General features: G+C 41.9%; 3 protein-coding genes across 3 annotated transcripts; all 3 read right to left on the reverse strand.

The window, feature by feature from the left end:
• Positions 1–23,569: 23,569 nt before the first annotated feature.
• LOC311301878 (L-rhamnose-binding lectin CSL2-like) lies at positions 23,570–25,415 on the reverse strand. Its single transcript, XM_084427248.1, has 9 exons — positions 25,384–25,415; positions 25,139–25,195; positions 25,044–25,067; positions 24,890–24,946; positions 24,620–24,755; positions 24,392–24,501; positions 24,201–24,245; positions 23,965–24,085; positions 23,570–23,751 (listed from the first exon to the last, which is right to left on the reverse strand). Exons 2-9 carry the CDS (start codon positions 25,167–25,169, stop codon positions 23,646–23,648), a joined length of 630 nt encoding a protein of 209 aa, XP_084283374.1. The 5' UTR covers positions 25,170–25,195; positions 25,384–25,415; the 3' UTR covers positions 23,570–23,645.
• A 17,682-nt stretch (positions 25,416–43,097) lies between these two features.
• Positions 43,098–45,207, reverse strand: LOC311302316 (L-rhamnose-binding lectin CSL2-like). Its single transcript, XM_084428102.1, has 9 exons — positions 45,121–45,207; positions 44,660–44,716; positions 44,565–44,588; positions 44,411–44,467; positions 44,146–44,281; positions 43,918–44,027; positions 43,729–43,773; positions 43,495–43,615; positions 43,098–43,295 (listed from the first exon to the last, which is right to left on the reverse strand). The coding sequence occupies exons 2-9, from the start codon at positions 44,688–44,690 to the stop codon at positions 43,190–43,192; spliced, it is 630 nt and encodes a 209-aa protein (XP_084284228.1). The 5' UTR covers positions 44,691–44,716; positions 45,121–45,207; the 3' UTR covers positions 43,098–43,189.
• An 8,259-nt stretch (positions 45,208–53,466) lies between these two features.
• On the reverse strand, positions 53,467–55,572 carry LOC311302902 (L-rhamnose-binding lectin CSL2-like). The gene is made up of 9 exons (XM_084429029.1): positions 55,540–55,572; positions 55,067–55,123; positions 54,972–54,995; positions 54,818–54,874; positions 54,548–54,683; positions 54,318–54,427; positions 54,128–54,172; positions 53,894–54,014; positions 53,467–53,663 (listed from the first exon to the last, which is right to left on the reverse strand). The coding sequence occupies exons 2-9, from the start codon at positions 55,095–55,097 to the stop codon at positions 53,558–53,560; spliced, it is 630 nt and encodes a 209-aa protein (XP_084285155.1). The 5' UTR covers positions 55,098–55,123; positions 55,540–55,572; the 3' UTR covers positions 53,467–53,557.
• Positions 55,573–72,089: the final 16,517 nt, after the last annotated feature.

The following is a 72,089-nucleotide window of genomic DNA, read 5'->3' on the forward strand; positions in this document are numbered from 1 at the left end:
TAAAAAAAACATAGGTTCCAAAATGCTTTCCAAACAGACATAATTTCAAACCTGACACAGACAAGCTCATCAATTGCCCACTCAACGATCTAGTTGGTCTGCACGTGTTCATGAATAAATAAATTCCACCTGCTCTCCTCCTTACCTACGCATTTGCAGAAATGTGCCCCTCCACCCTATATCTCCGATCAACTGCTGCAAGCCCACCTAGCATGCGTTTCCCTTCAGATTCTCCAGGTAAACTTTCATGTCTCACTGGGCAGAAGTGCTTTCTCCCCTCATGAAAATACATTTCTCTGTTGGCCACTGGTCTCACACCAGCTTTCAGAGTACATCTCTCTCCCTACCACAGTAGTGATGCTGGCCACTGGTCTCACACCAGTTTTCAGAGTACATCTCTCTCCCTACCGCAGTAGTGATGCTGGCCACTGGTCTCACACCAGTTTTCAGAATACATCTCTCTCCCTACCGCAGTAGTGATGCTGGCCACTGGTCTCACACCAGCTTTCAGAGTACATCTCTCTCCCTACCACAGTAGTGATAATGGCCACTGGTCTCACACCAGCTTTCAGAGTACATCTTTCTCCCTACCGCAGTAGTGATTCTGGCCACTGGTCTCACACCAGCTTTCAAACCAAATTTTATTCCCAACTGCCGCAGTAGTGATTTCAGTTACTGCTCTCAAACCATCTTCAGATTAAACTTCATTCCTCACTACCGCAGTAGTGATATTGGCCACTAGTCTCACACCAGCTTTCAGACTAAACTTTATTTATTTTTCACTGCCGCAGCAGTGATTTCGACCACCGCTCTCACGCTAGCTTTCAGAATAAAATGTTTCCTTGCTGCCGCAACAGCGATTTCAAGCCGAGCCTCGGGTTCAAGCCTCCTCCAAGGACAGCAAGCCAAGTTAGTTTACTATTAACCTTCAAGGTTGAATGGGCTAGCGAACTAGTGAAATATAAAGTTATATACATTTTGAGGCCTTCTGATCTTCTGAAAGAGTACTGAATCTCCGGAACAAAACACATGCAAAGAAGATGAAGGAACAAGCAAGATCATATGTAATCATATGCATATTTAAAATAACACGATCATTAGCATTAAACATCATATAAATCAAAACTGCGTAGTGTTACTGAATGAAATGTCGACCCAGGATAAGCTACAGGACTGTGAAGCTTGATGGACTCGATCTATTCCATCATCGTTCTGAATACAATCTGAATGTAGTCTTTGACAAAAACATGTTTTCTCAGCTTACTTACCTTACCCTCAGCTTACTTACCTTACCCACAGTAAAGTATTGATTAAAAAAAAAGAATGCATCAAGCTCTACTTTGTTCAGTGTACTATGTATTTTAAGGAGTCTTGTAGAAGAAAAAACAGACATAAACTGGATCTATGTAGAACCCATAATACACTCATTGATCTTTAAACAGAATCAAACATGACCTCAGATGTTAAAGAAATCTAAAGCTTCTCTCATTACATCTCAGATACAGATAAGACATACGTCAGCAGTTCATTTTGGCCTATTCAACAAATATTACTCTTGACCTTCATGGAAGGGTTTTTTTTTTGTACATGTAGCGCCCCCTACCCTCTTCTTTGATGGGACTAATTTACTTCCTTCCCTTTCTTCCCCTATAATCACTTTACTTACATGAAGATGTTAGATGATTGTCTTTCTGATAAACTGTTAATATAAAAAAATCACAAAAAGGTAAGTTCTTATCAATTTACAAGTCATTTTATTTAACATAAAGACAGATGAAAGAATTAAATATTGTAAATCAAAAATAAAATAATTAAATGAATTTTTCAAATGTCTGTGGTGTAGTTTATTTCACCAAAATCACCTTTTGATACTCTTAGATCAGAAATTCAAATAGGATACTCAAATATGAATTTTCAATTTTGTATCAGCAAGAAACCAGTAATGCAATTCCCTTTTGATAGTATAACATCTGGAATCAGAATGCAAAAACACTCAAGTGAACAATTTAGACAACAAATACAGCAATGTGGGCCCACAGACACTCTTAGTTTAATAAAGTCAGATCCAGCCGTATGTGAAAGTATTTTACTCGATGTAAAAGAAAAAGGAGATAACAGCGCACTCAGCTGCTGTAAACTATGCAAGTCTGTTTAAACTCTTAGTCCGAGTATAACAAATGAAACAAATTAAAGAAACATTCTTTAACACTTTCTGTATTCACTAGATATAGTCTTTGACCACTTAGTCAGCGGTTATTTTAGTATTTCTTTCTCTGAATCACCAGAAAATAAAGTGCGACATCACTTTTCCGATCTGCCTCCATCTCTTCCCCTTCCTCCCTATACCAATCAGAATTATCAATACCTGCACATGGGCGGGAGCAAGAAAACCAATGACCAATCACAAATAAAAACATACATGCTGGTCAAACACAAAGTTTTTGATCGAGTACCCCTCACATAAACATTCACCGTAATCTCTATAACATTAGAACGAGTGAAATGCAATACATTTACATTTACATTTAGTAATTTAGCAGACGCTTTTGTCCAAAGCGACTTATAATTTAGGACTAAATTAAGCGAGTCATCATGAAGAGGCAAAAACAACACAAGAAATGCTCAAAATACGAAGTTCAGGCATTGGTCAGAGTAGCATAAGACCGATAAGGGAGGATTAAATCCTGATACTGACCCCACAGCTTTGTTCTATTGTGACACTGCTTGGCCTGATACCAAACAGTGGCAAAGTAATGAAATTATTCTATTGTGCAAGTTTCCTTTCTTACTGATAATGCCTATCTGTTCATTTTTATTTATTTTTTCATATATAAAATTATGAATTCTTGATCCAGACTTTTTTAAATATAATTTTTTTCTACTGTATAAACTTTTGGCTAACTTTTCATTCATTGACAGCACGATTTTGCTGTACTCATGCTGTGTTTCACATCCTTTTCATCATACATGATTCTTTACAGAAGGTGATAATCAGTAGCCAGTCAGGCAAACAACACAGAAAGTCACAACACAGATGGTGGGTCAGACGATCACAAGCTTTGATGGTAAGTGACGCAGGGACCTAGGTGGACAACTCGTGATGGTGCTCGGTAATCCAGTGGTGTTTCCCCACCGGGACCGGCGGATTAATGCGTGCATGAAATACAGGTTTTATTTTAGACACATGGAAGGCGGGATGTTTGAGTCGGACTGCCACCGGACAAATGATTTTGGTGACAGTGAACGGGCCAATACATTTAGGAGCAGTTTGTTAGATACAGATCGGAGAGGAATGTTCTTAGTAGAAAGCCACACTTTTTGACCAACGACATGTACAGGAGGCTTCGACCTGTGGTGATCGGCCTTAGCCTTGGTGCGCGCTTGGTCTCACGGGCTCTGCTCCAGGTGTGACGGCACCTCTGGATGAAGGCGTGAGCGGAGGGGACCGCGACTTCGGATTCCACACTGGGAAAAACTGGTGGCTGGTAACCTAAACTACATTCAAACGGAGAGAGGCCCGTGGATGACACTGGTAACGAATTGTGGGCGTACTCCACCATTGAGAGTTGTTGACTTTAGGAGGAAGGATTCTTGGAAACCAAACATCGCAACACTCTCTCCAAATCTTGGTTGGCTCTCTCGGTTTGTCCATTGCTTTGGGGATGAAACCCCGAAGATAAACTGACACTCGCCCCCAGTGGTTTTCAAAACTCTTGCCAAAATTTGGACACAAATTGGGGACCCCTGTCAGAAACCACGTCCATCAGGAGGCCATGTAAATGAAAGACGTGATCTATAACAGTTACCGCTGTCTCCTTGGCGAAGGGTAATTTAGGCAAGGGAATAAAATGAGCCACCTTCGTCAAAACGACCGTCTTGCCCTGGGAGGGCGGTTATAAAATCTAGTGCGATGTGGGACCAGGGTCTCGAAGGGACTGACAGCGGTTGAAGTAACCCATCTGTGGGTCGATTGGAAGTCTTACCAGTGGCACAAACCGAGCAAGCCAAGACAAAACTGCGGATATCGCGAGCCATTGCTTTACCAAAAAACTGGTGCGGTTAACCCCTGGATGACATGCTATGCTGGAACTATGTCCCCACTGAATAACGTCGGACCGATACTCCTCTGGCACAAACAAACGATTCGGTGGGCAATCGGGCGGAGGCATTACCCCTTCTAAGGCCGACATGACCTTCGATTCGATCTCCCACCTGAGAGTGGAGACAAATAGGGTCTCGGGTAAAATACACTCGGGAGTAGACGGGCGTTCGGATTGATAAAAAATGAGAGATAAAGAGTCGGGTTTGATGTTCTTGGAACCCGGGTGGTACGAGAGAGAAAAGTCAAAACGTCCAAAAAAAAGTGCCCACCGAGCCTGCCTAGAGTTGAGTCTTTTGGCGGTTCTGATATATTCTAGGTTCTTGTGATCGGTCCATACTATAAAAGGTACCCCTGACCATTCTAACCAGTGTCGCCATTCCTCCAGCGCTAACTTGACTGCCAACAACTCTCTGTTACCAATGTCATAGTTACGTTCGACAGGTGATAAACGATGAGACAAAAACGCGCAAGGATGCATCTTGTCGTCTGTGGAAGAACGTTGGGAAAGTACTGCTCCTACCCCCACCTCTGATACGTCGACCTCCACCACGAACTGACATGATGGATCAGGGGCAACGAGGATGGGAGCAGAAACGAAGCGACTCTTAAGTTTAGCGAATACAGCCTCGGCTGTATCGGACCACCTGAATGTCGTTCTGGGGGAGGTCAAGGCAGTCAGAGGCGCGGCTAGTTGGCTGAAATTGCGAATTAAACGCATATAGAAATTGGCAAACCCCAGAAACCTCTGTAGGGCCTTACGGGAATCCGGACTTGGCCAATCTATCACAGCCTTAACCTTGTCAGGATCCATACGCACTCCCTCAGACGAGATGATGTACCCTAGGAAAGGAACAGACTGTGCATGAAAAACGCATTTCTCCGCCTTGACAAAAAGCCCATTCTCTAGCTACCTTGGGAGCACTCGTCTGACGTGCTGAATGTAATCCTGGAGAGAAGATGAAAAAATCAATATGTCTTCCAGGTAAACATATATGAACTGGTCAACCATATCTCTCAGCACGTCATTGACGAGTGCTTGGAAGACCGCTGGGGAATTGGATAGCCCGAACGGCATGACCAAGTATTCAAAGTGCCCCCTAGGGGTATTAAACGCGGTCTTCCATTCATCACCCTTCCTTATGTGGACCAAATGATAAGCGTTACGTAAATCCAATTTTGTGAAAATGGATGCTCCCTGCAATCGCTCGAAGGCTGAAGACATCAACGGCAAAGGATAGGTATTCTTTACCGTGATGTTGTTCAACCCCCGGTAATCAATACACGGTCGCAGAGATCCATCCTTCTTCCCCACAAAAAAGAACCCCGCCCCAGCTGGAGATGAGGAAGGACGAATGAACTTGGATGCTAGAGAATCAGAAATATATTTCTCCATAGCCTCCCTCTCTGTAACAGAAAGTGAATATAACTTGCCTTTAGGCGGAGACTCACCTGGTACTAAGTCTATGGCACAGTCATAAGGACGATGCGGAGGAAGAGAAGCAGTACGGGACTTACTGAACACTTCCCTCAGGTCCTGGTACTCCTTGGGCACGTTAGACAAATCCACTGCCTTCTCCTGAAACACAGAAACAGGCACAGACGAACACGCAGACACTAGACATGACTCATGACAAGTATTACTCCACGCAGACACAGAATTGTGGATTGTGTTGAGTGAGCCAGGGATGACCAAGTACTACTGGTGCCATGAGGAGGAATGTTATAGTCTCAGAATGGTTGCCAGATGTGGTGAGGGTGATGGATTCAGTAGCGTGTGAAATATCGGGGAGTTGCTGTCCATTAAGAGCATTAACAGATATCTTGTGCGTGAGTGGGAAGATAGGAATTTGAAGTTGTTGAGCCAGTTTAAAATCCATAAAATTACCTTCCGCCCCAGAGTCCAGTAAAGCCTTGGTGTCGTGCGTGTGTCGTGCGTGTGAGTTGCCCACCTTAGTCTTACCGGGAGGAGTGTAGATGATGAGGTCTGGAACTGGATGGAATATTCCGACACCGAGCGCTCTCCCTGACGGAGATCGGCGAGTAGTCTGGCCGCCTCCCTACCCGCCACCGCACGATCGAAAACCCTCTTCATCTCCTCGGAGAGTGCCTGGAACGAGGCGCAGCATGGATCTTGATTCCCCCACACCGCCGTTCCCCAAAGAGCCGCCTTGCCCGACAATAGTGTGAGAACGAATGCCACCTTGGTCTGTTCATGGCGAAACGTCTGCGGCTGTAATGAAAAGTACATCGAGCAACGGGTAAGGAATGCTCTGCAATACTCGGGCTCACGTCAAGTCAAGTCAAGTCATCTTCATTTATATAGCGCTTTTAACAATGTAGATTGCTTCAAAGCAGCTTTACAGAGATAAGCGTATAATTTAAGGTAACAGAGATTGGTTTGGCTTTATAGCAGAGTTAAGTTATTTCCATCTAAAGTTATTTTTGATTGATTTGCTTCCGTCGCAACCATCATTTGTTATTAAAATAGGGGCCGCTAAGACGACACCATTCCCTCTACACAGACTTTAAACGCGAACCTGTGAGAAACGCTGATGGCGTTCACGGGTAGCGGGTCAGCGGGTCAGAGGCACTGGCCACGGGGCGGTACTCGCTAACTGCATCACAATTGGGAACCAAGGTTGGCTCATCCAAAGTGGGGCTACAAGCAGCACTGAGCATCCTTCTTCCCTGACCCGTTCTACCACCTGAGTCAGGAGGGAGACGGGGGGAAAAGCGTAGAGAGGACGGCGAGGCCACTCGTGGGTCAGCGCATCCTTGCTCTTCGAGAAAAATTCTGGACAGTGAGCGTTTTCTTGAGACGCGAACAGGTCTACTTCTGCTCTGCCGAATTTCTTCCACAGCAGCTGGACTGTCTGTGGGTGCAAAGACCATTCCCCTGTCAGAACCTGGTTCCTGGACAGTCTGTCTGGTCCTATATTTAGGAGCCCTGGCACGTGCGCTGCTCTCAGCGAGAGCAGGTTGCTGCGGGCCCATATCAGGAGGCGCTTGGTTAGCCTGTACAGAGTCAGGGACCTGAGGCCGCCCTGGCGTGATTGGTACCAGTCTTTTGCCTCCCAAGGTTTCAAAGCTGCAATGCACGCTTGATTGACCTTGAAGCGAAGCCGACCGGAGGCCCACGCTGTGCGTGGTACTCTCTTTCTGAGCCAGAACTGCAGTGGGCGCATGCGCAGAAGGCCCAACTGGAGAACTGAAGATGCTCAGGCCATCAGACCTAGCATCCTTTGAAAATGTTTTGAGAGGGACTATCGCGCCGCAGCGGAACGAGCCGGCTGCGCGCCGAATGTCCAGTGTGTGCTGAGATGACAGGCATGCTGTCATTAGCAGCGAGTTCAGCTCTATTCCCAGAAAAGATATAATCTGACTGGGGAAGATATAATCTTTTCCCAGTTCACTGCGAGACCGAGATCCTCGAGGTGATCGAGTAAAATGGTCCTGTGCTCTACGAGCTCCGAGTGAGATTGGGCTAGAATCAGCCAGTCGTCCAGATAGTTCAGCACTCGTATACCCCGTAGTCTGAGGGGTGCGAGCGCTGCGTCCATGCACTTCGTAAATGTACGGGGTGCCAGGGACAAGCCGAAAGGCAGGACTGTGTACTGATGAAACATGAGACTTGGGTTTGACTTCCGTACTTCGTACTTTGATCGATTGCTCCTGTCTGCCTCGCTGCCTGCTGTGAGTGTGTTTGCCTCGGTGCTGTAAGCTCCGTCTTAGCCTCGTATTTCTTTGTTTTGAACCATCATTTACTACAATTTGTAGTTGTTTATACTAAATACAGCTTACCCAACATCTCAGATTGACATCGCTAGCATCCGTTACTACTAACACAACACGCTAATTCGCTACTGCTAGCCTGTTAACGCGCCACCCGTGCGCTCAGCTGTTTTATTTATTTATTTTTTCTCTCGCGCGCTCGCGCCTTTGAGTTCATAAAAGCTCAGGTAAGTAATAATCAGTCAACAAACACGGTGAGTAATGTCTTGTCCTGTAATTGTCACCTGCACTTCATGCCACATGTTTAGCATAGACTTCTCTGTTGGCAATGTAGGATTTATATGTGATAAATGTAAGGAGACAGTTAGGCTGACAGAGAAGATTTCAGAATTAGAGACACGCATCCAAACTTTAATTGAGGATAGTAAGAGTGCTAGAGCTTTAGATACTATTTTGGATGCGCCTAGCATAGTGAACTCTTTACATGATTCGGTTCCAGCTGAAGTAGAGCCTGTGCAGCCGGGCAAATGGGTGACAGTGAGGGATCGCTCTAGTCGCGGATCAAAAAACCACTCTTCCGTTCCGATTACCACAACAAATCGATTTGCCCCGCTCAGTGAAACACCCACTGAGAATTCTGTTGATTGTGCCCTAGTAATTGGTGATTCGATCACACGGAACGTGAAAATAGAGACACCAGCGAACATAGTCACATGTTTGCCGGGAGCCAGAGCGCCTGACATCAAAGCAAATTTAAAAGTGCTGGCTAATGCTAATCGTAAATTCTCTAAGATCATTATTCATGTCGGCACTAATGATGTTCGACTCCGCCAGTCGGAGATCACCAAAATTAATATTAAAGAGGTGTGTGAACTTGCAAGTACGATGTCAGGCACTGTAATTTGCTCTGGCCCCCTTCCTGTTCGCAGGAGTGATGAGATAGTTAGTAGATTGTGTTCACTGAATCGCTGGCTGTCTGAGTGGTGTCCGTGTAATAATATAGAATTCATAGACAATTGGAAAAGTTTTTGGGGCAAACCTGACCTGTTGAAAAGAGATGGTATTCATCCCTCCTGGGATGGTGCTGCTCTTCTATCTAGTAATATGGCTCATAGTCTTAGAGCTCAAACATGACAAATTGGGCACCAGGTCAGGAAGCAGACAGACTGGCTAAACCAACCGTCTGCTAGCGGCCTCGCGTCACCCAGGTCAGATAAATCCCATCACATAGAGCCTCTTTCACCTAGCTATCATCATATAGAGACTGTGTCTGTTCCCCGATTTTGGAAATCCAAAAAATGTTTAAACCTATCTAAGGTTAAAAATTTAATTGATGTTCAACAAATAAAAAACAGCTATAATACAGATGAGCAAATGATAAAGCTTGGGTTGCTGAATATTCGATCGCTTACTTCAAAAGCACTCATTGTTAATGATATGATTTCAGATAATAACCTAGATGTGCTGTGTTTGACAGAAACCTGGCTAAAACCAAGCGATTACATTACTTTAAATGAGTCCACCCCGCAAGATTACTGTTATAAACATGAACCCCGTCTGAAACGCAAAGGGGGTGGTGTTGCTGTAATTTATAGTAATATTTTCAAAACCACTAAGAAATCAAGTTTCGAATATAATTCTTTTGAAGTGTTAGTGCTTAATGTAAAAATATATAGTAAAAATGATAAATCACGTTTGAGATTTGTGCTGGCTACTGTATACAGGCCACCAGGGCACCATACAGACTTTATCAAAGAATTTGCGGACTTTCTATCAGAGTTAGTATTGGCTGCAGATAAAGTACTAATTGTTGGTGATTTTAATATACACATCGATAATGAAAAAGATGCATTGGGATTGGCATTTAAAGACATTGTAAACTCAATTGGAGTTAGACAACACGTGTCAGGACCTACTCATCGTCGTAATCATACTCTAGATCTAATATTATCACATGGAATAGATGTTGATGCCGTTGAAATTCTGCAGCAGAGCGATGACATCTCAGATCATTATCTAGTCTCGTGTAAATTACATTTAGCCAAGGCTGCAAAGCCGACTCCGTGTTACAAATATGTTAGACCTATCACTTCTGCTACTAAAGATTGCTTTATTAATAATCTTCCTGATCAGTTTCATCATTTTAGCATCCCGGATAGCTTAGAAAAACTTGATATTGCAACAGAAACTTTTAACTCTCTCTTTTCCAGCACTTTAGACACAGTTGCTCCTTTGCGCTTAAAGAAGATTAAAGAAAATAATCCAACGCCGTGGTACAACGAGCACACTCAGGCCCTTAAGAGAGCAGCCAGAAAAATGGAGCGCAACTGGAAGAAAACAAAATTAGAGGTATTTCGCATTTCATGGAAAGAGAGCTCGATTGCTTACAGAGAGGCTTTAAAAGCTGCTAGATCTGCTTATTTTTCAAACCTATTAGAAGAAAATAAACATAATCCTAGGTATTTATTTGAAACAGTGGCTAAACTAACGAAAAAGAAAGCTTCAAACACAGAAGGTTCCAAGCAGCACAGCAGTAATGACTTTATGAACTTCTTCACTTATAAGATTGATAATATCAGGGATAAAATTATAACTATGCAACCGTCTACTACAGTATCGCATCAGGCAGTGCATTGTAGTCTCCCTGAGGAAAAATTTGATTCATTCATTGCTATAGGAGAGGAAGAATTTACTAAACTCGTTAAATCATCTAAATCTACAACATGTATGTTAGACCCTATACCGACTAAGCTACTGAAAGAGATGCTTCCAGAGGTCATAGATCCTCTTCTTAATATCATTAATTCCTCTTTGTCTCTAGGATACGTACCAAAAAACTTTAAGCTGGCTATGATTAAACCGCTTGTTAAAAAAATGCAACTTGATCCTTCAGAATTAGTCAATTACAGGCCGATCTCGAATCTACCCTTTCTGTCAAAGATACTAGAAAAGGCAGTATCTTCACAACTATGTTCCTTTCTAGAAAGAAATGATATCTGCGAGGATTTTCAGTCCGGATTTAGACCATACCATAGTACTGAGACTGCTCTCGTTAGAGTAACAAATGATTTGCTCTTATCATCCGATCATGGTTGTGTCTCTCTATTAGTGTTACTCGATCTTAGTGCTGCGTTTGACACCATTGACCACGACATTCTTTTAAATAGACTAGAAAACTATGTTGGCATTAGTGGAATTGCACTAGCATGGTTTAAATCATACTTATCTGACCGTTATCAGTTTGTAGCAGTAAATGAAGAGATGTCTTATCAATCACAAGTTCAGTATGGCGTACCACAGGGCTCAGTACTAGGACCGCTGCTGTTCACTCTGTACATGCTGCCATTAGGAGATATCATTAGGAAACATGGAATTAGCTTCCACTGTTATGCCGACGATACTCAGCTCTATATTTCTTCAAAACCTAACGAAACTTACCAATTCACTAAATTAACAGAATGCATAGCTGATATAAAAAACTGGATGACTCGTAATTTCCTACTTCTAAATTCTGAAAAAACAGAGATTCTAATTATTGGACAAAAAACTTCCTCACGTAATAACCTAGAATACTGTCTAACACTTGATGGCTGCTCTGTTAAGTCTTCGTCGTCGGTTAGGAACCTGGGTGTGCTCTTTGATACCAATCTTTCATTTGAAAGTCACGTGTCTAGTATCTGTAAAACCGCATTTTTCCATCTTAAAAATATATCTAAATTACGTCATATGCTCTCATTGACAAATGCGGAACAATTAGTCCATGCGTTCATGACCTCAAGGCTAGATTATTGTAATGCTCTACTGGGTGGTTGCCCTGCACGCTTAATAAACAAACTACAGCTGGTTCAAAACGCAGCAGCTCGAGTTCTTACCAGAACCAGGAAGTATGACCATATTAGCCCGGTTCTGTCAAAACTGCACTGGCTCCCTATTAAACATCGCATCAATTTTAAAATATTGCTGATTACTTACAAAGCACTAAATGGTTTAGCTCCGCGGTACTTGAGCGAGCTCTTAACGCATTATACTCCTTCACGTCTATTGCGATCTCAAAATTCCGGCCAGTTGATAATACCTAGAATATCTAAATCGACTGCTGGCGGTAGATCCTTTTCCTATTTAGCACCAAAACTTTGGAACAGCCTTCCTACCATTGTCCGGGAAGCAGACACACTCTGTCAGTTCAAATCTAGATTAAAGACACATCTCTTTGACATAGCGTTCACATAATACATTATAGACTTCTATAATTCAATATTAGGCTGCATAGATTAGGTCAGCTGGAACCGGGAACACTTCCCATAAATCCTGATGTACTTGTTACATCATGAGAAGAATGGCATCTACGCTAATTTTAGTGTCTTTGTTTATCCCAAGGTTTTCCCGCAGCCTGCCGGATCCAGGCCGTTTCCAGATCTGATGAAGGACCTTCGCCTGGACCCGATGTCAATGCAGTGCTGAAGGGCCAACTAGTCTCTCCCTATGGAGGATCCCTTTCCCACTCTACAGATAACGCGTCGTCGGGAAAACTCAATTTGCGTATCTACCCCGAATTGATAAAATAAAATAAAATTCTGAATCAAAACTATAAGGAAACACCAGTAATTTGTTTAGGCTTGGTTTGTAGGGAATTCCAAACCTGCACACATATATTCAAACGCACATAATTATAGAACCCGTTCTTAATGCGCATCTGAACGCCATCAGCGTTTCTCACAGGTTCGCTAAAGTCTGTGTAGAGAGAATGGTGTCGTCTTGGCGGCCCTAATTTAAAAACAAATGATCGTTGCGACGGAAGCGAATCAATCAAAACTAACTTTAGCTGGAAAATAACTTTATTAAAGAACCGCTATAAAGCCAAAACAATCTTACGTTAAATTATACATTTATCTCTGTAAAGCTGCTTTGAGACAATCTACATTGTTAAAAGCGCTATATAAATGAAGATGACTTGACTTGACTTGATATGCCTGGCCCTCAAAGGCGAATCTCAAAAATTGCCTGTGACGTGACGCTATCTGTATTTGAAAATACGCGTCCTTTAGATCTATTGACACAAACCAGTCCCCACAGCGGACATGCGCGAGGATTTTTCTGGTCGTGAGCATCCTGAACTGGTGCTTCAGAAGCGCTCTGTTCAGCTGCCGCAGATCTAGTATGGGTCTGAGACCACCGTCTTTCTTGGGCACCAGGAAGTATCTGCTGTAAAGCCCCCCTTCGCTTTGAGATTGAGATAGGGGTTCTATAGCCCCTTTGCTCAACAGTTTCAGAATCTCGGCTCGAAGTAGATGAGCTACTTTCGATTCTACCGTGGTCTCGACACGCGCCATGAAGCGGCGAGGGCGCCGGCGAAACTGCAGCGAATAGCCTCCTTTTATGATGTTCAGCACCCATCTCGAAACCCCGGGAAGCTTTTCCCACGCAAGTGCGCGAGTAGCTAGGGGCTGGATGCGAAGCACGCTCTGATCGGCTCGCGATACAGCGGCTTTTGTGTGCTGTGACATAAGCGCTGCGCTCATGACATCTGAGGCAGGGGGCGCACTGATAACAGCGGGCAGAATGCCCGCGCTCGACTCCTCTGCAGTGTCTAACTGATAGGGGGAGGGCTGGGCTAGTTTCATGGAATGAAATGGAACCGGCTTGTTGGCTGCTAAATACGCTGGACCAGTCACATTTCTTGGAACTGGACGAGCGGCAAGGTTTGGGTGCAGGCGAGGGGGTTGTACAACGCACTCGTTGGCTCCAAAATACACATCTGCAGTCGCCTCTTCAGGGAACTGACAGAGCGAGCATTGACGGCATAATTTTATTTGCCGGTAGACCCGGGATCGAACACGGGTCTCTCGTGCGGAAATCTGTGAATCTGCCATTGGCCCACAGGGCACAAGACACATAGGATTTCAGTCAGCGCGAGTATTATCAGAGAGCGTCAACATGCTGGCGTTTGTTTGCAGGCGTGCGTGTAACAACAGGCTCGCTCACTGCAATAAGACATTTCCAGTCGCCTGAATTTCAGAGGGGAATGAGAAATGTGTGAGAAATTGAGATCGGCCCGGCCGCAGCGGGACTAAACACTCTTTTCTCCTTTCGCCAGTGACGCACGGGAACCATAGAAACGGTGTCTGGGTGCAGGCGAGCGGGTTGTACAACGCGCTCGTCGGCTGCAAAATGCACGTCTGCAGTCGCCTTCCAGGGAAACTGACAGAACGAAGCATTGGCGGCATAATTTATCTGCCGTTAGACCGGGATTCGAACACCGATCTCCCGTGTGAAAAAACCTAGGATTCCGCCACTGAGCCAGAGGGGGGAAACACAAAGACTTTCAGATGCACGAGCATATAAAAGAGCGTCAACATGTTTTCTTCGGCGTTTGCTTGCAGGCGTGCGTGTATTAAAAAACAGGCACGTTTGCTGCAGTATAGACATTTCCAGTTGCCTGATCAGGGAACTGAGACATGTGTGAGAAATGAGGTCAGTCCGGTCTTGACGGGACTGTAAACACTTTTCTCCTTTCGCCGGTGAGTGACGCGTGAATGGGGCGCAGGGGTAGGGTAGCTTTCTTGTAACGTAAAGAAAAACTAACCCCGACCATCCGCTTCCAGCCTCCCTTGTGAGCAGCACAGTTTGCGCGGCTCGAACAGAGGGAGAGAGAAAGCCAGCCCCGTGACGGTCCGCTCCAGACATCCCCTGTGAACGGCGCGGTTGCGCGGCTCGAACAGAGGGCGAGCAGACATCATCCCCCAAGCAGGCAAGGCAAGCGGGCGAACCGGCGAGCTTTGCGGCTTGGAAGGGCGGAGGAGCAGTCTCGGAGAAGGATGCCAGGTGAGTCCTCAGAGTCACCATAGGCAGTACCTAGCTCGCAGTGAGGGCAGTCGCCGTCAGCGAGCTCGAGAACTGCGTGATCCTCAGGAAAGGGACGTCTTGAAAAATATTTTTTTCTGATTTTAGTGCAATCAGAGTGTGTGTCGCGGCGGCGAGCACACACAAGGCACAGTAGAAGAGAAAGGATATAATGCCGGATAGCGCAGCAGGAAGGCGATGAAGGCGGCGCGGCCAGCGGCTTCTCGAATCGTCCCGCTGAAGTGCTTCTTCAACAGCGCGGCTTCTTCTCGGATCCAGCGATGTGAGTTGCTTCGCTGAAGGATGAAAAATCAGAGATATAAAGCCTGCGTGCGGTATTTATAGACCTAAGCCACACCCGTTTCGGCGGGACGTGACGCAGAGGGCGCGAAGCGCCCTCATTGGGTCTGACGTCACTCTAGGTCTCGCTCGATAGGCTTAAGCAGTTGCCAGCAGACCAGCCAATAGGCGCGCGAGCTGCCTCGCCTATGTCTGTATGCTGCCGCAACGCGTTTTACATTAATACAAAATTAAGGATAATTTTTTGGCTTCAGTATTCTCGTGGAAAAGGATTTTCCCCTAGCGTATTCTACGCAGTACGAGAGTATCTCTCGTAAGAGAACTCCGCCAGCGTGGCTTGGAGGAAAGACAACGACCTATTTGTAATATCTGCACTAGTCTGTCTCACTTGTGTATTATAAGAAATATCACTCACCCTATAAAGCCCACAACAATAAGAAAAACAGTAGATAAGGCAATGGCGTTTCACTTTTATGTGTTTTTGTAGTGCTGTCATGTAAGCTATGTCTACAAAGGTTTTAACCACTTTTGAGAATCCAGAAATATGATTTCTGAAGTATTTTGTATGCATGTCCTGATGTGTCATATTTTGCAGTGTTAACAATGCACTAATGTTAAGATTGCACCCTGGTGTTAATATTTTTCATAAGTACCCTTTTCTGCTTTTTTAGAGCAATTCTGGAGAAAATGGGTCTGCTGAGGAGGGTAACTCCCATACAGGCAAAAAAAAAAGAAAATGTGACAACTTAAAACAAAAATACAAAGTGAGAGAGTTAATACACACATCTTTGCTGAAATTTATTGTGCTGTTGTTGTTAACAAGCCATGGTTAATTTGATCTGCCTTAGGATTGCAAGTGTCCTGGGACGGGGGTGAGGGTGTGAGTGGGAACCCCACTGCTGAAACTTGGCCCTGGTTTGTCCTCACGGATGAGGTGTTGGGACAGAGGCATTGCACCAACCCCCCTGTCCTCATTGCCTCCATCCCTGAGGACACACCAGGGTTCAGCAGTGGGTGCCCACGGTGAGGAGGAGACAGGGGCAGCACCACCAGCACTCGCACCACCAACAGCACCAGCACCACCACCACCAGCAGCACCAGTAGCACTAGCACCACCACCAGCACCAGCACCAGCACCAGCACCACCAGCAGCAGCACCAGCACGGATAAAGCGGGATTATGAGGAGGAAATGCCCCATTTAATTAGAGAGGACATGGCACTGCAAAGGGAGGCAGAGGAGAGGAGAGTGCAGGAGAGCAGGGAGAGGATGGACAGGCTGTTTGCTCTTCTTGAGTGAATGGTGGAGAAGCAGTAGTTTATTTTTTTGTAAAAGAAGAAACTAAGTTCTGTACAGATTATTTTTGTAATCTAAGTTCAATTTAATTGAGGTATTTTATTTATTTTAAAAGAGAAAACTAAGTTGTGTACAGTTTATTTAAATGAGATAATAAACATTATTTTTGCTCCATTTCTGTGCATTGTTTATTTTTTTTATGTAACTTGATGTGTTGGGATATGAAATAAAAAGGAAAAGTTCTGGACATGGACAATTTTTTTTTTTTTTTATGACAGGTGCAATTTTGAAAAGAAAAAAATTCAATAATTTTTTTTTTTTTAAATAACATTTGAAAATGAAAATAAATAATTATATAGATAAAGAACATTTTAAAACTATTTCCAACATAAGTTATGTATAGCGTAAAATGTTTCAACATGTAAACCCATTCTATGGACATAAATTTTTGGTCTTGGGCATTATAGCTTTACAGTTCTCTGACTTGCCTGTTACAAATAGTCATGGTCAATGGGAACCTCCTCCAGGGCAGAAAGCTGGTCTCGCCAGGGAGCACGGCCATGATGTCACCAACCCCAAGGCAGATGTTGTGGAGGATGGCACAGGCTGTGATGACCTGAAAAAAAAAATGAAAAAAAAGAAATACTCTGGAAAAAAGAAGGCAAATGTATTTTCAATTCACTTACATGAGGTACAAAGGTGTGGTGCACCTCCAGCGCTTTCAGGAAGACGGCCCTGAACCTGGTCTTCATTATCCCAAAAGCACGCTTTATAATGGAGCGTGCCCTGGAATGATGGAGATTAAAGCGCAGGGCTCCCACACCTCATACTGGCCTCTCGTAGGGAGTGATGAAGGGGAGTGGGTTGGAGACATGGGGACCCTCTGTCTGCTAGGATGAAGTGCCCTGGAGGAGGGTACACTGACCTCCTGTACAGTGGGCTGTACCGGAGCACTCGTGCGTCATGCACTGACCCGGGCCAGCCCACGTAGGTGTCAATGAAGCGGCCCTGATGGTCATGATAATAGATGGGAACAGTTTCCTGTTCCTGTTGCATTGACCATCTGGGCCGCTTTGAGGCTTGATGCGGACATGGCAGCCGTCGATTGCTCCTGCAGCTTTCTCTGTGTCTTGCCAGCCCTGCAAACCCCCCGGCAAACTGCCTCCAGGTTTTCTGGGGTATTGGGGAAGTGAATGACTTGGTGGCGAATGGCCACCACCTCCTCAGCGACCCGGTGGACAATGCGGTGAACAGTGGAACGAGGCATGTCAAACACTCTGGAGACGACCCTGTATGATGTACCACACGCCAGCCAGAAAAGAAATACTAGGGTCTCTATTGTGGAACCCCATCCGTGTCACCATTCACTTCTCAACAGGTCCAGCAGCACTGTCAGGGCCTCCCTGCTCAGCTGAAAATCAGGCCGTGTGTCACAGTCATTAAATAACATGTCCAGCACTGGCATGCTCAGGTTTATCCTGCAGTAAAGGGGTCTGGTCTGATTTAGGGAAACACAGAAAAGAGAAATGGTTTAGAGTTATGCCAAAGTAATTGTTGGAAGATATATTGTGATACTTTAGTAAACTACTTTTAGTAAGTATTAATGGTACATTGGGTAAATATTACTAGTTATATTTAAAACCTTACTTATGTGCAAGTGTTATCTTGCATACTTTTACTTAATGCACTTAAGGTATCAAGAGTAAAAGTAAAGAAATGTATTAACCCTCCTTATCAGGGTTTTTAGATACACTCACATAAGATTTATGTATTTGAATTGCATATACACAAATCCGGCGAAACACGGAAGTAAAGCAGCGCCGCCATTACTGCGTGCCTTGCTGCTAAGGAAGTAGCGTGTTGGTCCCTATGGTTGGTCCCGTAGGCGGCTGTAAGAACATGCATTTTATTGCTACAACTGGTCGTGGCTAAGGCCATCCTTAAAAATATTTTGGTTTGCCGTAACAGCCAAAAAAAAAAAAAAAAAAAAAAAAAAAAAAAAGGGTCGGTAGGTCGGTCTATATATTTTTTTTCAAGATTCAATGTTAAAAAAAGTAAAATTTTGGTCACGGGTATTAGGCTACGTAGGTATGAATTTAAACAAATTTTCATATCAGGACTTCACTGACAGTTTTCCAGAACTTCTTGCCAAGTTTAAGAGGTGTCAAGAGAAAAAAAAGAGAGATTCTGATAAAGAAAAGAAAAGAAAAAATACATTATTAAATATATAATATAATGTATAATATAATGCATATATTAATGTATACATTTGTTAAATAATTAGAAAAACCTGAATAAACTGAACACCAAAGAATAATATTAACTAGGCCTATTGAGCGCTGGTGACTCATTTCAATTGTTTATTAATAAACAAGTGCTTTCTGTGTCAAAGATGAATAGTATTCGCAGTAGCCTAGTGAATGCGCCAGAGAGAAATGCACATTTTCACGGATTACATAAGCAGAGAGCAGTCTGTTTTCTTTCGTTTTGAATTGTTTTGTTTAAAAGTTTGAGAACTCTAGCTACAAAATTCAGTGAGTTATAGTTACTGAAGCAAAAAGTGTTACAACCATACCCGGTCACCCCTACACATTTCATGCTTTCTATATATTTTCTCAGTTCTGTGGGGCAAGTAGCTTATACGCTGAGTTTCGGTTCATTTAAGAGACGAGCGCGCCCGCGCCTCCGTGTCCTGATTATATTTCCTGCATATTTAGCCTACCTCATATTTATTTAATCCAGGAAATTGGTTGATGAAACATTGATTAAAATGAAGATACAATTAATACAAAACGAAATTCACTTTAAAGAAAGGCTGTCTACAAAAAACAAACTTAATGAAGTGGTCAAAATGTCTGCCCACTCCATTTGTCTCCCGATATTTTCGGGATCATCTTATCTTATTCATGCTTTTCACTTTTCATATAATCAACATTAAATTAAAAAAATATATATTATTTTATTTAAACATGATAAATCGTTTTTAATGACTGGGCTACAACGCCTATTAGCCTACAGTAGCCTACAGAGAAATTTAATGTCGGAGCGTCTTGCCGGTGCATGTGGGGGGAGAAATATGATTTTCGATCAATCACAGAATATGAAATATTTTGCTTGATATGCCAATCCTTAATTTTTGGTATTTTAAATGCCTGTTTGAAATCTCATGTGAAAGTTTTAATTGTAGTGCCGCTTTCAGAGCGTTCACGTCCGTAACATTGTTTCTTCCTCATAAATGCAAACAGGAAAAATAAAATTAAATGAATTATGTTCTGTGGAGAGGCAACCCTTCTTCATCCGGTGGGTATATTACTTTTGGTTTGCGCAGTGTAATTCATAGAATTACTAAAACATATTCAACACAGCTAGTAATGACAGCGTTCGGTTTTATTGTCATCAATTAATACACGTCTTAATTACATTACATTACATTTGGCTGACACATTTTTACAATACATTATGTTGTCAATAAATTACCTTTATCTGTAAGTTTTGCCCACTGCCTGGCATCATCTACCCAATGTTCCCTTTCACCAGACAATAGGCTTGTTTGAGATGCGCCTTGCCTCGCCTGAAATGTGGTCGAGAGTAGGCGGCTGCAGTGAGAGGAGGAGTGAAAAAAGAGCAGGCAAGCTCCTCACTTCTCTCTTCTCGTAGTGGATCTGACACCTGCGAGATCAAAGATGGATATCGCGGGATTCACGCTCGTGCACAGTGTTGCTAATAAACTGGATGTAATTCAATTTATGTTGCTTTTATATGAAAATAAATAAAATGAACAAGACACCCAAAGTACTTGTTATTTAATTCCATTCCAAATACATGTTTATCAATATTTTTTTCTTTAATACAGACATATGTGTTTTTATTTATTTATTTTTTATAAAAATTAAATTGCATAACCCATAGAGATCGCACTGTTAGATAGTTTGGGAATATTCACACATAACGTATACACATAAAACATGATATCAGAGTTTTAAAATCAAACATTTTAAAAGAGAACAATACATCACGGTTGTTTAAACCAATGAACATTAAGCTGTGTCGTCAGCAAGTCGTTTCCCATCATGCTTTTGATCAGCGCAGTCGGTGGAGAGCAACTGCGCGCAACTGCAGAATCCGACACCTCCGCCTAGCGCTCGCGAGAGATTTTTGACATACGTCAGCATGACATCAGAGCAAGGCGGACCGCACTCGGACACATTTCTAACCGGCGTGCATCTCGCGCTGATCACCGGTGATCGATTCTGCGCAGATTTTGCTCATCTCAAACAAGCCTATTTTCTTTCATGAGCAGGATCCGCTTTCATTGAAATGTCATTAGAGGGCACTGGCAAGTGTCACACCGTCACACTTCGCAGGCACACAGTAATGATGGCAGGCAAGATGGCGGCGCCCATAGAGTTCGCAGCGGATTTGTGTATAGAATTTCCATCCATTTGGATTACATAGTTTTAACATAAACCAATAAATAATCTGAACGCGATTCATATTTTTAAGTCATATATAAATTAAATGGATAAGATTTATGTAACTGTATTAAAGTACTCACTTTTATAGGACACACAAAAACACAAGATACATCCAATCGAAGGCTGATAATGACTATGATGAACGTCGTCAACTGTTCGTGAATGCGGCAAACCTGATTACTGGCAGCGGCTGATGCAATTTGCCGTTCGCGCCGTGCTGAAAGGACAGTGTGTCTTCCTGCCGCTCACACTACGGACTTTCATAATAAGAGTCCCCACTAGAGTAGCACAACAGTGCTCTGACATTATCTTATCATTAAAGGGATACTTCAGCATTTAGCATTAAGCTTTGTATCAGTAGAAAACCTGTAGTATTTTCGAATTACCGTGCTTCCCTCCCTCACATCCCCCTGAGACAAGAGATTTATTTATTTTTTGTCTGGAAAAAATCCTCTAGTGACGCAAAAAACGTCATTTCATTTTTTGTTTCAATCTAACTGAATTCATTCCGATTGGAGAATCTGAATGTAGTGTTTACATGAACGCTAAACAAGTAACGCTAAACATTGCTAAGAAAATTCCCACTCCTCCGTGAGAGATAGCCTACGAGACTGGTGTGTCTCACAGGGGTTGCTCATCAGTAATCACGCCACCGGCCTCGCGCCGTTCTCCCGCGCCCCTCAGCCTCGTCCTGCTCGCCACAGTAAACATAATGAATGGCAACTGTAGAACGCAAAAGCCGAATCCCGGACATTTTGGGCGATCTCGAAATCCCGGGGAGACTCACGATAAAACGACGTCTTTTAAGTTTCGAGTCAACTAGTAGCCTAGCCTAGTTGTTTAACTGCGCGCTCTTACCGGTAGGCGTGGCTTGGGAGTGGCCTCGTAGGGCAGCGAAGCAAGTGCATTCTGGGAGTTGTTGTCTTTCATCCACATGAGCCAAAAATACATTATCTGGCTTTTCTCAGTCTAGAAAGCTCCAAATTCAAAAATATTTTCACATTTCTACTACATAAATGACCCATTTTAAATACACATTCATCTTTCCAGAGGTGAAGTATCCCTTTAAGTGGCCTTTTGCACACCCCGGATATACTTCCCTATTTAATGCAAAATTTTCCTTACAAATTATATTATCAGCATTACAATCTGAGTAAATGTAGCTGTGTAAAATGTAAGGGATGATGCCATCCTTCTAAAACAATGTGTATTTGCTTTTAAATTGTAACATATTTAATGTAATGGAATTACAGTGTAATTAGTGTTTGCTCACTATCTTAGCCTTTTTCAGTGCATTAGGTGAGGTAAACTGATAATATTAATGATTCTCATTTCTTTATCAAAACACAAAAACTGGTACCATTTTAGAGAGAAATTGGGTATTTTTTAATCTCTCTATTTAACCCACCTCATGGTGTATGTGATGCTGAACTATTGTATGAGTTTCTAAAGGTTTTTGAATTCTTTGCACAGTTATGACCATTGATCTTATATGTGCAACAATCGCATGCTGAGGCTCAGTTCAAACAATATGATTTAATATGGTGATGAGTGTACTGTTTTGATGCATTTTAAAAAAGATGGATGATTTATATTCTTCAGTCTTTCTGACAAAGAACAAAATATGTGAATTACAATGTTTTTTTATTTATTTTATTAATTGTGCCCCTCGTGTGCTAAGTAGAGAGAACAATGTCATCTTAGCGGCCTCTAATTTAATAACTAATGATCGTTGCGACAGAAGTAAATCAATCAAAACTAACTTTAGCTGGAAATTATCTTTATTCAAGAACCACTATAAAGCCAAAATCTCTGTTACCTTAAATTATCCATTTGTTACTGTAAAGCTGCTTTGAAACAATCTACATTGTTAAAAGCGCTATATAAATGACTTGACTTAAGTGAATGAATTTAGCAAAGCAACTAGCACAACTAGTCTCTGCCCTCTCAAGATATACTTATGCACAGCTAGTTCATGCTGGATCTGAAAGTACGCCCTGATCGTTGAATCCATTTGTTTCTGTGTTTTAGGCCAACCTTGTGTGATTTGGGCATGCAGCTTGGACAACTCTGGACAAGATTCGCATGTAGTTCCTTCATCAGAATGGCTCTTGAAAGGTCCTTTGAAATCTCTGCAACAAGGCCTAATTCCTCTCCCTGACCAGCATCTGAATCAGGTAATGGTAAGCGTGGTTGAGGTCAGAACTGGGTAGATCAACCAGAGAAGGGCCAACATAAGGTGAAGCAACAAATACTCAATTCTGTGGCTAAAGATCTAAATCTCTCAACATCTGGAGAGTCTGAACACATGAATGAGTTGGAGAGATCAGCCCTCCAAACTTACAAGCCTGTGCTCAAGTTAGAACACAGGAATGAGAGACATTCAGAAATCCCAGTTAACTTCATCCCTTCCTGACACGAGATAGATCAGCAACTTCAGATGACTACACCTTACGTCAAACCAGCTAACAGAGTTGTTACAATAATGTTCTCCAAATATTCTATAAAAAAAAAAAAAGTCCAGTTCTCTTGACGTTAGAGGAGCAGCTTCACTTATGACTAACCAGACAGACTTTATTTCTGACTGATTATAACAAGTCTTATGGAAAATTAACAGGTTTATATGTTGATGAATCATTTCATTTGACATTGCCATCATGGTGATCAGTGTTTACTTTAGTTGGGCTCGACCCTTGTTAAGTTTTCAGCCATTGCAGATGTTTTCAGAAAACATTTCGGCATTGATAAGCATTTAGAAACAGGTTGTTTTTGCACTGAAAGTTTGCATTTTTAAAGCATCTGGATTCCACTTTTATTTTTAATATTAACTTTATTTTGCTTTCATTGTCATTTGCTGACATGATCAGGACACAAGGTACAGTTGTGGCAGGATGGTCAATTTCATTTACAGCAGTATGTCACTTCCAGATACTTATAAACACCCACACATGGATCAGAGAAGACAGAATTTGAAGCATTTAGTTCACAAGACTTCTTCCCATCACACCTTAAGAAAACAAAATTGGAAAAAATAGAAGAGAGATTGTCTATTAGCTCTTGTATCATTCTACGGCCTCTCAAAAATGTCAACTAAAAATCAATGTTTCTCTGTAAGTAGTCATTTAATAAACAGGATAATGGTCTCAGATGTGCATTGACCCTTTGATGTATTGTATATAAAAATAGAAGATGACACCTAAAGTGACTGTAGATGAAGTACCTGGATTGCAGGCAGCTGGTCTGAGGAGAGTAACAGTCTGGTCTGGTTGCGAATTCATGAGGGCAGGTTACGAGATCTCGTCTTCCATAATTGGCATGATGAACATGAATAACACCTTTACCTTTTGACACAAGACACTTGATGAGAATTTCCTGAATGACTGTTTGTATTATGGACTGGAGGGAGGCTATACACGAACCTCAGCATAGTAAGAGAACATACAGAAAATAACTTACCACACTTAATGATGCTTTGACTATTTTCACAGGTTACACTTCTTTCTACATTTTTTTTTATTTGGGTGGAAGGGGAGCAGAGGTCAGAAATATACAGTAACTACCAGTACAAGATAGTCAAATATTTTTACTCATTTGCTACAACTCAATTTATAAAATATTCAGCTTAATTTACAATGGAAGTTACTTACCTGCTGGGAGACAGTCATAAGACAGAGCCAGGTATTTATAAGTTCCAACACAAGGATCAGAGAAAACAGAGTTCACTGCAGGAACAGTACAGCACTTACTTCCATCACACCTGATTTATGGACAGAATGACAAGTACTTAATAGCTTTAATATACAGACAATATGAATCTAGTGCTTGATGTATAAAGTGAAGGTGTACATTTTTCCTATGCTATCAGTTAAACCTACCGATCAGACATTATAGAGAGGGCCTCTGCGGTGTTGCAGTGTGTATTTGAGATCTGATTAGCTGGTTTCTCACTAATGCACGTTTTGGAACAAGTCCGCCCATAGTTGGCTTGATTGACCTTTATGAAACCTGAATCTATTGTTTAAAGAAAAGAATTGTGGTACAGTAGTTTAAGGACATTCCATGTGGTTGGAGACACAGAGGCTCAAGATCCCCTTATGACCCTGTTCCCTGCACTCATACTGTTGTATTTAGGAACAATTACTCACCACAGGTGAGATGCGCAGATTCTCCTTCACATACCACCATTTTTTTTGCTTCTGCACCTGCAGAGAGGAATCGGAAGTAAGATTACTTAAACGTTCTGCACTTGAAAGTCTTTATTTAATCAGATTAAACATGTATTAATCAGTATTGCCTTACCATGTTGATACAGAAACAGCAGCACTGAAAATCCAATAAAAACAAGTTGAAACATTTGAAATCATGCATTGAATTGGTTCTAAATAAGTACTCACAAGTGATCCAGCTTAGCTTTTGCACCAGCATGATGAATGTGTGAACAGAATAAAGCCCTGGAATTATTTTAAAGGGACACACAAACACAGTATTTATCATTTAACACATTTTTTCACTCAAATTATTGCAGAAAAGGACTAAATCCCATTATATTGTTATATTTAACACAGGTTAATCCAAGTGCAGTTTATTGAAAATAAACAATACAGGACTATGACTAGAGAAGCATAAACATGAAACTCACCAAACAGCAGTTACAGAAAACAAAGCTTGACAAGAATCTATGGGAACATGATGCCTATATATACACAAGGACTAATCACATAACAAGACACACCTGAAAGTAAGCAACACCATTAACCAATGTGAAGACACAACTGAATACCACATGACAAGACCATAAACCAGAGCCATAGAGAGAAAGAGTTGTGACACTCTTTGATGTAGCCTCTATGGCTGTCACGTGGTTCATGAAAGCCCCAATAGTTCCAAAACATACGCTGGTTGTCATGTTCTTCTATGGGACAGACAGCAGCGATTGCATTATTGAACGGTAAATATAAAATAAAACACACACCCAAGTACTTTTTCAGCTGTTATTGCATTATTGCATTTTGTTAATGTCAGTTTTGCATTTGGAGATAAGTTTTAGGCTATATTTTTGGAGGGAAAAGCTTAGTGTTCATGTTCGCATGGGTAGTAGCACTGGCTTTAGCGGCTCTAACTTAACTTTTCCATATCATTCATCTGATGATGGACGTCTCATGATATTTATTTTAGCACAACTGGGCTGTATTTGATTCCCGTGATTTTGCTTATAAATTTTGATTCAGCCATTAGCCTACCTTCGTGATCACGCAAAGAGGTCTGCCGTGGCGGTCCGTTCAGAATTCGCTTAGAAGCTAGCTCACTTCTTCTGATGAAAGTGGCCACCCCCAGGACCACAACGTGAAACATGATCATGTTAAGACCAAGAATATTATTTTAAGATTAAGCCATACACATTATCAAAACTATAACAGATTAAAAACGAATTTCAGCATGGCTGATACAAATGAATACAAATTTTATTAAACAATGACAGAAAACAAAAGAGTGAGTGTGTGTGTGTGTGAACAAGAAAAACAAAAACCAGGGGCAGGTGATCCATGAAACAGACAGGACTGGTGATGGCCATAACAATCCGGTCCAGCATTGTTCTCACAAGCTGCTTCACTCAAGACAATAAAACATAATGAAAAGTTAGTATATCCCAAAAAATTTAATTAAATAAAAGTTGCTATAAAGGTGGCAGCGATTCATTACCGAACTCTTACTGTCACAGCTGACGAAGTCGTGCTAGCTAACATAACTAAATAGCAGGCAGTGCTTGAAAATTGGTTGAAACAACCAACATAAAATATAAATAATTACGCTGTGCATGTACAAATGAAGACCAGTATAAGCATCGCAAAGGGCCTCTGATACAATATAGACAGTTGACAATTCAAAAGAGGTCGATATTTCAGCAATTTAACTCTGGAACAACTCGACGCGCAGCAATGTAAGTGAATGGGGTCCAACGCCCAAATGACAGTGTTTGGAACTAATCCGATCTTCAAATCCCGGAAGTAGGCGGTTAAAAGCGCCGGCATTTTTTACAACGGAGGTCTATGGGAGTGTCGCAACTCTTTCTCTCTATGGCTCTGCCATAAACCAATGAGAACAAGACATGGCAAAGGAACCAAATCCACAGGGGGCGTCAATCTCAATCAGCTCCCTAACTCCAGAGTCCATAACCAAACAGAAGGTCCATGAAAACTAAAACTAACAAAACATAATGATGACATTTTATACGTTTATTTCATTATTTATGTATAATTGTATTTCTTCCACATTTATTTATGTTTTCATTTATTTATACATTTATTTCCACTTTTATATATTTCCACATTTATTTATGTATATTTGTATTTATGTCTACATTTATTTATTTCCTTGCTATAAGGTTGCCATCAGAATCTTTCACCAGGGCTGTCTTGATGCGTGGGCCATTACGGACGTGGCGCAGCAGACTAAAGACATGGCTCATGTTGTTGTTATTGGCCGCGGACTCTAGGTGTTTAGCTACTGCTTGCCAGAACTTCTCCCTGTCCTCGGCTATAGCCACATTGCGCTGGTGGTTCAATCGCTGATACTCCGTCAGGTCACCTCGGAGCCGGGCCTCACGCCGCTGGTCAATGATGTTGAGTGTCCTCTCCGATATCCAAGGCTTTTTCGGTGAAGGCCGAAAACATCCGAAGACATTGTGAGCTGACTGGATGACACTTTCCTTGAAGGTCTGCCAGTCGTTCACCTTGTCAGTAGCCAGGTTATCAAAGGTGCGGCGGATGGCGCAGCTGAAGTATGTGGCGATGTTTGGATCACTGAGTAGGGAGGAGTCCAGACGAGGCTTAGTTTTGGTGTGCTGGTTGGCTCGCAACTTTAACTTGAGCTGGGCCACCAGCAGGCGATGGTCTGTGTTGCCAAGCTCTGCTCCTCGGTACACACAGCAGTTGGTGACAAACGGCTTCCAGCGTCGAGAAATAAGGATATGGTCCAGCGCTTTCCTGGTTCTGCCATCTGGGCTGTACCATGTCCAGTGATGGATAAGCTTCCGGGGAAACCAGGTATCAGCAACGCAGAGGTTGTTGAGGTGGCAGAGAAGGAGAAGGCGGTTACCGTTGTTGTTTGTGGACCTGTCAGCAAAAAAACAGCGACCCGGCCGATAGTCAGGAAAAAAGCAGTAAGGCACTAAAACCATTCAGACGGACAGTCAGGGGAAAAAAAGGCACTAAAACCATTCAGACGAAAACAAAATGATAAATCATGTTAGTTTGCTGTTAACATAAGTAAAAACATTTGAAAATGTTTGTTTTACATAAAATAGAAATAATATACTAACCTTTTTGGCGAGTTACATGATCTTTTGTCCATTGACTGCCACTTCAACCAGTAAAAAAACAAAACAAAAAAAAACACTTTAAAAGAAATCTCTCTTGCCATTGGTCAGTTTTTCACGGGCAAGTTCACTACTGTAAATTGATACAGTAGGGAAGAATTACAGTAGTGACCATATATTTTCCCATAATCCTTTGCTGTTTACTGTAACATACTGTATACATATTTTACAGCAGGGTTCGAAATGAGGGGGGTCTGGGGCTTCGATTATATTTATATCTATATAATTGCTTATAGTAAAATATTAGGAGTTCGAGTTCCTATATCAAAAGTTGCATTAACTAGATACCCAGTGTAATGATTAGAAGAGTACGTTTGTCAACGTTTCTTGTTAGCTAAGTATGTGTATGAAGCCAAATGATCTGCCAGCTGACAGCAGACTATGGAAGCTTGTTTCCGCCACAGAGTGAAAAATAAAAAAAAGTAATTCTGACTTTTTATCTCAGAATTACGTGATATAAAGTCACAATTGCAGGTTATAAAGTCAGAATTGCGTGATATAAAGTCGCAATTGTGTGTTATTAAGTCAAAACTGCATGATATAAAGTCGCAATTGCGTGTTATAAAGTCAGAATTATGAGATATAAACTCACAATTGCGAGAAATATACTTGAAATTCTGACTTTTTTTCTCAGAATTGCATGTTTATATCTCGTAATTCTGACTTTATAATACGCAATTGGGAGATATAAAGTCAGAATTGCGAGATATAAACTCGCAATTATGTGTTGTAAAGTCAGAATTAGAATTAGAATTAGAATTAGAATTCAGAATTCTGACTTTATATGACGCAATTGCGACTTTATTTCACGCTATTCTGACTTTATTTCTCAGAATTGCGAGATATAAAGTTAGATTTGCATGAAATAAAGTCACAATAGCATGTTATAAAGTCAGAATTGCGAGATGTAAACTCGCAATTGTGAGATAAAAAGTCGCAATTATCTTTTAAAATGTTTTATTCAGAGTTAGAGGGTTACCTGTTAGATTATAGCAACTTCTCCAGACACCACTACAATACTGGGCCTAGCCCAAACCATGAAAAACATCCCAAGACCATTATCCCACCTTCAACACTTCAACATTGCTCCATAGAATTTTGCCTACAGTATATAGTGTAGCAAGGTAGTCTTCAGAATTTTTTATAATTTAATTATAAAATGTTAGGGGACCCCCCAAGAGTCCTAAGTCATTTCGAACCCTGTTTTACAGTATCTTACTGTACATATTACAGTAAAATACTGTTCAAATTACAGAAACCCGTTACAGTGTGTGGACTAAAACTGGCCTTGATTTTCTTTGCTGTCTTTTCTTGATTTGCTGATCGTGCACGATGAATTGAGCTACGGCTAACTGTGATGTCGTTTACATCATGGCCAAGTGAATGAGCTGTAGCAGCTAGCAGATGAACAGCCTGGCAATCAGTGACTTTTGACCTATCAAGTGCTGCAGCTACATCTTCTGAGAGTAGGGACTTTCGTTTTGTGCTCTCTGTGGATCGTTTCCTCTTTCTTGATTGATCCAAGTCAACATCGGAATCTTGAGATTCATTATTTGAGCTACTACCAGAAGTTGCCACAGCTGCCACACTACTACAACTTGCTGTCAAAGCTTCTTGCTCGAGTTTTGCTTTTTGGTGAAATTTTTGAAGTGATTCCTTTTTTTTGGCCTTTTGTTCTTGCTTTTTTGCCCAACTTTTATCTACACACGTCATGTAACTTCTACGTCCTTTTCTTTGCTCAGTCAGAAAGTCTCTGCCCTCGGCCAGGGGAGTGAGTTTATCAGCATCTTGATGGGCAGTATCGAAAATCGTATTGAGCTTTTCATTGAAAGCTTCTTCATTAGCAGCTTGCTTTTCAGTACGACGGTTAATGGCCTTCTTTAGCGTTTGCCACTCTGTATGGACCTTAAGAAGGCGTTTTTCAATGTCATAGCTGCGACTAGTTGGTATGCCAGCCCTCTGCCAGAATTCAATCACTTCTGTCACTGTAAGACGTGCACTGTCTTTCAGATTTACTTTCTGGTCTTTATGATAGTAAATGAAGACTGAAAGTGTTTCTTGAAGTGTGGGGAGCTTTGTCCTTTGCTCAATAGTCTCATTTACTGGACCAATCAAGATATTTGTTCTTGCTCTTGGTTTTGACAGTTTTCCCACTGCAGCAGGATGCCATGTCTGTTTAAAAGTATATTTAAAATTGTTTAGTACAAAGCAGTCAAAGGTCAATAACTGCAGGTTTCTTTAAATTAATATACATTAACATATACAAAAAATATATTTACATTTAATTCGCAAAAAAAAAAAAAAAAAATCTCCAATTGTGATTTATCATTAAAATAAATAGAAATCCCTGATTAAAATAATCAAGATATATTCAAACTATATAACAAAAATATACTTGCCAGTAATATCAGTATTTTAGTAATATCAAGGTGACTCACCACTTCACTGCGACTTCAGTCCCCCTTGACCAATCTGCGTCTAATTGTGCAAAGCCTTCTCTGATTCTTCATGTCTTGGCTTTCCATGGCTTTCTGTTCTTCCAGAGTATTTCCTCAGCAGTCATATACTTTTGACTGAGGTAACAAGTTCATCTTTGCTTAGGCCTTATCTTATTCTGCCTGTTGCTGCCTTGTTACAGCTGTTGTTTAAATCATTCAATGGCAATAGTGTCAAGAGAATTTTACTTATTAATTAAATATATGGGATTATTTGTAGAAAAGAAGTACATTTTTCATGAATATATACCAGATTACAGGGACAAGCAATGTAATAATCTGACACGACTTTGCCATTTAACATTGTTTAAGGGCACAATATGTAACTTTTTTTTTGCTTTAAAAATAGCAAAAATCACTATATCTATGTATATATATTATGTGTAAGTCAGCATGATACCATAGAGGTTTTTAAAATCTGATTGTCACAACAATGGGTCTTACAGCAGAATCAGTTCTATTATAATGATTAATACAAGTAATACCTCATCTGTCTAATCAGAGATTAGGTTCTGGAAATGATCAGAGAATCAAGTCACTAAATGATGATTTTTATCATCTTAACACAACCACATGCTAATTTTTTCTTTTGGTGTATGTGCCATAACAAATGTGTTCTCTTACGAGAGATACTCTCGTACTGCGTAGAATACGCTAGGGGAAAATCCTTTTCCACGAGAATACTGAAGCCAAAAAATTATCCTTAATTTTGTATTAATGTAAAACGCGTTGCGGCAGCATACAGACATAGGCGAGGCAGCTCGCGCGCCTATTGGCTGGTCTGCTGGCAACTGCTTAAGCCTATCGAGCGAGTCAGACCCAATGAGGGCGCTTCGCGCCCTCTGCGTCACGTCCCGCCGAAACGGGCGTGGCTTAGGTCTATAAATACCGCTCGCAGGCTTCATATCTCTGATTTTTCATCCTTCAGCGAAGCAACTCACATCGCTGGATCCGAGAAGAAGCCGCGCTGTTGAAGAAGCACTTCAGCGGGACGAGTCGACGAAGCTGCTGGCCGCGCCGCCTTCATCACCTTCCTGCTGCGCTATCCAGCGCCTATATCCTTTTTCTCTGCACTGTGTGTGTGTTCGCCGGCGCGACACACACTGTCTAAAAGAGCTGCGTCTTTTTTAAGATGCCTTCCTGCGGCTCGTGCAGAGCCTCACTCAGCGACAGGGACCGCCATGTTATATGCGCTTCCTGCCTGGGTCAAGAACATGCAGCTCTCGCGCTCGCTGACGGCGGCTGCCCTCACTGCGAGCTGTTTCCATTAGCGACTCTGAGGACTCGCTTGGCATTATTCAACGAGACTGCGCCCACACCTGCTGTTGTGCCGCGCCGTAAAAAGCGCCGCGCTCAGCGAATCCCGGAGCCCTCTCCCAGCCGTCAAAGCTCGCCGGTGCGCCCGCCTGCTTCTCCGGTTTCATCAGCTTCACTTCCGGATGGACAGCGGCCGCGGTCTGCCGCCGCTTCTGTCGACGACGCTGATGAGATCGACGTGCTGCTGCGAGAGAGGGATTCCTGCTCTCTCTTAGCATCAGGCAGTGAGGATTGGGCGAGCTCTGAGGATCCCGCCCCCCCTGCCCGTGCTTCGACGGGGAAGAGAGCGAGCATTGAGGCGGAGCTCATGCGCGTACTCACTCAGGCCACGGCGAGCCTCGGCCTCGAGTGGATTACGCCTGAGCAGCCTGCTCACAACCGGCTGGACGGCTACTTCCTGCCTGGGGAGCGCACTTCACCTGCATCCAAGCCAGCGCCCTTTCTTCCTGAGCTTCATGAAGAAGTCGCTAAGTCTTGGAGCTCCCCTTTTTCTGCCAGGACACGATCCTCTGTTTCTTTGGCGTTCTCCGCTGTCGACGACGCAAAGAACAGAGGCTACCACTCCCTGCCGCCGGTCGAAGAGGCTATTGCAGCGCACTTATGCCCGCCCTCCGCTGGACGGCGTGCTAAGATGGCGCTGCCCTCAAAAGCCTGCCGCACGACGTCAGCCCTGCTCTGCCACGCTTTCTCCGCCGCCGGGCAGGCCACGTCAGCGTTGCACACCATGGCCACGCTCCAGATATACCAGGCCGATCTCCTCCGCAAGCTGGATGAGAAAGGACCTGACGCAATCTGCGTGCCGGACCTGAGGAGCGCTACAGACCTCGCTCTCCGCGCTACCAAGTCGGCGGCACAGGCCATTGGACGGAGCATGCCCCGCCTCGCGTGGCCCGCGGCCAAAGGTTGCGTTGAAGCCAGAGGCCCCGAAATCGTCCTAGCACGCCTAGGAAAGCGACGGTGTCCAAGTCCCGCTGCGGCCGGACTTCCACCAAAGCTTGCCGCTCGTCCAGTTCCAGGAAATGTGACTGGTCCAGCATATTTAGCAGCCAACAAGCCGGTTCCATTGCCCGCTTGCCTGCACAAAAAAGCCGTTTTTATGGCTACCCAGATAAATCCCTTAAAGAGTGTATTTTCTGGTGTCCCGGCCACGGCCGATGGTGTTTCATGTGTAGAAAAAATGCCCACTACTCAGTGCCCATTCCTACACACAAGCACAGCCCTTCACACAGGGCTCGCGCACATAAAATCGACTCAGATCGATTGCGCATTAAACGTAGCAAACGTGTCCACTACCCAGTGCCCACATACGCTACTTCCCACATGTCTCACGGTCTCTGTAAATACAAGACCAGTATGCATACGCTCTGCTCACGCGAGCAATGCTGTAAAAGTGGTGTATGTGCCCGCTGCCCTGCGCCCACGCCCACACACAGACATGGAACTAGCCCAGCCCTCCCCCTCTCAGTTAAACACTACAGAGGAGTCGAGCGCGGGCATTCTGCCCGCTGTTATCAGCGCGCCCCCTGCCTCAGATGTCATGAGCGCGACGCTTATGTCACAGCACACCGAAGCCGCTGTATCACGAGCTGATCAGAGCGTGCTTCGCATCTAGCCCTTAGCTACTCGCGCACTTGCGTGGGAAAAGCTTCCCGGGTTTCGAGATGGGTGCTGAACATCATAAAAGAAGGCTATTCGCTGCAGTTTCGCCGGCGCCCTCACCACTACATGGCGCGCGTCGAGACCACGGTAGAATCGAAAGTAGCTCATCTACTTCGAGCCGAGATTCTGAAACTGTTGAGCAAAGGGGCTATAGAACCCCTATCTCAAGCTCAAAGCGAAGGGGGGCTTTACAGCAGATACTTCCTGGTGCCCAAGAAAGACGGGGGTCTCAGACCCATACTAGATCTGCGGCAGCTGAACAGAGCGCTTGTGAAGCGCCAGTTCAGGATGCTCACGACCAGAAAAATCCTTGCGCATGTCCGCCAGAGGGACTGGTTTGTGTCAATAGATCTAAAGGACGCGTATTTTCAAATACAGATAGCGTCACGTCACAGGCGATTTTTGAGATTCGCCTTCGAGGGCCAGGCATATCAGTACACAGTCCTGCCTTTCGGCTTGTCCCTGGCACCCCGTACATTTACGAAGTGCATGGACGCAGCGCTCGCACGCCTCAGACTGCGGGGTATACGAGTGCTGAACTATTTAGACGACTGGCTGATTCTAGCCCAATCTCACTCGGAGCTCGTGGAGCACAGGACCATTTTACTCGATCACCTCGAGAATATCGGTCTCGCAGTGAACTGGGAAAAGAGCTCGCTATTCCCCAGACAGATTATATCTTTTCTGGGAATAGAACTGAACTCGCTGCTAATGACAGCACGCCTGTCATCTCAGCGCACACTGGACATTCGGCGCGCAGCCGGCTCGTTCCGTTGCGGCGCGATAGTCCCTCTCAAGACATTTCAAAGGATGCTAGGTCTGATGGCCTCAGCATCATCAGTTCTCCAGTTGGGCCTTCTGCGCATGCGCCCACTGCAGAGAGAGTGCCACGCACAGCGTGGGCCTCCGGTCGGCTTCGCTTCAAGGTCAATCAAGCGTGCATTGCAGCTTTGAAACCTTGGGAGGCAAAAGACTGGTACCAATCAGGTGTAAGCCTGGGGACTTCCTCGAGAGTGATGGTGGTGTCCACGGACACGTCCACCTCGGGATGGGGAGCGCTGCTCGAGGGCAGACCGCTTTTTGGCCAATGGTCAAAGCAGGAGAAGCTCCTACATATCAACTGCCTCGAAATGTTGGCAGTGAGCAAAGCGCTCACGCGCTTTTGTCCCCTGATAAAGGGACACCACGTGCTAATACGTTCAGACAACGTCTCTGTGGTGTCCTACATAAATCGCCAGGGCGGCCTCAGGTCCCTGACTCTGTACAGGCTAACCAGGCGCCTCCTGATATGGGCCCGCAGCAACCTGCCCTCGCTGAGAGCAGCGCACGTGCCAGGGCTCCTAAATATAGGGCCAGACAGACTGTCCAGGAACCAGGTTCCGACAGGGGAATGGTCTTTGCACCCACAGACAGTCCAGCTGCTGTGGAAGAAATTCGGCAGAGCGGAAGTAGACCTGTTCGCGTCTCAAGAAAACGCTCACTGTCCAGAATTTTTCTCGAAGAGCAAGGACGCGCTGACCCACGAGTGGCCTCGCCGTCCTCTCTACGCTTTTCCCCCCGTCTCCCTCCTGACACAGGTGGTAGAACGGGTCAGGGAAGAAAGATGCTCAGTGCTGCTTGTAGCCCCACTTTGGACGAGCCAACCTTGGTTCCCAATTGTGATGCAGTTAGCAAGCACCGCCCCGTGGCCAGTGCCTCTGAGGAGGGATCTCCTCTCTCAAGCCAACGGCTCAATCTGGCATCCTCACCCAGAGCTGTGGTCCCTCCATGTGTGGGCCATCAACGGGTACCCGCTTACCTCCCACAGGGAGTGTTAAACACTATCACGCAGGCCAGAGCTCCGTCTACGCGACGTCTCTATGCCTCCAAATGGTCGGTGTTTTCTAGCTGGTGCACAGCTCGTGGTGTGTCACCCCTACATTGCGGTGTGACGGAGGTTCTCTCCTTCCTACAGGAGCTGTTGGATAAGGGCAGGTCCCCTTCCACGCTCAAAGTCTATGTAGCGGCCATAGCAGTGTTCTCTTCGACCACGCTTGGCCAGTCTATTGGAAGGAACGATTTAGTCATTCGCTTCCTTAGAGGAGCTAAGAGACTCAATCCTCCCAGACCTCCCACAGTCCCTATATGGGACCTTTCTACGGTACTGGAAGCCATGAAAGGTCATCCATTCGAGCCCTTGCAGAAGATTGATCTTAAACACCTGTCTTTCAAGACGGCGTTTCTTCTGGCTCTCGCTTCAGTGAAGCGCATAGGGGACTTACACGCGCTCTCAGTAAGCGCGACGTGCATGGAATTTGGGCCGAATGAGTATAGAGTTATACTCAAACCTAAGCACATGTTCCTAAATCCCTCAATACACCGTTCAGAGCACAGGTCATCTCCCTGTCTGCCCTGCCGGTCACTGAAGGAAATATGGACGAAAGCTCCCTTTGCCCAGTCAGGGCATTAAGAGCTTATGTGTCTCGCTCGTCTGTTTTCAGACAGACGGAGCAGCTCTTTCGTTCAGCGGGCGTTCTAAGGGACTAGCCGCTTCGAAACAGACCCTATCCAGATGGATAGTGGACGCAATAGCGCTAGCTTACTCAACCAAGGGCATGCAGTGCCCACTGGGTGTCAAGGCGCACTCCACGAGAAGCATGGCTTCATCGTGGGCCTGGTCAAGTGGGATTGCCTTGCAAGATATTTGTATGGTGGCAGGCTGGGCCTCTCCGTCTACATTTATAAGGTTTTACAACCTAGAGGTTCCCGCACTACAGGCCAGACTACTGTCGGTCTAGTACGGCCAAATCTCATAAACTGACACTGTCAGTTATGCAGCTATTGAGTATTGCAGTGCTGCTCTATATTGCCATTTAGGAAGATAGTGGCTAAACCCCTCCTCTTCCAGGATTCCCTGTGAGTCCCCTGGGTGATTGTGTACTGTATGAACTCCGGGCTGTTGCCCTTGAGTCTATAGTATCAGATCCCAGCACGCACGGCGTTTTACAGTAGGTTCCCCTAGCGCAGGGGTCGGCAACCCAAAATGTTGAAAGAGCCATATTGGACTTAAAAATAAATAAAAAATCTGTCTGGAGCCGCAAAAAATTAAAAGCCTTATATAAGCCTTATAATGACGGCAACACATGCTGTAAGTGTCTATATTAGCTTTATTAGCCCCCTAGTATCAAAATGATAAGTAGGCTACAAATACATAATGAGCATTCATGATTAAATGTTTATTTTCCCTGCAACGCATCCTGGAGAGAATAACGCACCACGTGACTACTCTGCTGTACGATGGTGCTTTAAGTTTAACTTCCATTATAATTTTAATGTATTATGTTTCGTTTTATTTATTCGTGTATTATTTTTACAATGTTGAAAAACTTAAAATAATCTGACTGACCCTCCAGCGTGAGTTTTTCAAGGCGACCGTTATTTAGAATGTCACTTTATAGTTTCCATGGTGACGCGTCATTGCGTGTCACGTGACACACCGCAGCAACAACAGAGCTGAATTAATGATGATCTTCTTTTATGTCATTTTTCCCTTTTTATTCAAAATATTCACAAATTTGTTGGATATGGTATTAAATATCTGATATTCCGATCGTCAAATATATGCAAGTGGAAATGTTTTGTTGTTTAAACACCTTTATAACGATCGCGTTAGTTGAGCTGTATGCGCGATGGGCGCCGCCATCTTAGTTTGTGCCGCAGACGCAGTTCAGAGAATCGGATCTGTTGGATTTACAACACGCAGGGGCGGACTTTACCATTAGGCAAAGGTCGGCAATTGCCTTGGGCCCCGAGCTACCTAGGGGCCCCCAAAATGCCCTATTAACTTATGCTTAATTTATTTTTATTTTATTTTTATATGTTTCTAAAACTCCATTTGCGAAAATGGCATCAATCATTAGTGTCGCAGACAGGAGGGGGCCCCCGCCTCACTACATTGGACTATTCCATTATCTTACTTTTACTGCGCAACTGCGAAAGTGACAAGGCTGTACCAAAAAACTTTCGGAGAAAAAGAAGTGATTGACAGACAGAGTGACAGACAGAGTGTACAGAGTAGTAGACAGAGTAAAAATGAAGCGAAGCTAGCTACCCAAGCGGTGCTGAAAAAAGGAGGAAGCGGGAGGAAAGCAAAAAGGTGCGCGGCGCGAAAGATAAACAACACGCAGTAACAGGAGGACTGGGAAATAGAGCAATTGATCCCCAGAGCAAGACGAGTCTAAACGCGAAAATATAAAGTTTCGAAGTTACCCAAGCGGCTCAAATAAAAGAAAAAAAGTGAAAAGACGCTGATAAGTATTTGGGAACACTGCCAAAGATGACAAACTTTTTTATGGCTATACTTGGGGATACAGATCAGGAACAACAATGTCCAACGCACAGAAAAATCGTGAAGCAAAGAGTACACGGAGATCGACAGACAAAACTGAGCAGTTTATGAATCATGATATTTAAAAAAAATCTCAGCTCTCAGATTCTGTCAATTCTATTACGAAATTCAAACAATAAATACCGTTTTGCCGTTTTAATGTGACGTGACAGATTCCTATAGCGGCACGTGAACTGATCTAATTCTAAAAACGACCTAATAGTAAATAAACACGAATTAAAAATGTTGAAAGATACCGTATAACTTACCGAAATGTATATTCCTCATTCATAATATCGATCAATAAGTGTTTTTCAACCGCGGAAAGAGGTAAAACAGCTGGAGAACAATCGTCACATAACATTTACCTCAGGAAAGCCATTTAATTGGCTAGAAAAAAAAAGAGCTATAGAGAGTATTTGGCTAAATATGTGTACTATATTACTTATTTTAACCTTAAATTATACCAGCTGATAGGGCTTCTTCTTTTTTTTTTCTTTTTTTTAAGTAACGCCTGTCTTGTGAAACGTTACCTAATATTTATCCAAATTAGTCAATGTTGAATCAAATCACAAGAATTGAATCGAAATGGTGAAATTTGCCAAGCAAAAAAAATAAAAAAACATAGCTTACCAGAAATTGTACCATGTAAACATTGTAACATGTTTCTGTTTAGGAGTAAAGAAGTGTATGCAGGGTTTAAAGGGGACGTTTTTTTCTCCTCTCTAACCTTTACTTCCCCTTATAGCTTTACGTGCCTATCCACCATTCAGTCGGTACATATTTTTTTCGTTCTCTTTTAAAGATTGGATGGGGAGGGGCCCATAGCCTACCTTCGCCTTGGGCCCCCGATTTGCTAAATCCGCCACTGACAACACGTGAATTCATCCACTTCTCCCGAAATACATAAAAGTAAGTGGCTGGTGAACTGGAAGAAGAATAGAGTAAACTTTAAAGTTACTTACAAAATGTGTATCTGATATGAATAAAACGTGTCTAATTATAATGGAAAAGATTATTATTGCCTCTTCCTTTGACATCAGTGTGTATTTTACAAACTCTAAATGTATTGTTTTTTTAGTACTTTATATGTCTGAAACCTTAAATAAACATTATGTGGTTGAAAATACTGAAAAGTTGTGATATATGACAGCTCTGAGCACCTGTCTCTGGCTCAACGCCAGCCAACGCGCAAGAGCACATTTGAATTTAGTAGTTGATCACGTCATGCACTGACCGTTCTCACACCGATGTGATCGTACGTGCGAAAGGGTTAAGAATGTTTTTCCTCCTACAGAAATTATATTAAAACAAAAAATATTTTTTTCATTTTTGATTTTTCATTTTCATATTTCCAGGGAGCCACTAGGGTGGCGCTTAAGAGCCGCATGCGGCTCTAGAGCCGCGGGTTGCCGACCCCCGCCCTAGCGTATTCTACACAGTACGAGAGTATCTCTCGTAAGAGAACGTACTCGGTTACTAACGTAACCTCGGTTCTCTCTAGAGAGAGGAACGAGTACTGCGTATCCTGCCGTGCATGCACGCGCTCTGGTTGCTTCGACTATGAAAAACCAGAGATATGAAGCCTGCGAGCGGTATTTATAGACCTAAGCCACGCCCGTTTCGGCGGGACGTGACGGCGGGACGTGACGCTCATTGGGTCTGATGTCACTCTAGGTCTCGCTCGATAGGCTTAAGCAGTTGCCAGCAGACCAGCCAATAGGCGCGCGAGCTGCCTCGCCTATGTCTGTATGCTGCCGCAACGCGTTTTACATTAATACAAAATTTTTGGGCTTCAGTATTCTCGTGGAAAAGGATTTTCCCCTAGCGTATTCTACGCAGTACTCGTTCCTCTCTCTAGAGAGAACCAAGGTTACGTTAGTAACCGAGTACGTTTTATAAACACATTCAGTTACAGCAGCCAGAGGAAAAACTGGTGTTATAAAGTCAAGGGTCAAGAGCCCACTGATCACTATCATGGTGTCTTTAAATGAAACTCAATAAATCATTATCATCTAACCCTCTGTTCATTCTCAATAACAACTTCTGTAGACACAAGACAAAAGTCAAACTGTTTAGTAATAAGTGAAGCTGGTAATGCTGTTTGTGTAGTGGTTTAATCCTCCTCTGCTGAGATCTTTAGAGATTTAAACGTCTTTTATCTTGAGTTGATTTCATCTAAGGCTGTAGTTGGAAGTCAGTTGTAGTTCTTGTGTTTCTCTTTCCTTCATTGATTCTGCTCGTTAACAGCAGGTGTTAATCACTAATGCTCAATAATCACTTAATTAATCACTTAATTTATTGACTGCAATGTATATCTACTTTTAGTAAACTCAACTGAAATAAGTTCAGAGTACTCATAACTATTGATTTTATAAACTTAATTGAATTGAGGCAATCGGTTTCTTCAAATGAAATGAGTTAGCTTATATCTATTGCAATTTTCTGAAATGGACCGTCTGGCAGGTCCACTGGCTGCAATGGGGCTGGACACGTCCGGGCGGTTTTGACAGGCGGAACAAGAAGCAATGGTTGAATGCACATCATAGTCCATACGAGGCCACCAGTACAAGTCTCTTAGCCGTTGCTTAGTTCGTACCACTCCCTGGTGCCCCTCGTGTGCTAAGTAGAGAGAACAATGTCGTCTTAGCGGCCTCTAATTTAATAACAAATGATCGTTGCGACGGAAGTAAATCAATCAAAACTAACTTTAGCTGGAAAATATCTTTATTCAAGAACCACTATAAAGCCAAAATCTCTGTTACCTTAAAGGTGCATTGCGCAAGAGTCTGAGTTTTCGCAGAACTACGCCCCCTCTGGCGGCAAGCGAAACTGCAACCAGAGGTGTGCACGCTCACGGACCACACGCACACGCACGCTTGCACGAGCACGAGCTGGTCATAACCCAAGGAGCATCAGCCGCACAAATCTTTGTTTACAATCATAATGTCTTCAGTGGTAATAAAGTTTTAAATCTGCAAGTAATTTAAAATATGTGAAAGGAAAGGCAATTGAGTAAATAACACACTTATGTGTGAGGGAAAAAATGGGGGTAACGTTAGTAGAAAACTTCGTTTTTTATTCCCATCTATCTCCATGTTGAACTGTGTTATGTGTTTACTGTATCCACTTATGACTATTATTGTGGAAACACGTTCATGAACAATATAAGTTATAACTTTGTAAAAGCTCAAAATTGTAATCATGATACCATACCATACACAGTCGGTCAACAAAGTACACCCAAATGTCTCAAGGTAATAAACAATCAAGTGGCACTATGACGTTACCATAAAAGCCAAACAGGCTAATCCGCCGAAGATTTGCGGGGGTTTAGCCTGTTTTATTGGTCAGCTAAGTAGCATATTCCAATAGCAATACATCGTAATTAAGCAGTAATTTGCTCAACATTTGTGTCTAAGTATCTAACTTATATATCAGCATTTTATATCACAATCATTCTGAACCTGATCACTGACAATGGTAAGTTAGTAAAACCTATTCCGATAGTACATTTATCTAGCTTACGCTAAAGCATTACACATTTTATGGATCGTCATTTATTGTCATTATTGGCCGTATCAGACATTAGAGAATGGGATATATCTTACCTTTTTATCAAGAAAAAAAGCCAACTGAGGATCCCGTTTGAGCCCTAGAGCAGACCGGAAATCTCTCCATTTGTTGAAAGCCTTCCCTATGTTTACTCTCGTCTTACCCCGACGCCTGTCTGACTCCAATTTGGACCTTTTGGTTGCACTAGACAAAAGTTCTCTTTTTTTTATCTTACGTGGAGTTTGCGTTGGTGTTTGAAATGAACTACAAGCCGGTCTCTTAGAATCCATTTTCTACGGAGAATGGCGGCGTCGGCGCATACACAAACCTGCCAGACATATGAGCGTGCCGTGAACGCGCATGACGTCACGCCCAGTCTCAGATTCCGACCCGAATCCCTCTTATTTATTTTACTGTACAGGATTATAGAGGCAATCGCAGTGATCAGAGAAGGGCTCATTCAGCCCATCAGGCAATTGTTTAAGCATGTATGGGTTAGAAAACGGGTATTTTTAACATGAAAAGTTGCGCAATGCACCTTTAAATTATCCGTTTGTTACTGTAAAGCTGCTTTGAAACAATCTACATTGTTAAAAGCGCTATATAAATGACTTGACTTAAGTGAATGAATTTAGCAAAGCAACTAGCACAACTAGTCTCTGCCCTCTCAAGATATACTTATGCACAGCTAGTTCATGCTGGATCTGAAAGTACGCCCTGATCGTTGAATCCATTTGTTTCTGTGTTTTAGGCCAACCTTGTGTGATTTGGGCATGCAGCTTGGACAACTCTGGACAAGATTCGCATGTAGTTCCTTCATCAGAATGGCTCTTGAAAGGTCCTTTGAAATCTCTGCAACAAGGCCTAATTCCTCTCCCTGACCAGCATCTGAATCAGGTAATGGTAAGCGTAGTTGAGGTCAGAACTTGGTAGATCAACCAGAGAAGGGCCAACATAAGGTGAAGTAACAAATACTCAATTCTGTGGCTAAAGATCTAAATCTCTCAACATCTGGAGAGTCTGAACACATGAATGAGTTAGAGAGATCAGCTCTTCAAACTTACAAGCCTGTGCTCAAGTTAGAACACAGGAATGAGAGACATTCAGAAATCCCAGTTAACTTCATCCCTTCCTGACACGAGAGAGATCAGCAACTTCAGATGAATACACCTTACTTCAAACCAGCTAACAGAGTTGTTACAATAATGTTCTCCAAATATTGTGCAAAAAAAAAAAAAAAAAAAAAAAAAAGTTCTCTTGATGTTAGAGGAGCAGCTTCACTTATGACTAACCAGACAGACTTTATTTCTGACAGACTATAACAAGTCTTATGGAAAACAGGTTTATATGTTGATGAATCATTTCCAGGTTGCCGTTTTTAAATGAGAAAGTCCTCTATGTGCCTACCTGGTTAAATTTAAGTTGACATTGCCATCACGGTGATCAGTGTTTACTTTAGTTGGGCTCGACCCTTGTTAAGTTCAGCCATTGTAGAGGTTTTCAGAAAACATTTTGGCATTGATAAGCATTTAGAAACAGGTTGTTTTTGCACTGAAAGTTTGCATTTTTAAAGCATCTGGATTCCACTTTTATTTTTAATATTTACTTTATTTTGCTTTCATTGTCATTTGTTTACATGATCAGGACACAAGGTACAGTTGTGGCAGGATGGTCAATTTCATTTACAGCAGTATGTCACTTCCAGATACTTATAAACACCCACACATGGATCAGAGAAGACAGAATTTGAAGCATTTAGTTCACAAGACTTCTTCCCATTACACCTTAAGAAAACAAAATTGGAAAAATTAGAAGAGAGATATTGTCTATTAGCTCGTATCATTCAACATCCTCTCAAAAATGTCAACTTAATGTTTCTTCGTCCACATATTAAGTAGTCATTTAATAGTCTCAAATGTGCATTGACCCTTTGATGTCTTGTATAGAAGATAGAGACACCTAAAGTGACTGTAGATGAAGTACCTGGATTGCAGGCAGCTGGTCTGAGGAGAGTAACAGTCTGGTCTGGTTGCGAATTCATGAGGGCAGGTTACGAGATCTCGTCTTCCATAATTGGCATGATGAACATGAATAACACCTTTACCTTTTGATACACAAGACACTTGATGAGAATTTCCTGAATGACTGTTTGTATTATGGACTGGAGGCTATACACTAACCTCAGCATAGTAAGAGAACATACAGAAAATAACTTACCACACTTAATGATGCTTTGACTATTTTCACAGGTTACACTCCTTTCTACATTTTTTTATTTGGGTGGAAGGGGAGCAGAGGTCAGAAATATATAGTAACTACCAGTACAAGATATTCAAATATTTTTACTCATTTGTTACAACTTAATTTATAAAATATTCAGCTCAATTTACAATGGAAGTTACTTACCTGCTGGGAGACAGTCATAAGACAGAGCCAGGTATTTATAAGTTCCAACACAAGGATCAGAGAAAACAGAGTTCACTGCAGGAACAGTACAGCACTTACTTCCATCACACCTGATTTATGGACAGAATGACAAGTACTTAATAGCTTTAATATACAGACAATATGAATCTAGTGCTTGATGTATAAAGTGAAGTTGTACATTTTTCCTATGCTATCAGTTAAACCTACCGATCAGACATTATAGAGAGGGCCTCTGCGGTGTTGCAGTGTGTATTTGAGATCTGATTAGCTGGTTTCTCACTAATGCACGTTTTGGAACAAGTCCGCCCATAGTTGGCTTGATTGACCTTTATGAAACCTGAATCTATTGTTTAAAGAAAAGAATTGTGGTAGTTTAAGGACATTCCATGTGGTTGGAGACACAAAGGCTCAAGATCCCCTTATGACCCTGTTCCCTGCACTCATACTGTTGTATTTAGGAACAATTACTCACCACAGGTGAGATGCGCAGATTCTCCTTCACATACCACCATTTTTTTTGCTTCTGCACCTGCAGAGAGGAAACGGAAGCAAGATTACTTAAACGTTCTGCACTTGAAAGTCTTTATTTAATCAGACTAAACATGTATTAGTCAGTATTGCCTTACCATGTTGATACAGAACCAGCAGCACTGAAAATCCAATAAAAACAAGTTGAAACATTTGAAATCATGCATTGAATTGGTTCTAAATAAGTACTTACAAGTGATCCAGCTTAGCTTTTGCACCAGCATGTTGAATGTGTGAACAGAAGAAAGCCCTGGAATTATTTTAAAGGGACATGCAAGCACACAGTATTTATAACAAAAACAAGATTCCAAAAAACTAAATTTTCACTCAAATTGCAGTAAAGGACTAAATCCCATTATATTGTTATATTTAGCACAGGTTAATCCAGTGGTTCTCAATTCCAGTCCTCAGGACCCACTGCTCTGCACATTTTGTATGTCTCCCCATTTAACACACCTGAACCAGATCATCAGCTTATTAGGAGAGACTCCATGAACTGAACGGTGTGTGTCAGATAAGAGAGACATACAAAATGGTCCCGAGGACTGGAACTGAGAACCACTGGGTTTATCCAAGTGCAATTTATTGAAAATAAACTAATACAAAATAACCAATACATGACTACAACTAGAGAAGCATAAACATGAGACTCACCAAACAGCAGTTACAGAAAACAAAGCTTGACAAGAATCTATGGGAACATGATGCCTATATATACACAAGGACTAATCACATAACAAGACACACCTGAAAGTAAGCAACACCATTAACCAATGTGAAGACACAACTGAATACCACATGACAAGACCATAAACCAATGAGAACAAGACATGGCAAAGGAACCAAATCCACAGGGGGCGTCTCAATCAGCTCCCTAACTCCAGAGTCCGTAACCAAACAGAAGGTCCATGAAAACTAAACCTAACAAAACATAATGATGACATTTTGTACGTTTATTTCATTATTTATGTATAATTGTATTTCTTCCACATTTATTTATGTTTTCATTTATTTATACATTTATTTCCACTTTTATATATTTCCACATTTATTTATGTATATTTGTATTTATGTCTACATTTATTTATTTCCACATTTATTTATTTCTAAATTTCTTTGTCCGTATGGTAATGAGGGGGGCGTGTTTTACCTCAGACATTGCAATAGAGAGCCTAAGTCCCTCCCCTCCGCTTCCGGCTCATGGGACCTTATTTCGGAAAAAATGTGTATGGTAGTCAATGGCGAGAGACAACTTATCTTTTTATTCCGTCTGAACTGTGCCCTGAATTACACATATGATGTTTGTCAATTTAAAAGATAATTATGAAAGTCAAGAAAGGCGCAGTTTGTCATAAAACAGAAGAGTAACATTTAGTTTTATGTGAAAATCGCTCAATGAACTACATCTCTCGTCTCGCACTATGTACGTCACAAGATCCGTTGCTCGTATGTGTGCAGTCTGGTACAAAACACTCAGGCATGACGGCGTAACGTTACGATTATAACGTAAGACTATAGAAAAAATGACAGATGTTAGCTTCAGTAAAGTTAGCTTCATTCATTGAGAGAATAGGTATGACGTCACATGTGCGCCTTTTGGGTTTGTAGTCTTTGTAATTACGTATTTTCACAGTCTTATACCTCAACAATTTTACATCAAACGGCGACTTTCTTGACTTTAAAATGTGTCTTTTAAATTGACAAACATCATATGTGTAATTTAGGGCACAATTCAAACGAGATCAAAATATTTGTTGTCTCTCGCCATGGTCCCATGGTGTTCCACCGGAAGGGGAGGGACTTAGGCTCTCTATCGATCTCTGAGTGGCAGTGCTGAAGCTTAGAAGTCACCTTATGGTGTGACCAAACCAAACGCAAGAGATTTGTGGACGTGCCTTTGCAAGTCACACAGGGAATGGATGACTGAGAGATGAGCAATATGGTCAAAATCTTATATCATGGGTTAAGTCACTGAATATCACCCTAGTATATTGGGTGAGTATCCACAGGGCCATATAGGCAGGGTTTTATAATCACAGAGGTCTCAAATTTTAGTGAGTTAGGGTGGTTCGGGGACACCCTCCCCCGATAAAATTTTGATTTCTCTGATCTACATATGCGGACACAACGTACAAAAAAACGTAATAGAGAATAGAAAAATCGGAACAGGTTGCAAAATATGACCAAAACAGAATATAAAGATATCAACGAAGCACCTGAAGAGACTAATTTCAACTCTTCTCTACTTCTAAACACTCAAAATATACAACAAAATGCATTTAAGGGCTAAAAAAGTGGATTTAGCATGATATGTCCCCTTTAAGACATTTGAAAGGCAAAAAAACTATGTCAGTGGTCAGTAGATTATTTGTCAATACCTACTCTCTCCTCTCTCCATTACTCTTTCTTTTTATCCCAGTCTCCTTATCTTGCCCTTTCTCTTCCCCAACTGAAGCTGAGCTTTGACTAATAGTCTTTTCATTTTCATCTGTGCCAGTGAAGAAAGTAAACATATAGGGTAAACTGATATTTATGTTTTATGAAACATTTTCTTAGATCAGTGAATTTAACGGCTACCAGGTATTCGTGAGATTGATGAGATCTTTTATTTTACTAGGGGCATGTGCAAGACCTCCTTAATCTCCCTATTGACTGCATTTCAAGGCACAACTAGATACTATATATATATTTTGGTGGCCCCAAAAAAACTTTTTTCTCTTTTCTCCCAATTTGAACCCTGCATTTTGGTCTACCACCAGTTTAAGTTATCACATAAAAAAATTGGCTAAATTAAATGATATTTAGGGGTTGCACAAGACAAAAGAAAAATCACCTATATCACTTGATTAGCGGTATATACATATATTTGCTGAAATGTCAATATTTATGTTGTTTATTCCTTAAACTTAACATGGAGCTACATAAAGGACATATAAGCATAAACTGCAACTTATTTGGTACATATTATAGAGAACTTACCATTTTAATAGTGAATATTATTACACAACAATCTTATACTAATGTATTTCTACAAGTCTGTTCAATTTGCTAATTCAGATGGAGAATTGGCAAGACCTTTGACAATTGTGCTTTTGTTTGAGTCAGGATAGCTTTCTCTGTGGCGTTTAACCACCTGTAGTAAGAATCGTTTCTGTTCTTCTGATTTGGTTAATACAGCATTAAAGTCCTGTATCAACTTGATGTCCCTTTCTGCAGTGTCATTCACAACTTTTAGGGATTGAACTATCTTCTCTGCACATGTGAATTCCTCATTTTCCTTCCATGTCTCAGGCTGTGTTTGTAAGAACGACTCTGGTAGGCCAAGAATTGTGAAGAATGAATTTGTATTCATTGTCACAAAATTGCTGAGGGTCTTCTGTTCATAGTTCCCATTAGCATCAAGTCGGTGAGGTGGATCATCTGATCCTTCTTTCTCTCACATGTTCCTCACCATCTGCATCTTTCTCATGTGCATCAACATTGTCGTCAAAGAATGCGAGCCCCATCATCACTTCACTCAAGTACCAGAGGTGTCGCTTGAATGCAGTCAGTGCTGCTTCCTTGACAGTTGGATTACTGTAAGCATACAAAGCTTGCATGAACTGTAGGTCATTCGAAGGTGCTCCAGCTGCTGAGGGTGCTGTAAACCAAGCCCGGATATAGACTTTTGTCACAAACAATAGGAATTGTAGGATGCCACGTTCTTCAGATGCTCTCAGTTTAAACTGTTTCCTGAACAGCCACATTTTGAAACAGTAGAGAACTCGTGCCATCCAGCGTGCTCTGTGTAGTGCACCTGGAGCCTGAATATGCACCCCTCGTGCTGGAGATCCACCAAGAAAGATAACAGCAAGCTCTAGAAATTCTTTGTAGTCATCTCTTTGCTGCTTTTGCTTAAGGTGTTTCTTTACAAACTGTAATATTTCATCTTTGAAAGGGAGCTGTGGAGAAAGATGCAGCATCAATTGAAGACCATTTCTCCTTAAAGCGCTTAAAGATGGCAATATCTGGTCCAGAAGAGGTTGATATGTGCAGTGCAGTGAAAACTTTCTCTAGGATGATTTCTAAAACATGGTGACGACATGCAAAGTGAAGAAGACTTTGTCCTAGGGCCCGTTCTATTAGTACACTGAGGCGCCCTGTGTTACTGGCGGTTGTGTCAAAGCAGAGACCTTTGACATTTCTGGATATATTCCATTCATCTAGGCAAGCTATGACAGCATCAGCTTGTGCTTGACCTGTTCCAGACTCAAGTTTTGGTACACCCAACAGCTGATCAACATCATATCCTGTAACAATAACAGGTAGTCTGTCAACTTTCTCTTGTCCAGTTAGATCAGGAAGCAGCTTGCCATCCCAATGGACTGTCAGTGGTACCTGCACTGTAAAGAGGTTGCTGTAAATTTTAAATTTAACTGTAAAATGTTTACAGTATTATTACTGTATTTTCACTTATAGTATACGGTACTATTTACTGTACTTGCATTTACAGTATTACTGTATTTTCACTTACAGTATACGGTACCATTTACTGTACCGAACTTTCTGAAATGGACCGTCTGGCAGGTCCACTGGCTGCAATGGGGCTGGACACGTCCGGGCGGTTTTGACAGGCGGAACAAGAAGCAATGGTTGAATGCACATCATAGTCCATACGAGGCCACCAGTACAAGTCTCTTAGCCGTTGCTTAGTTCGTACCACTCCCTGGTGCCCCTCGTGTGCTAAGTAGAGAGAACGATGTCGTCTTAGCGGCCTCTAATTTAATAACAAATGATCGTTGCGACGGAAGTAAATCAATCAAAACTAACTTTAGCTGGAAAATATCTTTATTCAAGAACCACTATAAAGCCAAAATCTCTGTTACCTTAAATTATCCGTTTGTTACTGTAAAGCTGCTTTGAAACAATCTACATTGTTAAAAGCGCTATATAAATGACTTGACTTAAGTGAATGAATTTAGCAAAGCAACTGGCACAACTAGTCTCTGCCCTCTCAAGATATACTCATGCACAGCTAGTTCATGCCGGATCTGAAAGTACGCCCTGATCGTTGAATCCATTTGTTTCTGTGTTTTAGGCCAACCTTGTGTGATTTGGGCATGCAGCTTGGACAACTCTGGGCAAGATTCACATACTTCCAGGAGTTCCTTCGTCAGAATGGCTCTTGAAAGGTCCTTTGAAATCTCTGCAACAAGGCCTAATTCCTCTCCCTGACCAGCATCTGAATCAGGTAATGGTAAGCATGGTTGAGGTCAGAAGTGGGTAGATCAACCAGAGAAGGGCCAACATAAGGTGAAGTAACACATACTCAATTCTGTGGCTAAAGATCTAAATCTCTCAACATCTGGAGAGTCTGAACACATGAATGAGTTGGAGAGATCAGCTCTTCAAACTTACAAGCCTGTGCTCAAGTTAGAACACAGGAATGAGACATTCAGAAATCCAAGTTAACTTCATCCCTTCCTGACACACGAGATAGATCAGCAACTTCAGATGACTACACCTTACTTCAAACCAGCTAACAGTTTTGTTACAAGAATGTTCTCCAAATATTCCGTGTAAAAAAAAAAAAAAAAAAAAGTCCAGTTCTCTTGATGTTAGAGGAGCAGCTTCACTTATGACCATGCGCGTAATTTGCACGGGGGTTACGGGGGTCATGACCCCCTCAAAAATCAGATCCAGCTAATATAACCCCCCCAATATCATCACATCATTCAGATTAAAATAAATATGAAATATTCCGAATTAATACTTTTGTTCGTTTTCTTTATTAATTTCATTTGCCAGCAAGAAAGATAGTATCATATTTAAAAAAAAGCTGTAATGTACCCCCGCCCACCGCACCGACTAGCCTACTTGGTATTACCAGAGACTATTTATTATGAGACATGCCACTTCCTCAATCCTCAATACAACTATATAAGGAAAACCCGTAACGGCAAAGATGGCGGTTGTGTGCACATGTCCCGCCCCTCCCGCTGGTAAGCCAATCATCTGCTTTTAAAAGTCAAGCCAGGAAACATTTAAGCCTATCGTCTGGTTCCACTGGCGCATGCGCACAGTTGAGGTTTTGCGACAGCGGAGAGAGAGAGAGCGCCCCGGTCGCGCGCGCGCTCTCTCTCTCTCTCAGAGCACGCGTATTAATCAAAATAAAACAACATTATGGTAAAAGGTCGGAAGACCGAAGTTTCATGTGAAGCATTCTGAGATTTTTTTTTTCCTGAATTACCGCTGGGTGTGATTTGTGCTAAAATACGTTGCCTTATCTTCTCTGAAATGCATTCCGCACATTCAGCTGACATAAAATTACTCTCTAAATAAACGAAAAAACCTATCCAGTGATGTAATGTTTTCTGTGTTGACACTAACCTTGTGGGATGTCCATGTCCTAACTGCTGGGATAATCACACAACCGTATGACACGTCCAATTCGCGAACTAATGACTCTTTTGAACCGATTCATGTAAATGAATAGTTAAAACAACTTATCTATATAATACATTGTTATTACTGATAAAGTGCAAACCTGCTTATATTTAAATAACGGAGAACAATATTGACATTGATTATTGCACAACACCGGCATTCTGGATAGAGACGTAAATGAAGTTGGTGTCGTAAACTCTTGCGCATGCGTAGTAAAGTATAACCTGTGGGGAAAAAGGCATTTTAAACCTTATTTTGGGGCAAAGTCATCAAACTTTTTCAGCGATTTTTATCATATTTTACTGCTGTTTCTATACATGCAGTTTTTATGTCCCGGTGACCAGTTAAAGTGCAGTTCTGACTCTCTGCCCATTCATTTAGATAGGAGCCTGGTCTTGTTAGTCCGAAATAGCTGCCCGGAGGCGTTGCCAAGATGGCGGCCGAGTGGCACGACTTGCCTAAAAGGACTTTGGTATTACCCAACCCGCTTTCTCTACCAAGTTTGTTAACAATTTTGCGCAGTCGCTGGGATGAATGGTTGGAGAAGCATGCTAACGGATGGAAAGATGAAAAGGACACTGAAAGGCAGCCAGACAACGATTTTTCATTGTTGGTCGACACCAGCCAAAAAGAGGAAAAATCCTGACCAAACGGAGGTACCCCTATATTAGCTCAGCGTTTCTCAAAGTGTGGGGCGCGGGCGCGGCCCACTGGTGGGGAATAGAGCCATGACAAGTGGGGCGCGACAAACAGGATTTGTGCCCAACTTTTTAATTCCTTTATTTATTGACCATACACTCAAAACAAAACAAAGACACGTTTAAATGTAAGCCTTACTTAACCTTTACACACGTAAGTTTAAAAGTTTTTCAAGGCGACCGTTATTGATCGTAGTATCACTTTATGGTTCCCATGGAGACGCGTCATTCATTGCTTGTCACACCGCAGCCACGCTGAATGACTGATGATCTGCTTTTATTTCCTTTTTTATTCAAAATTTCACAAATTTGTTAGCTATAGCAGGATATATATGATATTCCGATTGTCAAATATGTGCAAGTGGATGTGTTTTGTTGTTCAAACACCTTTATAACGATCGCGTTAGTTGAGCTGTATGCGCAACGTATTTTAGGTATCTTATTAAAATACCTAAAAAAAAAAATACGTACATTATTAGGAATTTACCACCTCCGGCTCAATTTGAGATTATTATTATTTATTTTTATTATTATTATTTTGTTCTTTTTGCATGGAGTTGAATCAAAGCACAACTAACGTTAACGTTAGTCCACACTTGTATTTTCTCAGTTTCTGAATTTTATGTTATCAGAGGCTAAATGCAAACACACATTTTTTTTATCTACTTTTGAGTCTTATTTCATGCAAAGTGATAATATAATTGCACTTTCATTTTCTCTATTTGAAAGTTTTTAATGCTGTTCAGGGCTCCAGACTAACTTTTTTCACCTCCGTCCTGGAACCGTCCTGAAAAACGATTTGAACCGTCCTAAAGTGAATGTCAACCGTCCCAAAATAAACATGTTGTTTCTGTACTTTGTTATTATCATCTATAGTTGTTAGTTGTTAGTCACATAACAAAAACACCATTAAAATGTTTATGATATATAGTATTATATTGATTTAGCTCCATTCAAAGTAATTATCTGTAAACAGGTAAAAAACAGATTTAATAAAAAAATAACAGGAGTGTATGCTTTTTTGTATTCATGCAGAATTTATTTTTATATTTTTTTTTATATATTTTTTTACATATACGAAAATTAAGATAAAAATACGTACAACTCAAAACGTTTTGGAGTTGGTTGGATTAAAAAATAACTAATAAATACTGGTGACAACATATCTAAAAAATATCATCATTCTTTATTCTTTCAAGCAGCAGACATATTTATTTGTATGAATTAAATATAATGAATTATTATTAAAGCTATTAACGAGCAGTGAATGCTTTTCTCTTTTCCTTTTGTTGCTTGATCAATACACAGACCGCATTAGGTTTATTACCCACTGTCACTTTAAGACGTCGGATCATGTCCAGTGACGTGCGCTGATGCACATCCAATACACTCAAAACTGTTTAAGACATAACCAACATAGTTTACGTGAATACTCTCCAAAACGGACATTTCGACATAATGTTGTGTGTATTTGTCCATTCAGACACGAAAGAGAGCTCAATTCAGTACTCGCGCGCATGTTACCTTGGCTTTTACACAAGAAAATTATTCAATAAATAAGCCGCGAGTTTAACCCCCCCAATGGTAGACCCAAAGTTACGCCCTTGCTTATGACTAACCAGACATACTTTATTTCTGACTGATTATAACATAAGTCTTAAGGAAAATTAACAGAGGTATATATGTTGATGAATCATTTCATTGGACATTGCCATCATGGTGATCAGTGTTTACTTTAGTTGGGCTTGACCCTTGTTAAGTTTTCAGCCATTGTAGATGTTTTCAGAAAACATTTCGGCATTGATAAGCATTTAGAAACAGGTTGTTTTTGCACTGAAAAATCTCAGAGACCATTTTTAAAGCATCTGGATTCCACTTTTATTTTTAATATTTACTTTATTTTGCTTTCATTGTCATTTGCTGACATGATCAGGACACAAGGTACATTTGTGGCAGGATGGTCAATTTCATTTACAGCAGTATGTCACTTCCAGATACTTATAAACACCCACACATGGATCAGAGAAGACAGAATTTGAAGCATTTAGTTCACAAGACTTCTTCCCATCACACCTTAAGAAAACAAAATTGGAAAAATTAGAAGAGAGAGAGAGAGATTGTCTATTAGCTCTTGTATCATTCTACAGCCTCTCAAACAGTAAACTTAAAAAAAAAAAAAAATTACTTTGCAAGTAGTCATTTAATAAACAGGATAATAATAGTCTCAAATGTGTATTGACCCTTTGATGTATAGTATATAAAATAGAAGATAGTGACACCTAAAGTGACTGTAGATGAAGTACCTGGATTGCAGGCAGCTGGTCTGAGGAGAGTAACAGTCTGGTCTGGTTGCGAATTCATGAGGGCAGGTTACGAGATCTCGTCTTCCATAATTGGCATGATGAACATGAATAACACCTTTACCTTTTGACACACAAGACACTTGATGAGAATTTCCTGAATGACTGTTTGTATTGTGGACTGGAGGCTATACACTAACCTCAGCATAGTAAGAGAACATACAGAAAAGAACTTACCACACTTAATGACGCTTTGACTATTTTCACAGGTTACACTTCTTTCTACATTTTTTTTATTTGGGTGGAAGGGGAGCAGAGGTCAGAAATATATAGTAACTACCAGTACAAGATTTTCAAATATTTTTACTCATTTGTTACAACTTAATTTATAAAATATTCAGCTCAATTTACAATGGAAGTTACTTACCTGCTGGGAGACAGTCATAAGACAGAGCCAGGTATTTATAAGTTCCAACACAAGGATCAGAGAAAACAGAGTTCACTGCAGGAACAGTACAGCACTTACTTCCATCACACCTGATTTATGGACAGACAATGACAAGTACTTAATAGCTTTAATATACAGACAATATGAATCTAGTGCTTGATGTATAAAGTGAAGTTGTACATTTTTCCTATGCTATCAGTTAAACCTACCGATCAGACATTATAGAGAGGGCCTCTGCGGTGTTGCAGTGTGTATTTGAGATCTGATTAGCTGGTTTCTCACTAATGCACGTTTTGGAACAAGTCCGCCCATAGTTGGCTTGATTGACCTTTATGAAACCTGAATCTATTGTTTAAAGAAAAGAATTGTGGTACAGTAGTTTAAGGACATTCCATGTGGTTGGAGACACAGAGGCTCAAGATCCCCTTATGACCCTGTTCCCTGCACTCATACTGTTGTATTTAGGAACAATTGCTCACCACAGGTGAGATGCGCAGATTCTCCTTCACATACCACCATTTTTTTTGCTTCTGCACCTGCAGAGAGGAATCGGAAGTAAGATTACTTAAACGTTCTGCAGTTGAAAGTCTTTATTTAATCAGACTAAAGATGTATTAGTCAGTATTGCCTTACCATGTTCATACAGAAACAGCAGCACTGAAAATCCAATAAAAACAAGTTGAAACATTTGAAATCATGCATTGAATTGGTTCTAAATAAGTACTTACAAGTGATCCAGCTTAGCTTTTGCACCAGCATGTTGAATGTGTGAACAGAATAAAGCCCTGGAATTATTTTAAAGGGACACGCAAGCACACAGTATTTATAACAAAAACAAGATTGCAAAAAAATTCACTCAAATTATTGCAGTAAAAGGACTAAATCCCATTATATTGTTATATTTAGCACAGGTTAATCCAGTGGTTCTCAATTCCAGTCCTCGGGACCCACTGCTCTGCACATTTTGTATGTCTCCCTTATTTAACACACCTGAACCAGATCATCAGCTCATTAGGAGAGACTCCATGAACTGAACTGAGTGTGTCAGATAAGAGAGACATACAAAATGTGTAGAGCAAAGAGTCCCGAGGACTGGAACTGAGAACCACTGGGTTTATCCAAGTGCAATTTATTGAAAATAAACTAATACAAAATAACCAATACATGACTACGACTAGAAAAGCATAAACATGAGACTCACCAAACAGCAGTTACAGAAAACAAAGCTTGACAAGAATCTATGGGAACATGATGCCTATATACACAAGGACTAATCACATAACAAGACACACCTGAAAGTAAGCAACACCATTAACCAATGTGAAGACACAACTGAATACCACATGACAAGACCATAAACCAATGAGAACAAGACATGGCAAAGGAACCAAATCCACAGGGGGCGTCTCAATCAGCTCCCTAACTCCAGAGTCCATAACCAAACAGAAGGTCCATGAAAACTAAAACTAACAAAACATAATGATGACATTTTATACGTTTATTTCATTGTTTATGTATAATTGTATTTCTTCCACATTTATTTATGTTTTCATTTATTTATACATTTATTTCCACTTTTATATATTTCCACATTTATTTATGTATATTTGTATTTATGTCTACATTTATTTATTTCCACATTTATTTATTTATAAATTTCTTTGTCCGTATGGTAATGAGGGGGGCGTGTTTTACCTCAGACATTGCAATAGAGAGCCTAAGTCCCTCCCCTCCGCTTCCGGCTCATGGGACCTTATTTTGGAAAAAATGTGTATGGTAGTCAATGGCGAGAGACAACTTATCTTTTTATTCCGTCTGAACTGTGCCCTGAATTACACATATGATGTTTGTCAATTTAAAAGATAATTATGAAAGTCAAGAAAGGCGCAGTTTGTCATAAAACAGAAGAGTAACATTTAGTTTTATGTGAAAATCGCTCAATGAACTACATCTCTCGTCTCGCACTATGTACGTCACAAGATCCGTTGCTCGTATGTGTGCAGTCTGGCACAAAACACTCAGGCATGACGGCGTAACGTTACGATTATAACGTAAGACTATAGAAAAAAATGACAGATGTTAGCTTCAGTAAAGTTAGCTTCATTCATTGAGATAATAGGTATGACGTCACATGTGCGCCTTTTGGGTTTGTAGTCTTTGTAATTACGTATTTTCACAGTCTTATACCTCAACAATTTTACATCAAACTGCGACTTTCTTGACTTTAAAATGTATCTTTTAAATTGACAAACATCATATGTGTAATTTAGGGCACAATTCAAACGAGATCAAAATATTTGTTGTCTCTCGCCATGGTCCCATGGTGGACCATGGCGGGACTTAGGCTCTCTATCGATCTCTGAGTGGCAGTGCTGAAGCTTAGAAGTCACCTTGTGGTGTGACCAAACCAAACGCAAGAGATTTGTGGACGTGCCTTTGCAAGTCACACAGGGAATGGATGACTGAGAGATGGGCAATATGGTCAAAATCTTATATCACGGGTTAAGTCATTGAATATCACCCTAGTATATTGGGTGAGTATCCACAGGGCCATATAGGCAGGGTTTTATAATCACAGAGGTCTCAAATTTGAGTGAGTTAGGGTGGTTCGGGGACACCCTCCCCCGATAAAATTTTGATTTCTCTGATCTACATATGCGGACACAACGTAAAAAAAAAACATAATAGAGAACAGAAAAATCGGAACAGGTTGCAAAATATGACCAAAACAGAATATAAAGATATCAACGAAGCACCTGAAGAGACTAATTGCAACTTTTCTGTACTTCTAAACACTCAAAATATACAACAAAATGCATTTAAGGGCTAAAAAAGTGGATTTAGCATGATATGTCCCCTTTAAGACATTTGAAAGCCAAAAAAACGATGTCAGTGGTCAGTAGATTATTTGTCAATACCTACTCTCTCCTCTCTCCATCACTCTTTCTTTTTATCCCAGTCTCCTTATCTTGCCCTTTCTCTTCCCCTACTGAAGCTGAGCTTTGACTAATAGTCTTTTCATTTTCATCTGTGCCAGTGAAGAAAGTAAACATATAGGGTAAACTGATATTTATGTTTTATGAAACATTTTCTTAGATCAGTGAATTTAAGGGCTACCAGGTATTCGTGAGATTGATGAGATCTTTTATTTTACTAGGGGCATGTGCAAGACCTCCTTAATCTCCCTATTGAGTGCATTTCAAGGCACAACTATATATATATATATATATATATTAGGGTGGCCCAAAACTGTACTTGCATTTAAAGTATTATTACTGTATTTTCACTTACAGTATACTGTGCCATTTACTGTACTTGCATTTACAGTATTATTACTGTATTTTCACTTACAGTATACTGTACCATTTACTGTACTTGCATTTACAGTATTATTACCATATTTTCATTTACAGTATTAGTATTGAGTTTATTTTATTTTTTTAATTTTCATTATTATTATTTTTTATTTTAATTTTTTATGTATGTTTACCCCACCCCCCCAAAAATCACAATAACTCATGAACATTTGTCCTTATAATATTCTTTTTAATCGTTGAACATTTTGTTTTAGAAGTACAAATTACAAATCTTGACCTTTAGGAGCCACTAGCTGAAAAAAAAAAAAAAAGGCAACATCTTCAAAGTCCATAGAATGAATCTCCTGGTGACCATTTGTATCTGTAGCATGGGTAAAACGTACACACACTGAAAAGCAAAACAGGCCTTAAAATAATAAAATACAGTCAAAGTCAGTTTGTGTTGTTACATTTCAGTAATTTTGACAGTCAAAGTTGACAAGCTCTCTGATGAGAAACACTGAGGGTTTCAGGCTGATGCTTTTCTTTGGACCTTTCCAGATTTCCATCTGATCTGTGCCTTTGGTGTTTGGTGCCATCAGGGTTGATTCTCAGAATGAACCTGCAAGCACAAGCAGGGAAAAATATATTATTCTTTCAGACCGGTGTTGGCAGAATTTTCCCTAACTCTCAAACTTGATGCTGCATGTATTTTGACGTTAATAAAAGCACTACATCTGATTCTGAATCCACCTACAGGGATGGTATTACCTCATAATCATTACATTATAATCATTAAAGCTTCATTCTTTTTCAATACACTCCTGTAGCTTAGATTTCCAGGGAATGGATAACTTAAATTAAACTTAAATACAATGTAAGTTGCTTTGGATAAAAGTGTCTTCCAAATGCATGCATGTAAATGTAATGTAAATATATATATATATATATATATATATATATATATATTGGTTTACCTAATTCTGCATTCGGCAAAATAGACAGCTAATGCTGACGAGTCGTCTGTTAGCAGTTGTAACTGCCAACACACACCTCCATCGTTGCAGATTGCAGATGGCATTATCCAGATTACAAAGCTGAAATAAATCGAAGCATATACGTGAAAATATTGTTTAAAAACCGCACAAAAACCGCACTTAAACAGCGACCCGGCCGATAGTCAGGAAAAAAGGCAGTAAGGCACCAAAACCATTCTGACAGACAGTCAGGGGAAAAAAAGGCACTAAAACCATTCAGACGAAAACAAAATTAGAAATCATGTTAGTTTGCTGTTAACATAAGTAAAAACATTTGAAAATGTTTGTTTTACATAAAATAGAAATAATATACTAACCTTTTTGGTGAGTTACATGATCTTTTGTCCATTAACTGCCACTTCAACCAGTCAAAAAAAAAAAAACACTTGAAAAGAAATCTCTCTTGCCATTGGTCAGTTTTTCGCGGGCAAGTTCACTACTGTAAATTGATACAGTAGGGAAGAATTACAGTAGTGACCATATATTTTCCCATAATCCTTTGCTGTTTACAGTAACATACTGTATACATATTTTACAGCAGGGTTCGAAATGAGGGGGGTCTGGGGGGGTCCCGGACCCTCCATAAGTCATTAGGGACCCCCCATAAGAATTTATTTTTGGATTTTGGGGGGTCCCCGACAAATATATTTTAACATTAAAAATAATTGTGAAAATTATAGGTCTTTAGTGACGTTTTATATTTATAACAGTAATTCATTTATTTCCTAGCGCGAGGCAGCAATCAGGGCAGCTATTAGCCGAGTGAGTTCCTATACAGCGTCACATATTGTTGTTGTGGTGCTCCCGCAGACACGTACTGTAGCTGAACGCGGCAAAACGAAACCTCACAAAGAGTGAAATCCTGTAAGTGCTTCGATTATATTTATATCTATATAATTGCTTATAGTAAAATATTAGGAGTTCGAGATCCTATATCAAAAGTTGCATTAACTAGATACCCAGTGTAATGATTAGAAGAGTACGTTTGTCAACGTTTCTTGTTAGCTAAGTATGTGTATGAAGCCAAATGATCTGCCAGCTAACAGCAGACTATGGAAGCTTGTTTCCGCCACAGAGTGAAAAATAAAAAAAAGTAATTCTGACTTTTTATCTCAGAATTACGTGATATAAAGTCGCAATTGCAGGTTATAAAGTCAGAATTGCGTGATATAAAGTTGCAATTGTGTGTTATTAAGTCAAAATTGCATGATATAAAGTCGCAATTGCGTGTTATAAAGTCAGAATTATGAGATATAAACTCACAATTGCGAGAAATATACTTGAAATTCAGACTTTTTTTCTCAGAATTGCATGTTTATATCTCGTAATTCTGACTTTATAATACGCAATTGGGAGATATAAAGTTAGAATTGCGAGATATAAACTCGCAATTATGTGTTATAAAGTCAGAATTAGAATTAGAATTCAGAATTCTGACTTTATATGACGCAATTGCGACTTTATTTCACGCAACTCTGACTTTATTTCTCAGAATTGCGAGATATAAAGTCAGATTTGCATGAAATAAAGTCACAATTGCATGTTATAAAGTCAGAATTGCGAGATGTAAACTCGCAATTGTGAGATAAAAAGTTGCAATTATCTTTTAAAATGTTTTATTCAGAGTTAGAGGGTTACCTGTTAGATTATAGCCACTTCTCCAGACACCACTACAATACTGGGCCTAGCCCAAACCATGAAAAACATCCCAAGACCATTATCCCACCTTCAACACTTCAACATTGCTCCATATAATTTTGCCTACAGTATATAGTGTAGCAAGGTAGTCTTCAGAATTTTTAATAATTTAATTATAAAATGTTAGGGGACCCCCCCAAGAGTCGTAAGTCATTTCAAACCCTGTTTTACAGTATCTTACTGTACATATTACAGTAAAATACTGTTCAAATTACAGAAACCCGTTACAGTGTGTGGACTAAAACTGGCCTTGATTTTCTTTGCTGTCTTTTCTTGATTTGCTGATCGTGCACGATGAATTGAGCTACGGCTAACTGTGATGTCGTTTACATCATGGCCAAGTGAATGAGCTGTAGCAGCTAGCAGATGAACAGCCTGGCAATCAGTGACTTTTGACCTATCAAGTGCTGCAGCTACATCTTCTGAGAGTAGGGACTTTCGTTTTGTGCTCTCTGTGGATCGTTTCCTCTTTCTTGATTGATCCAAGTCAACATCGGAATCTTGAGATTCATTATTTGAGCTACTACCAGAAGTTGCCACAGCTGCCACACTACTACAACTTGCTGTCAAAGCTTCTTGCTCAAGTTTTGCTTTTTGGTGAAATTTTTGAAGTGATTCCTTTTTTTTGGCCTTTTGTTCTTGCTTTTTTGCCCAACTTTTATCTACACACGTCATGTAACTTCTACGTCCTTTTCTTTGCTCAGTCAGAAAGTCTCTGTCCTCGGCCAGGGGAGTGAGTTTATCAGCATCTTGATGGGCAGTATCGAAAATCGTATTGAGCTTTTCGTTGAAAGCTTCTTCATTAGCAGCTTGCTTTTGAGTACGACGGTTAATGGCCTTCTTTAGCGTTTGCCACTCTGTATGGACCTTAAGAAGGTGTTTTTCAATGTCATAGCTGCGACTAGTTGGTATGCCAGCCCTCTGCCAGAATTCAATCACTTCTGTCACTGTAAGACGTGCACTGTCTTTCAGATTTACTTTCTGGTCTTTATGATAGTAAAAGAAGACTGAAAGTGTTTCTTGAAGTATGGGGAGCTTTGTCCTTTGCTCAATAGTCTCATTTACTGGACCAATCAAGATATTTGTTCTTGCTCTTGGTTTTGACAGTTTTCCCACTGCTGCAGGATGCCATGTCTGTTTAAAAGTATATTTAAAATTGTTTAGTACAAAGCAGTCAAAGGTCAATAACTGCAGGTTTCTTTAAATTAATATACATTAACATATACAAAAAATATATTTACATTTAATTCGCAAAAAAAAAAAAAAAAAAAAAAATCTCCAATTGTGATTTATCATTAAAATAAATAGAAATCCCTGATTAAAATGATCAAGATATATTCAAACTATATAACAAAAATATACTTGCCAGTAATATCAGTATTTTAGTAATATCAAGGTGACTCACCACTTCACTGCGACTTCAGTCCCCCTTGACCAATCTGCGTCTAATTGTGCAAAGCCTTCTCTGATTCTTCATGTCTTGGCTTTCCATGGCTTTCTGTTCTTCCAGAGTATTTCCTCAGCAGTCATATACTTTTGACTGAGGTAACAAGTTCATCTTTGCTTAGGCCTTATCTTATTCTGCCTGTTGCTGCCTTGTTACAGCTGTTGTTTAAATCATTCAATGGCAATAGTGTCAAGAGAATATTACTTATTAATGAAATATATGGGATTATTTGTAGAAAAGAAGTACATTTTTCATGAATATATACCAGATTACAGGGACAAGCAATGTAATAATCTGACACGACTTTGCCATTTAACATTGTTTAAGGGCACAATATGTAACTTTTTTTTTGCTTTAAAAATAGCAAAAATCACTATATCTATGTTATATATATATATATATATATATATATATATATATATATATATATATATATATATATATATTATGTGTAAGTCAGCATGATACCATAGAGGTTTTTAAAATCTGATTGTCACAACAATGGGTCTTACAGCAGAATCAGTTCTATTATAATGATTAATACAAGTAATACCTCATCTGTCTAATCAGAGATTAGGCTCTGGAAATGATCAGAGAATCAAGTCACTAAATGATGATTTTTATCATCTTAACACAACCACATGCTAATTTTTTCTTTTGGTGTATGTGCCATAACAAATGTGTTCTCTTACGAGAGATACTCTCGTACTGCGTAGAATACGCTAGGGGAAAATCCTTTTCCACGAGAATACTGAAGCCAAAAAATTATCCTTAATTTTGTATTAATGTAAAACGCGTTGCGGCAGCATACAGACATAGGCGAGGCAGCTCGCCTATTGGCTGGTCTGCTGGCAACTGCTTAAGCCTATCGAGCGAGACCTAGAGTGACGTCAGACCCAATGAGGGCGCTTCGCGCCCTCTGCGTCACGTCCCGCCGAAACGGGCGTGGCTTAGGTCTATAAATACCGATCGCAGGCTTTATATCTCTGATTTTTCATCCTTCAGCGAAGCAACTCACATCGCTGGATCCGAGAAGAAGCCGCGCTGTTGAAGAAGCACTTCAGCGGGACGAGTCGACGAAGCTGCTGGCCGCGCCGCCTTCATCGCCTTCCTGCTGCGCTATCCAGCGCCTATATCCTTTTTCTCTGCACTGTGTGTGTGTTCGCCGGCGCGACACACACTGTCTAAAAGAGCTGCGTCTTTTTTAAGATGCCTTCCTGCGGCTCGTGCAGAGCCTCACTCAGCGACAGGGACCGCCATGTTATATGCGCTTCCTGCCTGGGTCAAGATCACGCAGCTCTCGCGCTCGCTGACGGCGGCTGCCCTCACTGCGAGCTGTTTCCATTAGCGACTCTGAGGACTCGCTTGGCATTATTCAACGAGACTGCGCCCACACCTGCTGTTGTGCCGCGCCGTAAAAAGCGCCGCGCTCAGCGAATCCCGGAGCCCTCTCCCAGCCGTCAAAGCTCGCCGGTGCGCCCGCCTGCTTCTCCGGTTTCATCAGCATCACTTCCGGATGGACTCTTCTGTCGACGACGCTGATGAGATCGACGTGCTGCTGCGAGAGGGGGATTCCTGCTCTCTCTTAGCATCAGGCAGTGAGGATTGGGCGAGCTCTGAGGATCCCGCCCCCCCTGCCCGTGCTTCGACGGGGAAGAGAGCGAGCATTGAGGCGGAGCTCTTGCGCGTACTCACTCAGGCCACGGCGAGCCTCGGCCTCGAGTGGATTACGCCTGAGCAGCCTGCTCACAACCGGCTGGACGGCTACTTCCTGCCTGGGGAGCGCACTTCACCTGCATCCAAGCCAGCGCCCTTTCTTCCTGAGCTTCATGAAGAAGTCGCTAAGTCTTGGAGCTCCCCTTTTTCTGCCAGGACACAATCCTCTGTTTCTTTGGCGTTCTCCGCTGTCGGCGACGCAAAGAACAGAGGCTACCACTCCCTGCCGCCGGTCGAAGAGGCTATTGCAGCGCACTTATGCCCGCCCTCCGCTGGACGGCGTGCTAAGATGGCGCTGCCCTCAAAAGCCTGCCGCACGACGTCAGCCCTGCTCTGCCACGCTTTCTCCGCCGCCGGGCAGGCCGCGTCAGCGTTGCACACCATGGCCACGCTCCAGATATACCAGGCCGATCTCCTCCGCAAGCTGGATGAGAAAGGACCTGACGCAATCTGCGTGCCGGACCTGAGGAGCGCTACAGACCTCGCTCTCCGCGCTACCAAGTCGGCGGCACAGGCCATTGGACGGAGCATGCCCCGCCCCGCGTGGCCCGCGGCCAAAGGTTGCGTTGAAGCCAGAGGCCCCGAAATCGTCCTAGCACGCCTAGGAAAGCGACGGTGTCCAAGTCCCGCTGCGGCCGGACTTCCACCAAAGCTTGCCGCTCGTCCAGTTCCAGGAAATGTGACTGGTCCAGCATATTTAGCAGCCAACAAGCCGGTTCCATTGCCCGCTTGCCTGCACAAAAAAGCCGTTTTTATGGCTACCCAGATAAATCCCTTAAAGAGTGTATTTTCTGGTGTCCCGGCCACGGCCGATGGTGTTTCATGTGTAGAAAAAATGCCCACTACTCAGTGCCCATTCCTGCACACAAGCACAGCCCTTCACACAGGGCTCGCGCACATAAAATCGACTCAGATCGATTGCGCATTAAACGTAGCAAACGTGTCCACTACCCAGTGCCCACATACGCTACTTCCCACATGTCTCACGGTCTCTGTAAATACAAGACCAGTATGCATACGCTCTGCTCACGCGAGCAATGCTGTAAAAGTGGTGTATGTGCCCGCTGCCCTGCGCCCACGCCCACACACAGACATGGAACTAGCCCAGCCCTCCCCCTCTCAGTTAAACACTACAGAGGAGTCGAGCGCGGGCATTCTGCTGCTGTTATCAGCGCGCCCCCTGCCTCAGATGTCATGAGCGCGACGCTTATGTCACAGCACACCGAAGCCGCTGTATCACGAGCTGATCAGAGCTGATCAGAGCGTGCTTCGCATCTAGCCCTTAGCTACTCGCGCACTTGCGTGGGAAAAGCTCCCCGGGGTTTCGAGATGGGTGCTGAACATCATAAAAGAAGGTTATTCGCTGCAGTTTCGCCGGCGCCCTCGCCACTACATGGCGCGCGTCGAGACCACGGTAGAATCGAAAGTAGCTCATCTACTTCAAGCCGAGATTCTGAAACTGTTGAGCAAAGGGGCTATAGAACCCCTATCTCAAGCTCAAAGCGAAGGGGGGCTTTACAGCAGATACTTCCTGGTGCCCAAGAAAGACGGGGGTCTCAGACCCATACTAGATCTGCGGCAGCTGAACAGAGCGCTTGTGAAGCGCCAGTTCAGGATGCTCACGACCAGAAAAATCCTTGCGCATGTCCGCCAGAGGGACTGGTTTGTGTCAATAGATCTAAAGGACGCGTATTTTCAAATACAGATAGCGTCACGTCACAGGCGATTTTTGAGATTCGCCTTCGAGGGCCAGGCATATCAGTACACAGTCCTGCCTTTCGGCTTGTCCCTGGCACCCCGTACATTTACGAAGTGCATGGACGCAGCGCTCGCACGCCTCAGACTGCGGGGTATACGAGTGCTGAACTATTTAGACGACTGGCTGATTCTAGCCCAATCTCACTCGGAGCTCGTGGAGCACAGGACCATTTTACTCGATCACCTCGCTGAGAGCAGCGCACGTGCCAGGGCTCCTAAATATAGGGCCAGACAGACTGTCCAGGAACCAGGTTCCGACAGGGGAATGGTCTTTGCACCCACAGACAGTCCAGCTGCTGTGGAAGAAATTCGGCAGAGCGGAAGTAGACCTGTTCGCGTCTCAAGAAAACGCTCACTGTCCAGAATTTTTCTCGAAGAGCAAGGACGCGCTGACCCACGAGTGGCCTCGCCATCCTCTCTACGCTTTTCCCCCCGTCTCCCTCCTGACACAGGTGGTAGAACGGGTCAGGGAAGAAAGATGCTCAGTGCTGCTTGCAGCCCCACTTTGGACGAGCCAACCTTGGTTCCCAATTGTGATGCAGTTAGCAAGCACCGCCCCGTGGCCAGTGCCTCTGAGGAGGGATCTCCTCTCTCAAGCCAACGGCTCAATCTGGCATCCTCACCCAGAGCTGTGGTCCCTCCATGTGTGGGCCATCAACGGGTACCCGCTTACCTCCCACAGGGAGTGTTAAACACTATCACGCAGGCCAGAGCTCCGTCTACGCGACGTCTCTATGCCTCCAAATGGTCGGTGTTTTCTAGCTGGTGCACAGCTCGTGGTGTGTCACCCCTACATTGCGGTGTGACGGAGGTTCTCTCCTTCCTACAGGAGCTGTTGGATAAGGGCAGGTCCCCTTCCACGCTCAAAGTCTATGTAGCGGCCATAGCAGTGTTCTCTTCGACCACGCTTGGCCAGTCTATTGGAAGGAACGATTTAGTCATTCGCTTCCTTAGAGGAGCTAAGAGACTCAATCCTCCCAGACCTCCCACAGTCCCTATATGGGACCTTTCTACGGTACTGGAAGCCATGAAAGGTCATCCATTCGAGCCCTTGCAGAAGGTTGATCTTAAACACCTGTCTTTCAAGATGGCGTTTCTTCTGGCTCTCGCTTCAGTGAAGCGCATAGGGGACTTACACGCGCTCTCAGTAAGCGCGACGTGCATGGAATTTGGGCCAAATGAGTATAGAGTTATACTCAAACCTAAGCACATGTTCCTAAATCCCTCAATACACCGTTCAGAGCACAGGTCATCTCCCTGTCTGCCCTGCCGGTCACTGAAAGAAATATGGACGAAAGCTCCCTTTGCCCAGTCAGGGCATTAAGAGCTTATGTGTCTCGCTCGTCTGTTTTCAGACAGACGGAGCAGCTCTTTGTTTCGTTCAGCGGGCGTTCTAAGGGACTAGCCGCTTCGAAACAGACCCTATCCAGATGGATAGTGGACGCAATAGCGCTAGCTTACTCAACCAAGGGCATGCAGTGCCCACTGGGTGTCAAGGCGCACTCCACGAGAAGCATGGCTTCATTGTGGGCCTGGTCAAGTGGGATTGCCTTGCAAGATATTTGTGTGGTGGCAGGCTGGGCCTCTCCGTCTACATTTATAAGGTTTTACAACCTAGAGGTTCCCGCACTACAGGCCAGACTACTGTCGATCTAGTACGGCCAAATCTCATAAACTGACACTGTCAGTTATGCAGCTATTGAGTATTGCAGTGCTGCTCTATATTGCCATTTAGGAAGATAGTGGCTAAACCCCTCCTCTTCCAGGATTCCCTGTGAATCCCCTGGGTGATTGTGTACTGTATGAACTCCGGGCTGTTGCCCTTGAGTCTATAGTATCAGATCCCAGCACGCACAGCGTTTTACAGTAGGTTCCCCTAGCGCAGGGGTCGGCAACCCAAAATGTTGAAAGAGCCATATTGGACTTAAAAATAAATAAAAAATCTGTCTGGAGCCGCAAAAAATTAAAAGCCTTATATAAGCCTTATAATGACGGCAACACATGCTGTAAGTGTCTATATTAGCTTTATTAGCCCCCTAGTATCAAAATGATAAGTAGGCTACAAATACATAATGAGCATTCATGATTAAATGTTTATTTTCCCTGCAACGCATCCTGGAGAGAATAACGCACCACGTGACTACTCTGCTGTACGATGGTGCTTTAAGTTTAACTTCCATTATAATTTTAATGTATTATGTTTCGTTTTATTTATTCGTGTATTATTTTTACAATGTTGAAAAACTTAAAATAATCTGACTGACCCTCCAGCGTGAGTTTTTCAAGGCGACCGTTATTTAGAATGTCACTTTATAGTTTCCATGGTGACGCGTCATTGCGTGTCACGTGACACACCGCCTCAACAACAGAGCTGAATTAATAATGATCTTCTTTTATGTCATTTTTCCCTTTTTATTCAAAATATTCACAAATTTGTTGGATATGGCATTAAATATCTGATATTCCGATCGTCAAATATATGCAAGTGGAAATGTTTTGTTGTTTAAACACCTTTATAACGATCGCGTTAGTTGAGCTGTATGCGCGATGGGCGCCGCCATCTTAGTTTGTGCCGCAGACGCAGTTCAGAGAATCGGATCTGTTGGATTTACAACACGTGAATTCATCCACTTCTCCCGAAATACATAAAAGTAAGTGGCTGGTGAACTGGAAGAAGAATAGAGTAAACTTTAAAGTTACTTACAAAATGTGTATCTGATATGAATAAAACGTGTCTAATTATAATGGAAAAGATTATTATTGCCTCTTCCTTTGACATCAGTGTGTATTTTACAAACTCTAAATGTATTGTTTTTTTAGTACTTTATATGTCTGAAACCTTAAATAAACATTATGTGGTTGAAAATACTGAAAAGTTGTGATATATGACAGCTCTGAGCACCTGTCTCTGGCTCAACGCCAGCCAACGCGCAAGAGCACATTTGAATTTAGTAGTTGATCACGTCATGCACTGACCGTTCTCACACCGATGTGATCGTACGTGCGAAAGGGTTAAGAATGTTTTTCCTCCTACAGAAATTATATTAAAACAAAAAATATTTTTTTCATTTTTGATTTTTCATTTTCATATTTCCAGGGAGCCACTAGGGTGGCGCTTAAGAGCCGCATGCGGCTCTAGAGCCGCGGGTTGCCGACCCCCGCCCTAGCGTATTCTACGCAGTACGAGAGTATCTCTCGTAAGAGAACGTACTCGGTTACTAACGTAACCTCGGTTCTCTCTAGAGAGAGGAACGAGTACTGCGTATCCTGCCGTGCATGCACGCGCTCTGGTTGCTTCGACTATGAAAAACCAGAGATATGAAAGCCTGCGAGCGGTATTTATAGACCTAAGCCACGCCCGTTTCGGCGGGACGTGACGCAGAGGGCGCGAAGCGCCCTCATTGGGTCTGACGTCACTCTAGGTCTCGCTCGATAGGCTTAAGCAGTTGCCAGCAGACCAGCCAATAGGCGCGCGAGCTGCCTCGCCTATGTCTGTATGCTGCCGCAACGCGTTTTACATTAATACAAAATTTTTGGGCTTCAGTATTCTCGTGGAAAAGGATTTTCCCCTAGCGTATTCTACGCAGTACTCGTTCCTCTCTCTAGAGAGAACCAAGGTTACGTTAGTAACCGAGTACGTTTTATAAACACTCAGTTACAGCAGCCAGAGGAAAAACTGGTGTTATAAAGTCAAGGGTCAAGAGCCCACTGATCACTATCATGGTGTCTTTAAATGAAACTCAATAAATCATTATCATCTAACCCTCTGTTCATTCTCAATAACAACTTCTGTAGACACAAGACAAAAGTCAAACTGTTTAGTAATAAGTGAAGCTGGTAATGCTGTTTGTGTAGTGGTTTAATCCTCCTCTGCTGAGATCTTTAGAGATTTAAACGTCTTTTATCTTGAGTTGATTTCATCTAAGGCTGTAGTTGGAAGTCAGTTGTAGTTCTTGTGTTTCTCTTTCCTTCATTGATTCTGCTCGTTAACAGCAGGTGTTAATCACTAATGCTCAATAATCACTTAATTAATCACTTAATTTATTGACTGCAATGTATATCTACTTTTAGTAAACTCAACTGAAATAAGTTCAGAGTACTCATAACTATTGTTTTTATAAACTTAATTGAATTGAGGCAATCGGTTTCTTCAAATGAAATGAGTTAGCTTATACAGTGAGGAAAATAAGTATTTGAACACCCTGCTATTTTGCAAGTTCTCCCACTTGGAAATCATGGAGGGGTCTGAAATTGTCATCGTAGGTGCATGTCCACTGTGAGAGACATAATCTAAAAAAAAAAAATCCAGAAATCACAATATATGATTTTTTAACTATTTATTTGTATGATACAGCTGCAAATAAGTATTTGAACACCTGTCTATCAGCTAGAATTCTGACCCTCAAAGACCTGTTAGTCTGCCTTTAAAATGTCCACCTCCACTCCATTTATTATCCTAAATTAGATGCACCTGTTTGAGGTCGTTAGCTGCATAAAGACACCTGTCCACCCCATACAATCAGTAAGAATCCAACTACAAACATGGCCAAGACCAAAGAGCTGTCCAAAGATTACAAAAGTGTTGGGAAAAGGAGAGAAGAAAGAAAGAAAGTTTTGGCTGGACAGCTGATTTAATTGCAAAAGAAATGGAAGTGTATAATAAAAGATTTGCTAATACTGTGTTATGGCCTGTTAAGCCAATTTGGACATTGGAAATTCCGAAGGTTGATCTAGAGCTTTTAGTAATTAAAGGTTGTAACAGAAATATAGATATAATCAATGAATATTTTAAATATAAGAACAAGTATAAGGACAATACGGAGATTTATACAGATGGGTCAAAGGACCTACAAACAGATGCGACAGGGTCTGCGGTATACATCCCTAAATATGAGATAGGAATTAGCAAAAGAACATCTGACAGCATAAATGTTTATGCAGTTGAATTATGTGCTATACTTGTTGCATTAGAATGGATTGAACAATGCAGGGATATTAATATTCTAGTATGCAGTGACTCAGTATCAGCTCTTATGAGTATGAAGACTGGAAAAGCTAGTAGTCATCAAGAAATATTATATGAAATCTTGTTTTTAAATTCAAGGGTATGTAGACAAGGGAAAAATATAACATATATGTGGATACCAGCACATGTGGGCATACAGGGAAATGAGAAAGTTGATAAATTGGCAAAAAAGGCAACAAAAAAAGAGCATGTTGACATTGAAATTAAATTGTCAAAATCAGAAGGGAAGAGTCTAGTGTGGAAAAAGATAATGGAAATATGGCAACATCAATGGGATCATGAAAGCAAAGGAAGACAACTATACATGATTCAAAATAAAGTAGGCAGTATAAGAGAGATGTCAAATAGAAGGACAGAACAAGTGGTACTAACAAGACTTAGGATTGGGCATTGTAAGTTAAGTGGAACTCTTCATATGTTAGGAAAACATCCCACAGGCCAATGCGATGAATGTCAAGAGGAAGAAACAGTTAGTCACATTTTTATGTCATGCAGGAAATTTATAAAAGAAAGACAAGAGTTGAAATATAGCTTACAAGAAATTGGTATAGGACAGTACAATTTAAAAAGTATATTAGGATGTGGAAAGAGTGAGCAAGGAAAGAAATATTTGTTTTATTTTTTAAAGAGGACTGGACTGGAAAGAAGAATATAATAAAAAAGTGACATGATAATAGACAGCAGATGGCAGTAATGTAACATATTGGATACCAACTGCCTTAAAAACCCAAGGAAGAAGAAGAAGAAGAGCTGTCCAAAGACACTAGAGACAAAATTGTACACCTCCACAAGGCTGGAAAGGGCTACGGGGAAATTGCCAAGCAGCTTGGTGAAAAAAGGTCCACTGTTGGAGCAATCATTAGAAAATGGAAGAAGCTAAACATGACTGTCAATCTCCCTCGGACTGGGGCTCCATGCAAGATCTCACCTCGTGGGGGTCTCAATGATCCTAAGAAAGGTGAGAAATCAGCCCAGAACTACACGGGAGGAGCTGGTCAATGACCTGAAAAGAGCTGGGACCACCGTTTCCAAGGTTACTGTTGGTAATACACTAAGACGTCATGGTTTGAAATCATGCATGGCACGGAAGGTTCCCCTGCTTATGTCAAGGACCGTCTTAAGTTTGCCAATGACCATTTGGATGATCCAGAAGAGTTATGGGAGAAAGTCATGTGGTCAGATGAGACCAAAATAGAACTTTTTGGTCATAATTCCACTAAACATGTTTGGAGGAAGAAGAATGATGAGTACCATCCCAAGAACACCATCCCTACTGTGAAGCATGGGGGTGGTAGCATCATGCTTTGGGGGTGTTTTTCTGCACATGGGACAGGGCGACTGCACTGTATTAAGGAGAGAATGACCGGGGCCATGTATTGTGAGATTTTGGGGAACAACCAGTTAGAGCATTGAAGATGGGTCGAGGCTGGGTCTTCCAACATGACAATGACCCGAAGCACACAGCCAGGATAACCAAGGAGTGGCTCTGTAAGAAGCATATCAAGGTTCTGGCGTGGCCTAGCCAGTCTCCAGACCTAAACCCAATAGAGAATCTTTGGAGGGAGCTCAAACTCCGTGTTTCTCAGTGACAGCCCAGAAACCTGACTGATCTAGAGAAGATCTGTGTGGAGGAGTGGGCCAAAATCCCTCCTGCAGTGTGTGCAAACCTGGTGAAAAACTACAGGAAACGTTTGACCTCTGTAATTGCAAACAAAGGCTACTGTACCAAATATTAACATTGATTTTCTCAGGTGTTCAAATACTTATTTGCAG

Source organism: Rutilus rutilus, assembly GCF_951802725.1.
Source record: "Rutilus rutilus genome assembly, chromosome: 13".
Lineage (NCBI taxonomy): Eukaryota > Metazoa > Chordata > Actinopteri > Cypriniformes > Leuciscidae > Rutilus > Rutilus rutilus.

What these genes read in the sequence shown, in the direction of transcription:
- LOC311302316 (XM_084428102.1), bottom strand. Translation starts at nt 44,690, where the DNA reads ATGCTGGTGCAAAAGCTAAGCTGGATCACTT. An exon ending in AAAGCTAAGCTGGATCACTT is followed by an intron (nt 44,589 to 44,659) that starts GTAAGTACTTAT and finishes TTGGATTTTCAG; the next exon opens with TGCTGCTGGTTCTGTATCAA. An exon ending in GCTGGTTCTGTATCAACATG is followed by an intron (nt 44,468 to 44,564) that starts GTAAGGCAATAC and finishes TCCTCTCTGCAG; the next exon opens with GTGCAGAAGCAAAAAAAATG.
- LOC311302902 (XM_084429029.1), bottom strand. Translation starts at nt 55,097, where the DNA reads ATGCTGGTGCAAAAGCTAAGCTGGATCACTT. An exon ending in AAAGCTAAGCTGGATCACTT is followed by an intron (nt 54,996 to 55,066) that starts GTAAGTACTTAT and finishes TTGGATTTTCAG; the next exon opens with TGCTGCTGTTTCTGTATGAA. An exon ending in ACCAGCTGCCTGCAATCCAG is followed by an intron (nt 53,664 to 53,893) that starts GTACTTCATCTA and finishes TGTTTTCTTAAG; the next exon opens with GTGTGATGGGAAGAAGTCTT.
- LOC311301878 (XM_084427248.1), bottom strand. Translation starts at nt 25,169, where the DNA reads ATGCTGGTGCAAAAGCTAAGCTGGATCACTT. An exon ending in GCTGTTTCTGTATCAACATG is followed by an intron (nt 24,947 to 25,043) that starts GTAAGGCAATAC and finishes TCCTCTCTGCAG; the next exon opens with GTGCAGAAGCAAAAAAAATG. An exon ending in ATCTGCGCATCTCACCTGTG is followed by an intron (nt 24,756 to 24,889) that starts GTGAGTAATTGT and finishes TTTAAACAATAG; the next exon opens with ATTCAGGTTTCATAAAGGTC.